This window comes from Pseudophryne corroboree, unplaced genomic scaffold, assembly GCF_028390025.1.
Source record: "Pseudophryne corroboree isolate aPseCor3 unplaced genomic scaffold, aPseCor3.hap2 scaffold_99, whole genome shotgun sequence".
NCBI classification, from domain to species: domain Eukaryota; kingdom Metazoa; phylum Chordata; class Amphibia; order Anura; family Myobatrachidae; genus Pseudophryne; species Pseudophryne corroboree.
Genome location: NW_026970570.1, coordinates 1,810,149 through 1,879,428, shown reverse-complemented (window position 1 = coordinate 1,879,428; position 69,280 = coordinate 1,810,149). Strand labels below are relative to the sequence as shown.

The 69,280-nt window shown below is 42.5% G+C and overlaps 1 protein-coding gene, 14 non-coding genes and 2 pseudogenes across 15 annotated transcripts; 7 read left to right on the top strand and 10 right to left on the bottom strand.

Moving 5' to 3' along the window:
* Positions 1-38,186: 38,186 nt before the first annotated feature.
* Positions 38,187-38,328, bottom strand: LOC135049602 (U1 spliceosomal RNA; annotated as a pseudogene).
* Positions 38,329-38,480: 152 nt separating this feature from the next.
* Positions 38,481-38,644, bottom strand: LOC135049093 (U1 spliceosomal RNA). The gene has a single exon (XR_010240861.1). It is a non-coding gene; the product is annotated as a U1 spliceosomal RNA (small nuclear RNA).
* A 615-nt stretch (positions 38,645-39,259) lies between these two features.
* LOC135049575 (U1 spliceosomal RNA) lies at positions 39,260-39,422 on the bottom strand. Its single transcript, XR_010241313.1, has one exon. It is a non-coding gene; the product is annotated as a U1 spliceosomal RNA (small nuclear RNA).
* A 152-nt stretch (positions 39,423-39,574) lies between these two features.
* LOC135049410 (U1 spliceosomal RNA) lies at positions 39,575-39,738 on the bottom strand. The gene has a single exon (XR_010241167.1). It is a non-coding gene; the product is annotated as a U1 spliceosomal RNA (small nuclear RNA).
* Positions 39,739-40,409: 671 nt separating this feature from the next.
* On the bottom strand, positions 40,410-40,572 carry LOC135049583 (U1 spliceosomal RNA). Its single transcript, XR_010241320.1, has one exon. It is a non-coding gene; the product is annotated as a U1 spliceosomal RNA (small nuclear RNA).
* A 152-nt stretch (positions 40,573-40,724) lies between these two features.
* Positions 40,725-40,888, bottom strand: LOC135049317 (U1 spliceosomal RNA). The gene has a single exon (XR_010241078.1). It is a non-coding gene; the product is annotated as a U1 spliceosomal RNA (small nuclear RNA).
* A 671-nt stretch (positions 40,889-41,559) lies between these two features.
* On the bottom strand, positions 41,560-41,722 carry LOC135049562 (U1 spliceosomal RNA). Its single transcript, XR_010241301.1, has one exon. It is a non-coding gene; the product is annotated as a U1 spliceosomal RNA (small nuclear RNA).
* A 153-nt stretch (positions 41,723-41,875) lies between these two features.
* On the bottom strand, positions 41,876-42,039 carry LOC135049223 (U1 spliceosomal RNA). The gene has a single exon (XR_010240989.1). It is a non-coding gene; the product is annotated as a U1 spliceosomal RNA (small nuclear RNA).
* Positions 42,040-42,710: 671 nt separating this feature from the next.
* LOC135049519 (U1 spliceosomal RNA) lies at positions 42,711-42,873 on the bottom strand. The gene has a single exon (XR_010241266.1). It is a non-coding gene; the product is annotated as a U1 spliceosomal RNA (small nuclear RNA).
* A 144-nt stretch (positions 42,874-43,017) lies between these two features.
* On the top strand, positions 43,018-43,133 carry LOC135049060 (U5 spliceosomal RNA). The gene has a single exon (XR_010240829.1). It is a non-coding gene; the product is annotated as a U5 spliceosomal RNA (small nuclear RNA).
* A 270-nt stretch (positions 43,134-43,403) lies between these two features.
* On the top strand, positions 43,404-43,519 carry LOC135049051 (U5 spliceosomal RNA). The gene has a single exon (XR_010240820.1). It is a non-coding gene; the product is annotated as a U5 spliceosomal RNA (small nuclear RNA).
* Positions 43,520-43,805: 286 nt separating this feature from the next.
* Positions 43,806-43,921, top strand: LOC135049064 (U5 spliceosomal RNA). Its single transcript, XR_010240833.1, has one exon. It is a non-coding gene; the product is annotated as a U5 spliceosomal RNA (small nuclear RNA).
* A 274-nt stretch (positions 43,922-44,195) lies between these two features.
* On the top strand, positions 44,196-44,311 carry LOC135049092 (U5 spliceosomal RNA). The gene has a single exon (XR_010240860.1). It is a non-coding gene; the product is annotated as a U5 spliceosomal RNA (small nuclear RNA).
* A 275-nt stretch (positions 44,312-44,586) lies between these two features.
* Positions 44,587-44,702, top strand: LOC135049153 (U5 spliceosomal RNA). Its single transcript, XR_010240920.1, has one exon. It is a non-coding gene; the product is annotated as a U5 spliceosomal RNA (small nuclear RNA).
* Positions 44,703-50,060: 5,358 nt separating this feature from the next.
* TRNAN-AUU (transfer RNA asparagine (anticodon AUU)) lies at positions 50,061-50,134 on the bottom strand. Its single transcript has one exon. It is a non-coding gene; the product is annotated as a tRNA-Asn (tRNA).
* Positions 50,135-58,346: 8,212 nt separating this feature from the next.
* LOC135049651 (U1 spliceosomal RNA) lies at positions 58,347-58,525 on the top strand (annotated as a pseudogene).
* Positions 58,526-63,747: 5,222 nt separating this feature from the next.
* LOC135049040 (uncharacterized) lies at positions 63,748-65,239 on the top strand. Its single transcript, XM_063955601.1, has 3 exons — positions 63,748-63,859; positions 63,945-64,070; positions 64,146-65,239. Exon 3 carries the CDS (start codon positions 64,154-64,156, stop codon positions 64,829-64,831), a length of 678 nt encoding a protein of 225 aa, XP_063811671.1. The 5' UTR covers positions 63,748-63,859; positions 63,945-64,070; positions 64,146-64,153; the 3' UTR covers positions 64,832-65,239.
* Positions 65,240-69,280: the final 4,041 nt, after the last annotated feature.

The following is a 69,280-nucleotide window of genomic DNA, read 5'->3' as shown; positions in this document are numbered from 1 at the left end:
CTAGGCATTGGAAAATTCAGGGCTATAACGTGTAGATGAAGCACTAATAGGAGGCTTTAAAATTTTCAATCTAGTGTCCTTCGTTTGGGAGAAAAATGCAAAGGTACAATACAGGTTTTCCTTGCCAATATCTCTCTTTTGCAAAGAGCTAGGCATTGGAAAATTCAGGGCTATAACGTGTAGATGAAGAACTAACAGGAGGCTTTAAAATTTTCATTCTAGTGTCTTTCGTTTGGGAGAAAAATGCAAAGGTACAATACAGCATTTCCTTGCCGATATCTCTCTTTTGCAAAGAGATAGGCATTGGAAAATTAAGGGCTATAACGTGTAGATGAAGCACTAACAGGAGGCTTTAAAATTTTCATTCTAGTGTCTTTCGTTTGGGAGAAAAATGCAAAGGTACAATACCGCTTTTCCTTGCCGATATCTCTCTTTTGCAAAGAGCTAGGCATTGGAAAATTCAGGGCTATAACGTGTAGATGAAGCACTAACAGGAGGCTTTAAAATTTTCATTCTAGTGTCTTTCGTTTGGGAGAAAAATGCAAAGGTACAATACCGCTTTTCCTTGCCGATATCTCTCTTTTGCAAAGAGCTAGGCATTGGAAAATTCAGGGCTATAACGTGTAGATGAAGCACTAATAGGAGGCTTTAAAATTTTCAATCTAGTGTCCTTCGTTTGGGAGAAAAATGCAAAGGTACAATACAGCTTTTCCTTGCCAATATCTCTCTTTTGCAAAGAGCTAGGCATTGGAAAATTCAGGGCTATAACGTGTAGATGAAGCACTAACAGGAGGCTTTAAAATTTCCATTCTAGTGTCTTTCGTTTGGGAGAAAAATGCAAAAGTACAATGCTGCTTTTCCTTGCCAATATCTCTCTTTTGCAAAGAGATAAGCATTGGAAAATTCAGGGCTATAACGTGTAGATGAAGCACTAACAGGAGGCTTTAAAATTTTCATTCTAGTGTCTTTCGTTTGGGAGAAAAATGCAAAGGTACAATACAGCTTTTCCTTGCCGATATCTCTCTTTTGCAAAGAGCTAGGCATTGGAAAATTCAGGGCTATAACGTGTAGATGAAGCACTAACAGGAAGCTTTACAATTTTCATTCTAGTGTCTTTCGTTTGGGAGAAAAATGCAAAGGTACAATACAGCATTTCCTTGCCGATATCTCTCTTTTGCAAAGAGATAGGCATTGGAAAATTAAGGGCTATAACGTGTAGATGAAGCACTAACAGGAGGCTTTAAAATTTTCATTCTAGTGTCTTTCGTTTGGGAGAAAAATGCAAAGGTACAATACCGCTTTTCCTTGCCGATATCTCTCTTTTGCAAAGAGCTAGGCATTGGAAAATTCAGGGCTATAACGTGTAGATGAAGCACTAACAGGAGGCTTTAAAATTTTCATTCTAGTGTCTTTCGTTTGGGAGAAAAATGCAAAGGTACAATACCGCTTTTCCTTGCCGATATCTCTCTTTTGCAAAGAGCTAGGCATTGGAAAATTCAGGGCTATAACGTGTAGATGAAGCACTAATAGGAGGCTTTAAAATTTTCAATCTAGTGTCCTTCGTTTGGGAGAAAAATGCAAAGGTACAATACAGCTTTTCCTTGCCAATATCTCTCTTTTGCAAAGAGCTAGGCATTGGAAAATTCAGGGCTATAACGTGTAGATGAAGCACTAACAGGAGGCTTTAAAATTTTCATTCTAGTGTCTTTCGTTTGGGAGAAAAATGTAAAGGTACAATGCTGCTTTTCCTTGCCAATATCTCTCTTTTGCAAAGAGATAAGCATTGGAAAATTCAGGGCTATAACGTGTAGATGAAGCACTAACAGGAGGCTTTAAAATTTTCATTCTAGTGTCTTTCGTTTGGGAGAAAAATGCAAAGGTACAATACAGCTTTTCCTTGCCGATATCTCTCTTTTGCAAAGAGCTAGGCATTGGAAAATTCAGGGCTATAACGTGTAGATGAAGCACTAACAGGAAGCTTTACAATTTTCATTCTAGTGTCTTTCGTTTGGGAGAAAAATGCAAAGGTACAATACAGTTTTTCCTTGCCAATATCTCTCTTTTGCAAAGAGCTAGGCATTGGAAAATTCAGGGCAATAACGTGTAGATGAAGCACTAACAGGAGGCTTTAAAATTTTCATTCTAGTGTCTTTCGTTTGGGAGAAAAATGCAAAGGTACAATACAGCTTTTCCTTGCCGATATCTCTCTTTTGCAAAGAGCTAGGCATTGGAAAATTCAGGGCTATAACGTGTAGATGAAGCACTAACAGGAAGCTTTACAATTTTCATTCTAGTGTCCTTCGTTTGGGAGAAAAATGCAAAGGTACAATACAGCTTTTCCATGCCGATATCTCTCTTTTGCAAAGAGATAGGCATTGGAAAATTCAGGGCTATAACGTGTAGATGAAGCACTAACAGGAGGCTTTAAAATTTTCATTCTAGTGTCTTTCGTTTGGGAGAAAAATGCAAAGGTACAATACAGCTTTTCCTTGCCGATATCTCTCTTTTGCAAAGAGATAGGCATTGGAAAATTCAGGGCTATAACGTGTAGATGAAGCACTAACAGGAGGCTTTAAAATTTTCATTCTAGTGTCCTTCGTTTGGGAGAAAACTGCAAAGGTACAATACAGCTTTTCCTTGCCGATATCTCTCTTTTTCAAAGAGATAGGCATTGGAAAATTAAGGGCTATAACGTGTAGATGAAGCACTAATAGGAGACTTTAAAATTTTCATTCTAGTGTCCTTCGTTTGGGAGAAAAATGCAAAGGTACAATACAGCTTTTCCTTGCCGATATCTCTCTTTTGCAAAGAGATAGGCATTGGAAAATTCAGGGCTATAACGTGTAGATGAAGCACTAACAGGAGGCTTTAAAATTTTCATTCTAGTGTCTTTCGTTTGGGAGAAAAATGCAAAGGTACAATACCATTTTCATTGCCGATATCTCTCTTTTGCAAAGAGCTAGGCATTGGAAAATTCAGGGCTATAACGTGTAGATGAAGCACTAATAGGAGGCTTTAAAATTTTCAATCTAGTGTCCTTCGTTTGGGAGAAAAATGCAAAGGTACAATACAGGTTTTCCTTGCCAATATCTCTCTTTTGCAAAGAGCTAGGCATTGGAAAATTCAGGGCTATAACGTGTAGATGAAGAACTAACAGGAGGCTTTAAAATTTTCATTCTAGTGTCTTTCGTTTGGGAGAAAAATGCAAAGGTACAATACAGCATTTCCTTGCCGATATCTCTCTTTTGCAAAGAGATAGGCATTGGAAAATTAAGGGCTATAACGTGTAGATGAAGCACTAACAGGAGGCTTTAAAATTTTCATTCTAGTGTCTTTCGTTTGGGAGAAAAATGCAAAGGTACAATACCGCTTTTCCTTGCCGATATCTCTCTTTTGCAAAGAGCTAGGCATTGGAAAATTCAGGGCTATAACGTGTAGATGAAGCACTAACAGGAGGCTTTAAAATTTTCATTCTAGTGTCTTTCGTTTGGGAGAAAAATGCAAAGGTACAATACCGCTTTTCCTTGCCGATATCTCTCTTTTGCAAAGAGCTAGGCATTGGAAAATTCAGGGCTATAACGTGTAGATGAAGCACTAATAGGAGGCTTTAAAATTTTCAATCTAGTGTCCTTCGTTTGGGAGAAAAATGCAAAGGTACAATACAGCTTTTCCTTGCCAATATCTCTCTTTTGCAAAGAGCTAGGCATTGGAAAATTCAGGGCTATAACGTGTAGATGAAGCACTAACAGGAGGCTTTAAAATTTCCATTCTAGTGTCTTTCGTTTGGGAGAAAAATGCAAAAGTACAATGCTGCTTTTCCTTGCCAATATCTCTCTTTTGCAAAGAGATAAGCATTGGAAAATTCAGGGCTATAACGTGTAGATGAAGCACTAACAGGAGGCTTTAAAATTTTCATTCTAGTGTCTTTCGTTTGGGAGAAAAATGCAAAGGTACAATACAGCTTTTCCTTGCCGATATCTCTCTTTTGCAAAGAGCTAGGCATTGGAAAATTCAGGGCTATAACGTGTAGATGAAGCACTAACAGGAAGCTTTACAATTTTCATTCTAGTGTCTTTCGTTTGGGAGAAAAATGCAAAGGTACAATACAGCATTTCCTTGCCGATATCTCTCTTTTGCAAAGAGATAGGCATTGGAAAATTAAGGGCTATAACGTGTAGATGAAGCACTAACAGGAGGCTTTAAAATTTTCATTCTAGTGTCTTTCGTTTGGGAGAAAAATGCAAAGGTACAATACCGCTTTTCCTTGCCGATATCTCTCTTTTGCAAAGAGCTAGGCATTGGAAAATTCAGGGCTATAACGTGTAGATGAAGCACTAACAGGAGGCTTTAAAATTTTCATTCTAGTGTCTTTCGTTTGGGAGAAAAATGCAAAGGTACAATACCGCTTTTCCTTGCCGATATCTCTCTTTTGCAAAGAGCTAGGCATTGGAAAATTCAGGGCTATAACGTGTAGATGAAGCACTAATAGGAGGCTTTAAAATTTTCAATCTAGTGTCCTTCGTTTGGGAGAAAAATGCAAAGGTACAATACAGCTTTTCCTTGCCAATATCTCTCTTTTGCAAAGAGCTAGGCATTGGAAAATTCAGGGCTATAACGTGTAGATGAAGCACTAACAGGAGGCTTTAAAATTTTCATTCTAGTGTCTTTCGTTTGGGAGAAAAATGTAAAGGTACAATGCTGCTTTTCCTTGCCAATATCTCTCTTTTGCAAAGAGATAAGCATTGGAAAATTCAGGGCTATAACGTGTAGATGAAGCACTAACAGGAGGCTTTAAAATTTTCATTCTAGTGTCTTTCGTTTGGGAGAAAAATGCAAAGGTACAATACAGCTTTTCCTTGCCGATATCTCTCTTTTGCAAAGAGCTAGGCATTGGAAAATTCAGGGCTATAACGTGTAGATGAAGCACTAACAGGAAGCTTTACAATTTTCATTCTAGTGTCTTTCGTTTGGGAGAAAAATGCAAAGGTACAATACAGTTTTTCCTTGCCAATATCTCTCTTTTGCAAAGAGCTAGGCATTGGAAAATTCAGGGCAATAACGTGTAGATGAAGCACTAACAGGAGGCTTTAAAATTTTCATTCTAGTGTCTTTCGTTTGGGAGAAAAATGCAAAAGTACAATGAAGCTTTTCCTTGCCGATATCTCTCTTTTGCAAAGAGATAGGCATTGGAAAATGCAGGGCTATAACGTGTAGATGAAGCACTAACAGTAGGCTTTAAAATTTTCATTCTAGTGTCTTTCGTTTGGGAGAAAAATGCAAAGGTACAATACAGCATTTCCTTGCAGATATCTCTCTTTTGCAAAGAGATAGGCATAGGAAAATTCAGGGCTATAACGTGTAGATGAAGCACTAACAGGAGGCTTTAAAATTTTCATTCTAGTGTCTTTCGTTTGGGAGAAAAATGCAAAGGTACAATACAGCATTTCCTTGCAGATATCTCTCTTTTGCAAAGAGATAGGCATAGGAAAATTCAGGGCTATAACGTGTAGATGAAGCACTAACAGTAGGCTTTAAAATTTTCATTCTAGTGTCTTTCGTTTGGGAGAAAAATGCAAAAGTACAATGCAGCTTTTCCTTGCCGATATCTCTCTTTTGCAAAGAGATAGGCATTGGAAAATGCAGGGCTATAACGTGTAGATGAAGCACTAACAGGAGGATTTATAATTTTCATTCTAGTGTCTTTCGTTTGGGAGAAAAATGCAAAGGTACAATACAGCATTTCCTTGCCGATATCTCTCTTTTGCAAAGAGCTACGGATTGGAAAATTCAGGGCTATGTCGTGTAGATGATGGCCTAACAGGAGGCTTTAAAATTTTCTTTCTAGTGTCCTTCGTTTGGGAGAAAAATGCAAAGGTACAAGACAGCTTTTACTTTCCAATATCTCTCTTTTGCAAAGAGCTACGCATTGGAAAATTCAGGGCTATGTCGTGTAGATGATGGCCTAACAGGAGGCTTTAAAATTTTCTTTCTAGTGTCCTTCGTTTGGGAGAAAAATGCAAAGGTACAAGACAGCTTTTCCTTGCCAATATCTCTCTTTTGCAAAGAGCTACGGATTGGAAAATTCAGGGCTATGTCGTGTAGATGATGGCCTAACAGGAGGCTTTAAAATTTTCTTTCTAGTGTCCTTCGTTTGGGAGAAAAATGCAAAGGTACAAGACAGCTTTTACTTTCCAATATCTCTCTTTTGCAAAGAGCTACGCATTGGAAAATTCAGGGCTATGTCGTGTAGATGATGGCCTAACAGGAGGCTTTAAAATTTTCTTTCTAGTGTCCTTCGTTTGGGAGAAAAATGCAAAGGTACAAGACAGCTTTTCCTTGCCAATATCTCTCTTTTGCAAAGAGCTACGCATTGGAAAATTCAGGGCTATGTCGTGTAGATGATGGCCTAACAGGAGGCTTTAAAATTTTCTTTCTAGTGACCTTCGTTTGGGAGAAAAATGCAAAGGTACAAGACAGCTTTTCCTTGCCAATATCTCTCTTTTGCAAAGAGCTGCGCATTGGAAAATTCAGGGCTATGTCGTGTAGATGATGGCCTAACAGGAGGCTTTAAAATGTTCTTTCTAGTGTCCTTCGTTTGGGAGAAAAATGCAATGGTACAAGACAGCTTTTCCTTGCCAATATCTCTCTTTTGCAAAGAGCTGCGCATTGGAAAATTCAGGGCTATGTCGTGTAGATGATGGCCTAACAGGAGGCTTTAAAATTTTCTTTCTAGTGTCCTTCGTTTGGGAGAAAAATGCAAAGGTACAAGACAGCTTTTCCTTGCCAATATCTCTCTTTTGCAAAGAGCTACGCATTGGAAAATTCAGGGCTATGTCGTGTAGATGATGGCCTAACAGGAGGCTTTAAAATTTTCTTTCTAGTGTCCTTCGTTTGGGAGAAAAATGCAATGGTACAAGACAGCTTTTCCTTGCCAATATATCTCTTTTGCAAAGAGCTGCGCATTGGAAAATTCAGGGCTATGTCGTGTAGATGATGGCCTAACAGGAGGCTTTAAAATTTTCTTTCTAGTGTCCTTCGTTTGGGAGAAAAATGCAAAGGTACAAGACAGCTTTTACTTGCCAATATCTCTCTTTTGCAAAGAGCTACGGATTGGAAAATTCAGGGCTATGTCGTGTAGATGATGGCCTAACAGGAGGCTTTAAAATTTTCTTTCTAGTGTCCTTCCTTTGGGAGAAAAATGCAAAGGTACAAGACAGCTTTTCCTTGCCAATATCTCTCTTTTGCAAAGAGCTACGCATTGGAAAATTCAGGGCTATGTCGTGTAGATGATGGCCTAACAGGAGGCTTTAAAATTTTCTTTCTAGTGTCCTTCGTTTGGGAGAAAAATGCAATGGTACAAGACAGCTTTTCCTTGCCAATATCTCTCTTTTGCAAAGAGCTGCGCATTGGAAAATTCAGGGCTATGTCGTGTAAATGATGGCCTAACAGGAGGCTTTAAAATTTTCTTTCTAGTGTCCTTCGTTTGGGAGAAAAATGCAAAGGTACAAGACAGCTTTTCCTTGCCAATATCTCTCTTTTGCAAAGAGTTGCGCATTGGAAAATTCAGGGCTATGTCGTGTAGATGATGGCCTAACAGGAGGCTTTAAAATGTTCTTTCTAGTGTCCTTCGTTTGGGAGAAAAATGCAATGGTACAAGACAGCTTTTCCTTGCCAATATCTCTCTTTTGCAAAGAGCTGCGCATTGGAAAATTCAGGGCTTTGTCGTGTAGATGATGGCCTAACAGGAGGCTTTAAAATTTTCTTTCTAGTGTCCTTCGTTTGGGAGAAAAATGCAAAGGTACAAGACAGCTTTTCCTTGCCAATATCTCTCTTTTGCAAAGAGCTACGCATTGGAAAATTCAGGGCTATGTCGTGTAGATGATGGCCTAACAGGTGGCTTTAAAATTTTCTTTCTAGTGTCCTTCGTTTGGGAGAAAAATGCAAAGGTACAAGACAGCTTTTACTTGCCAATATCTCTCTTTTGCAAAGAGCTACGGATTAAAAAATTCAGGGCTATGTCGTGTCGATGATGGCCTAACAGGAGGCTTTAAAATTTTCTTTCTAGTGTCCTTCGTTTGGGAGAAAAATGCAAAGGTACAAGACAGCTTTTCCTTGCCAATATCTCTCTTTTGCAAAGAGCTACGCATTGGAAAATTCAGGGCTATGTCGTGTAGATGATGGCCTAACAGGAGGCTTTAAAATTTTCTTTCTAGTGTCCTTCGTTTGGGAGAAAAATGCAAAGGTACAAGACAGCTTTTCCTTGCCAATATCTCTCTTTTGCAAAGAGCTGCGCATTGGAAAATTCAGGGCTATGTCGTGTAGATGATGGCCTAACAGGAGGCTTTAAAATGTTCTTTCTAGTGTCCTTCGTTTGGGAGAAAAATGCAATGGTACAAGACAGCTTTTCCTTGCCAATATCTCTCTTTTGCAAAGAGCTGCGCATTGGAAAATTCAGCGCTATGTCGTGTAGATGATGGCCTAACAGGAGGCTTTAAAATTTTCTTTCTAGTGTCCTTCGTTTGGGAGAAAAATGCAATGGTACAAGACAGCTTTTCCTTGCCAATATCTCTCTTTTGCAAAGAGCTGCGCATTGGAAAATTCAGGGCTATGTCGTGTAGATTATGGCCTAACAGGAGGCTTTAAAATTTTCTTTCTAGTGACCTTCGTTTGGGAGAAAAATGCAAAGGTACAAGACAGCTTTTCCTTGCCAATATCTCTCTTTTGCAAAGAGCTGCGCATTGGAAAATTCAGGGCTATGTCGTGTAGATGATGGCCTAACAGGAGGCTTTAAAATTTTCATTCTAGTGTCTTTCGTTTGGGAGAAAAATGCAAAAGTACAATGCTGCTTTTCCTTGCCGATATCTCTCTTTTGCAAAGAGATAGGCATTGGAAAATGCAGGGCTATAACGTGTAGATGAAGCACTAACAGGAGGCTTTAAAATTTTCATTCTAGTGTCTTTCGTTTGGGAGAAAAATGCAAAGGTACAATACAGCTTTTCCTTGCCGATATCTCTCTTTTGCAAAGAGATAGGCATTGGAAAATTCAGGGCTATAACGTGTAGATGAAGCACTAACAGGAGGCTTTAAAATTTTCATTCTAGTGTCCTTCGTTTGGGAGAAAAATGCAAAGGTACAATACAGCTTTTCCTTGCCAATATATCTCTTTGGCAAAGAGATAGGCATTGGAAAATTCAGGGCTATAACGTGTAGATGAAGCACTAACAGGAGGCTTTAAAATTTTCATTCTAGTGTCTTTCGTTTGGGAGAAAAATGCAAAGGTACAATACAGCTTTTCCTTGCCAATATCTCTCTTTTGCAAAGAGCTACGGATTGGAAAATTCAGGGCTATGTCGTGTAGATGATGGCCTAACAGGAGGCTTTAAAATTTTCTTTCTAGTGTCCTTCGTTTGGGAGAAAAATGCAAAGGTACAAGACAGCTTTTCCTTGCCAATATCTCTCTTTTGCAAAGAGCTACGCATTGGAAAATTCAGGGCTATGTCGTGTAGATGATGGCCTAACAGGAGGCTTTAAAATTTTCTTTCTAGTGTCCTTCGTTTGGGAGAAAAATGCAATGGTACAAGACAGCTTTTCCTTGCCAATATCTCTCTTTTGCAAAGAGCTGCGCATTGGAAAATTCAGGGCTATGTCGTGTAGATGATGGCCTTACAGGAGGCTTTAAAATTTTCTTTCTAGTGTCCTTCGTTTGGGAGAAAAATGCAAAGGTACAAGACAGCTTTTCCTTGCCAATATCTCTCTTTTGCAAAGAGCTACGCATTGGAAAATTTAGGGCTATGTCGTGTAGATGATGGCCTAACAGGAGGCTTTAAAATTTTCTTTCTAGTGTCCTTCGTTTGGGAGAAAAATGCAAAGGTACAAGACAGCTTTTCCTTGCCAATATCTCTCTTTTGCAAAGAGCTACGCATTGGAAAATTCAGGGCTATGTCGTGTAGATGATGGCCTAACAGGAGGCTTTTAAATTTTCTTTCTAGTGTCCTTCGTTTGGGAGAAAAATGCAAAGGTACAAGACAGCTTTTCCTTGCCAATATCTCTATTTTGCAAAGAGCTACGCATTGGAAAATTCAGGGCTATGTCGTGTAGATGATGGCCTAACAGGAGGCTTTAAAATTTTCTTTCTAGTGACCTTCGTTTGGGAGAAAAATGCAAAGGTACAAGACAGCTTTTCCTTGCCAATATCTCTCTTTTGCAAAGAGCTGCGCATTGGAAAATTCAGGGCTATGTCGTGTAGATGATGGCCTAACAGGAGGCTTTAAAATGTTCTTTCTAGTGTCCTTCGTTTGGGAGAAAAATGCAATGGTACAAGACAGCTTTTCCTTGCCAATATCTCTCTTTTGCAAAGAGCTGCGCATTGGAAAATTCAGGGCTATGTCGTGTAGATGATGGCCTAACAGGAGGCTTTAAAATTTTCTTTCTAGTGTCCTTCGTTTGGGAGAAAAATGCAAAGGTACAAGACAGCTTTTCCTTGCCAATATCTCTCTTTTGCAAAGAGCTACGCATTGGAAAATTCAGGGCTATGTCGTGTAGATGATGGCCTAACAGGAGGCTTTAAAATTTTCTTTCTAGTGTCCTTCGTTTGGGAGAAAAATGCAATGGTACAAGACAGCTTTTCCTTGCCAATATATCTCTTTTGCAAAGAGCTGCGCATTGGAAAATTCAGGGCTATGTCGTGTAGATGATGGCCTAACAGGAGGCTTTAAAATTTTCTTTCTAGTGTCCTTCGTTTGGGAGAAAAATGCAAAGGTACAAGACAGCTTTTACTTGCCAATATCTCTCTTTTGCAAAGAGCTACGGATTGGAAAATTCAGGGCTATGTCGTGTAGATGATGGCCTAACAGGAGGCTTTAAAATTTTCTTTCTAGTGTCCTTCGTTTGGGAGAAAAATGCAATGGTACAAGACAGCTTTTCCTTGCCAATATCTCTCTTTTGCAAAGAGCTGCGCATTGGAAAATTCAGGGCTATGTCGTGTAGATGATGGCCTAACAGGAGGCTTTAAAATTTTCTTTCTAGTGTCCTTCGTTTGGGAGAAAAATGCAAAGGTACAAGACAGCTTTTCCTTGCCAATATCTCTCTTTTGCAAAGAGCTGTGCATTGGAAAATTCAGGGCTATGTCGTGTAGATGATGGCCTAACAGGAGGCTTTAAAATGTTCTTTCTAGTGTCCTTCGTTTGGGAGAAAAATGCAATGGTACAAGACAGCTTTTCCTTGCCAATATCTCTCTTTTGCAAAGAGCTGCGCATTGGAAAATTCAGGGCTATGTCGTGTAGATGATGGCCTAACAGGAGGCTTTAAAATTTTCTTTCTAGTGTCCTTCTTTTGGGAGAAAAATGCAAAGGTACAAGACAGCTTTTCCTTGCCAATATCTCTCTTTTGCAAAGAGCTACGCATTGGAAAATTCAGGGCTATGTCGTGTAGATGATGGCCTAACAGGAGGCTTTAAAATTTTCTTTCTAGTGTCCTTCGTTTGGGAGAAAAATGCAATGGTACAAGACAGCTTTTCCTTGCCAATATATCTCTTTTGCAAAGAGCTGCGCATTGGAAAATTCAGGGCTATGTCGTGTAGATGATGGCCTAACAGGAGGCTTTAAAATTTTCTTTCTAGTGTCCTTCGTTTGGGAGAAAAATGCAAAGGTACAAGACAGCTTTTACTTGCCAATATCTCTCTTTTGCAAAGAGCTACGGATTGGAAAATTCAGGGCTATGTCGTGTAGATGATGGCCTAACAGGAGGCTTTAAAATTTTCTTTCTAGTGTCCTTCGTTTGGGAGAAAAATGCAAAGGTACAAGACAGCTTTTCCTTGCCAATATCTCTCTTTTGCAAAGAGCTACGCATTGGAAAATTCAGGGCTATGTCGTGTAGATGATGGGCTAACAGGAGGCTTTAAAATTTTCTTTCTAGTGTCCTTCGTTTGGGAGAAAAATGCAATGGTACAAGACAGCTTTTCCTTGCCAATATCTCTCTTTTGCAAAGAGCTGCGCATTGGAAAATTCAGGGCTATGTCGTGTAGATGATGGCCTAACAGGAGGCTTTAAAATTTTCTTTCTAGTGTCCTTCGTTTGGGAGAAAAATGCAAAGGTACAAGACAGCTTTTCCTTGCCAATATCTCTCTTTTGCAAAGAGCTGTGCATTGGAAAATTCAGGGCTATGTCGTGTAGATGATGGCCTAACAGGAGGCTTTAAAATGTTCTTTCTAGTGTCCTTCGTTTGGGAGAAAAATGCAATGGTACAAGACAGCTTTTCCTTGCCAATATCTCTCTTTTGCAAAGAGCTGCGCATTGGAAAATTCAGGGCTATGTCGTGTAGATGATGGCCTAACAGGAGGCTTTAAAATGTTCTTTCTAGTGTCCTTCGTTTGGGAGAAAAATGCAATGGTACAAGACAGCTTTTCCTTGCCAATATCTCTCTTTTGCAAAGAGCTGCGCATTGGAAAATTCAGGGCTATGTCGTGTAGATGATGGCCTAACAGGAGGCTTTAAAATTTTCTTTCTAGTGTCCTTCGTTTGGGAGAAAAATGCAAAGGTACAAGACAGCTTTTCCTTGCCAATATCTCTCTTTTGCAAAGAGCTACGCATTGGAAAATTCAGGGCTATGTCGTGTAGATGATGGCCTAACATGAGGCTTTAAAATTTTCTTTCTAGTGTCCTTCGTTTGGGAGAAAAATGCAATGGTACAAGACAGCTTTTCCTTGCCAATATCTCTCTTTTGCAAAGAGCTGCGCATTGGAAAATTCAGGGCTATGTCGTGTAGATGATGGCCTAACAGGAGGCTTTAAAATTTTCTTTCTAGTGTCCTTCGTTTGGGAGAAAAATGCAATGGTACAAGACAGCTTTTCCTTGCCAATATCTCTCTTTTGCAAAGAGCTGCGCATTGGAAAATTCAGGGCTATGTCGTGTAGATGATGGCCTAACAGGAGGCTTTAAAATGTTCTTTCTAGTGTCCTTCGTTTGGGAGAAAACTGCAATGGTACAAGACAGCTTTTCCTTGCCAATATCTCTCTTTTGCAAAGAGCTGCGCATTGGAAAATTCAGGGCTATGTCGTGTAGATGATGGCCTAACAGGAGGCTTTAAAATTTTCTTTCTAGTGTCCTTCGTTTGGGAGAAAAATGCAAAGGTACAAGACAGCTTTTCCTTGCCAATATCTCTCTTTTGCAAAGAGCTACTCATTGGAAAATTCAGGGCTATGTCGTGTAGATGATGGCCTAACAGGAGGCTTTAAAATTTTCTTTCTAGTGACCTTCGTTTGGGAGAAAAATGCAAAGGTACAAGACAGCTTTTCCTTGCCAATATCTCTCTTTTGCAAAGAGCTGCGCATTGGAAAATTCAGCGCTATGTCGTGTAGATGATGGCCTAACAGGAGGCTTTAAAATTTTCTTTCTAGTGTCCTTCGTTTGGGAGAAAAATGCAATGGTACAAGACAGCTTTTCCTTGCCAATATCTCTCTTTTGCAAAGAGCTGCGCATTGGAAAATTCAGGGCTATGTCGTGTAGATGATGGCCTAACAGGAGGCTTTAAAATTTTCTTTCTAGTGACCTTCGTTTGGGAGAAAAATGCAAAGGTACAAGACAGCTTTTCCTTGCCAATATCTCTCTTTTGCAAAGAGCTGCGCATTGGAAAATTCAGGGCTATGTCGTGTAGATGATGGCCTAACAGGAGGCTTTAAAATGTTCTTTCTAGTGTCCTTCGTTTGGGAGAAAAATGCAATGGTACAAGATAGCTTTTCCTTGCCAATATCTCTCTTTTGCAAAGAGCTACGCATTGGAAAATTCAGGGCTATGTCGTGTAGATGATGGCCTAACAGGAGGCTTTTAAATTTTCTTTCTAGTGTCCTTCGTTTGGGAGAAAAATGCAAAGGTACAAGACAGCTTTTCCTTGCCAATATCTCTCTTTTGCAAAGAGCTGCGCATTGGAAAATTCAGGGCTATGTCGTGTAGATGATGGCCTAACAGGAGGCTTTAAAATTTTCTTTCTAGTGTCCTTCGTTTGGGAGAAAAATGCAAAGGTACAAGACAGCTTTTCCTTGCCAATATCTCTCTTTTGCAAAGAGCTGCGCATTGGAAAATTCAGGGCTATAACGTGTAGATGAAGCACTAACAGGAGGCTTTAAAATTTTCATTCTAGTGTCTTTCGTTTGGGAGAAAAATGCAAAGGTACAATACAGCTTTTCCTTGCCAATATCTCTCTTTTGCAAAGAGCTACGGATTGGAAAATTCAGGGCTATGTCGTGTAGATGATGGCCTAACAGGAGGCTTTAAAATTTTCTTTCTAGTGTCCTTCGTTTGGGAGAAAAATGCAAAGGTACAAGACAGCTTTTCCTTGCCAATATCTCTCTTTTGCAAAGAGCTACGCATTGGAAAATTCAGGGCTATGTCGTGTAGATGATGGCCTAACAGGAGGCTTTAAAATTTTCTTTCTAGTGTCCTTCGTTTGGGAGAAAAATGCAATGGTACAAGACAGCTTTTCCTTGCCAATATCTCTCTTTTGCAAAGAGCTGCGCATTGGAAAATTCAGGGCTATGTCGTGTAGATGATGGCCTTACAGGAGGCTTTAAAATTTTCTTTCTAGTGTCCTTCGTTTGGGAGAAAAATGCAAAGGTACAAGACAGCTTTTCCTTGCCAATATCTCTCTTTTGCAAAGAGCTACGCATTGGAAAATTTAGGGCTATGTCGTGTAGATGATGGCCTAACAGGAGGCTTTAAAATTTTCTTTCTAGTGTCCTTCGTTTGGGAGAAAAATGCAAAGGTACAAGACAGCTTTTCCTTGCCAATATCTCTCTTTTGCAAAGAGCTACGCATTGGAAAATTCAGGGCTATGTCGTGTAGATGATGGCCTAACAGGAGGCTTTTAAATTTTCTTTCTAGTGTCCTTCGTTTGGGAGAAAAATGCAAAGGTACAAGACAGCTTTTCCTTGCCAATATCTCTATTTTGCAAAGAGCTACGCATTGGAAAATTCAGGGCTATGTCGTGTAGATGATGGCCTAACAGGAGGCTTTAAAATTTTCTTTCTAGTGACCTTCGTTTGGGAGAAAAATGCAAAGGTACAAGACAGCTTTTCCTTGCCAATATCTCTCTTTTGCAAAGAGCTGCGCATTGGAAAATTCAGGGCTATGTCGTGTAGATGATGGCCTAACAGGAGGCTTTAAAATGTTCTTTCTAGTGTCCTTCGTTTGGGAGAAAAATGCAATGGTACAAGACAGCTTTTCCTTGCCAATATCTCTCTTTTGCAAAGAGCTGCGCATTGGAAAATTCAGGGCTATGTCGTGTAGATGATGGCCTAACAGGAGGCTTTAAAATTTTCTTTCTAGTGTCCTTCGTTTGGGAGAAAAATGCAAAGGTACAAGACAGCTTTTCCTTGCCAATATCTCTCTTTTGCAAAGAGCTACGCATTGGAAAATTCAGGGCTATGTCGTGTAGATGATGGCCTAACAGGAGGCTTTAAAATTTTCTTTCTAGTGTCCTTCGTTTGGGAGAAAAATGCAATGGTACAAGACAGCTTTTCCTTGCCAATATATCTCTTTTGCAAAGAGCTGCGCATTGGAAAATTCAGGGCTATGTCGTGTAGATGATGGCCTAACAGGAGGCTTTAAAATTTTCTTTCTAGTGTCCTTCGTTTGGGAGAAAAATGCAAAGGTACAAGACAGCTTTTACTTGCCAATATCTCTCTTTTGCAAAGAGCTACGGATTGGAAAATTCAGGGCTATGTCGTGTAGATGATGGCCTAACAGGAGGCTTTAAAATTTTCTTTCTAGTGTCCTTCGTTTGGGAGAAAAATGCAATGGTACAAGACAGCTTTTCCTTGCCAATATCTCTCTTTTGCAAAGAGCTGCGCATTGGAAAATTCAGGGCTATGTCGTGTAGATGATGGCCTAACAGGAGGCTTTAAAATTTTCTTTCTAGTGTCCTTCGTTTGGGAGAAAAATGCAAAGGTACAAGACAGCTTTTCCTTGCCAATATCTCTCTTTTGCAAAGAGCTGTGCATTGGAAAATTCAGGGCTATGTCGTGTAGATGATGGCCTAACAGGAGGCTTTAAAATGTTCTTTCTAGTGTCCTTCGTTTGGGAGAAAAATGCAAAGGTACAAGACAGCTTTTCCTTGCCAATATCTCTCTTTTGCAAAGAGCTGTGCATTGGAAAATTCAGGGCTATGTCGTGTAGATGATGGCCTAACAGGAGGCTTTAAAATGTTCTTTCTAGTGTCCTTCGTTTGGGAGAAAAATGCAATGGTACAAGACAGCTTTTCCTTGCCAATATCTCTCTTTTGCAAAGAGCTGCGCATTGGAAAATTCAGGGCTATGTCGTGTAGATGATGGCCTAACAGGAGGCTTTAAAATTTTCTTTCTAGTGTCCTTCTTTTGGGAGAAAAATGCAAAGGTACAAGACAGCTTTTCCTTGCCAATATCTCTCTTTTGCAAAGAGCTACGCATTGGAAAATTCAGGGCTATGTCGTGTAGATGATGGCCTAACAGGAGGCTTTAAAATTTTCTTTCTAGTGTCCTTCGTTTGGGAGAAAAATGCAATGGTACAAGACAGCTTTTCCTTGCCAATATATCTCTTTTGCAAAGAGCTGCGCATTGGAAAATTCAGGGCTATGTCGTGTAGATGATGGCCTAACAGGAGGCTTTAAAATTTTCTTTCTAGTGTCCTTCGTTTGGGAGAAAAATGCAAAGGTACAAGACAGCTTTTACTTGCCAATATCTCTCTTTTGCAAAGAGCTACGGATTGGAAAATTCAGGGCTATGTCGTGTAGATGATGGCCTAACAGGAGGCTTTAAAATTTTCTTTCTAGTGTCCTTCGTTTGGGAGAAAAATGCAAAGGTACAAGACAGCTTTTCCTTGCCAATATCTCTCTTTTGCAAAGAGCTACGCATTGGAAAATTCAGGGCTATGTCGTGTAGATGATGGCCTAACAGGAGGCTTTAAAATTTTCTTTCTAGTGTCCTTCGTTTGGGAGAAAAATGCAATGGTACAAGACAGCTTTTCCTTGCCAATATCTCTCTTTTGCAAAGAGCTGCGCATTGGAAAATTCAGGGCTATGTCGTGTAGATGATGGCCTAACAGGAGGCTTTAAAATTTTCTTTCTAGTGTCCTTCGTTTGGGAGAAAAATGCAAAGGTACAAGACAGCTTTTCCTTGCCAATATCTCTCTTTTGCAAAGAGCTGTGCATTGGAAAATTCAGGGCTATGTCGTGTAGATGATGGCCTAACAGGAGGCTTTAAAATGTTCTTTCTAGTGTCCTTCGTTTGGGAGAAAAATGCAATGGTACAAGACAGCTTTTCCTTGCCAATATCTCTCTTTTGCAAAGAGCTGCGCATTGGAAAATTCAGGGCTATGTCGTGTAGATGATGGCCTAACAGGAGGCTTTAAAATTTTCTTTCTAGTGTCCTTCGTTTGGGAGAAAAATGCAAAGGTACAAGACAGCTTTTCCTTGCCAATATCTCTCTTTTGCAAAGAGCTACGCATTGGAAAATTCAGGGCTATGTCGTGTAGATGATGGCCTAACATGAGGCTTTAAAATTTTCTTTCTAGTGTCCTTCGTTTGGGAGAAAAATGCAATGGTACAAGACAGCTTTTCCTTGCCAATATCTCTCTTTTGCAAAGAGCTGCGCATTGGAAAATTCAGGGCTATGTCGTGTAGATGATGGCCTAACAGGAGGCTTTAAAATTTTCTTTCTAGTGTCCTTCGTTTGGGAGAAAAATGCAAAGGTGCAAGACAGCTTTTCCTTGCCAATATCTCTCTTTTGCAAAGAGCTGCGCATTGGAAAATTCAGGGCTATGTCGTGTAGATGATGGCCTAACAGGAGGCTTTAAAATGTTCTTTCTAGTGTCCTTCGTTTGGGAGAAAACTGCAATGGTACAAGACAGCTTTTCCTTGCCAATATCTCTCTTTTGCAAAGAGCTGCGCATTGGAAAATTCAGGGCTATGTCGTGTAGATGATGGCCTAACAGGAGGCTTTAAAATTTTCTTTCTAGTGTCCTTCGTTTGGGAGAAAAATGCAAAGGTACAAGACAGCTTTTCCTTGCCAATATCTCTCTTTTGCAAAGAGCTACTCATTGGAAAATTCAGGGCTATGTCGTGTAGATGATGGCCTAACAGGAGGCTTTAAAATTTTCTTTCTAGTGACCTTCGTTTGGGAGAAAAATGCAAAGGTACAAGACAGCTTTTCCTTGCCAATATCTCTCTTTTGCAAAGAGCTGCGCATTGGAAAATTCAGGGCTATGTCGTGTAGATGATGGCCTAACAGGAGGCTTTAAAATTTTCTTTCTAGTGTCCTTCGTTTGGGAGAAAAATGCAATGGTACAAGACAGCTTTTCCTTGCCAATATCTCTCTTTTGCAAAGAGCTGCGCATTGGAAAATTCAGGGCTATGTCGTGTAGATGATGGCCTAACAGGAGGCTTTACAATTTTCTTTCTAGTGACCTTCGTTTGGGAGAAAAATGCAAAGGTACAAGACAGCTTTTCCTTGCCAATATCTCTCTTTTGCAAAGAGCTGCGCATTGGAAAATTCAGGGCTATGTCGTGTAGATGATGGCCTAACAGGAGGCTTTAAAATTTTCTTTCTAGTGTCCTTCGTTTGGGAGAAAAATGCAATGGTACAAGATAGCTTTTCCTTGCCAATATCTCTCTTTTGCAAAGAGCTGCGCATTGGAAAATTCAGGGCTATGTCGTGTAGATGATGGCCTAACAGGAGGCTTTAAAATTTTCTTTCTAGTGTCCTTCGTTTGGGAGAAAAATGCAAAGGCACAAGACAGCTTTTCCTTGCCAATATCTCTCTTTTGCAAAGAGCTGTGCATTGGAAAATTCAGGGCTATGTCGTGTAGATGATGGCCTAACAGGAGGCTTTAAAATGTTCTTTCTAGTGTCCTTCGTTTGGGAGAAAAATGCAATGGTACAAGACAGCTTTTCCTTGCCAATATCTCTCTTTTGCAAAGAGCTGCGCATTGGAAAATTCAGGGCTATGTCCTGTAGATGATGGCCTAACAGGAGGCTTTAAAATTTTCTTTCTAGTGTCCTTCGTTTGGGAGAAAAATGCAAAGGTACAAGACAGCTTTTCCTTGCCAATATCTCTCTTTTGCAAAGAGCTACGCATTGGAAAATTCAGGGCTATGTCGTGTAGATGATGGCCTAACAGGAGGCTTTAAAATTTTCTTTCTAGTGTCCTTCGTTTGGGAGAAAAATGCAATGGTACAAGACAGCTTTTCCTTGCCAATATCTCTCTTTTGCAAAGAGCTGCGCATTGGAAAATTCAGGGCTATGTCGTGTAGATGATGGCCTAACAGGAGGCTTTAAAATTTTCTTTCTAGTGTCCTTCGTTTGGGAGAAAAATGCAAAGGTACAAGACAGCTTTTCCTTGCCAATATCTCTCTTTTGCAAAGAGCTGCGCATTGGAAAATTCAGGGCTATGTCGTGTAGATGATGGCCTAACAGGAGGCTTTAAAATGTTCTTTCTAGTGTCCTTCGTTTGGGAGAAAACTGCAATGGTACAAGACAGCTTTTCCTTGCCAATATCTCTCTTTTGCAAAGAGCTGCGCATTGGAAAATTCAGGGCTATGTCGTGTAGATGATGGCCTAACAGGAGGCTTTAAAATTTTCTTTCTAGTGTCCTTCGTTTGGGAGAAAAATGCAAAGGTACAAGACAGCTTTTCCTTGCCAATATCTCTCTTTTGCAAAGAGCTACTCATTGGAAAATTCAGGGCTATGTCGTGTAGATGATGGCCTAACAGGAGGCTTTAAAATTTTCTTTCTAGTGACCTTCGTTTGGGAGAAAAATGCAAAGGTACAAGACAGCTTTTCCTTGCCAATATCTCTCTTTTGCAAAGAGCTGCGCATTGGAAAATTCAGGGCTATGTCGTGTAGATGATGGCCTAACAGGAGGCTTTAAAATTTTCTTTCTAGTGTCCTTCGTTTGGGAGAAAAATGCAATGGTACAAGACAGCTTTTCCTTGCCAATATCTCTCTTTTGCAAAGAGCTGCGCATTGGAAAATTCAGGGCTATGTCGTGTAGATGATGGCCTAACAGGAGGCTTTACAATTTTCTTTCTAGTGACCTTCGTTTGGGAGAAAAATGCAAAGGTACAAGACAGCTTTTCCTTGCCAATATCTCTCTTTTGCAAAGAGCTGCGCATTGGAAAATTCAGGGCTATGTCGTGTAGATGATGGCCTAACAGGAGGCTTTAAAATTTTCTTTCTAGTGTCCTTCGTTTGGGAGAAAAATGCAATGGTACAAGACAGCTTTTCCTTGCCAATATCTCTCTTTTGCAAAGAGCTGCGCATTGGAAAATTCAGGGCTATGTCGTGTAGATGATGGCCTAACAGGAGGCTTTAAAATGTTCTTTCTAGTGTCCTTCGTTTGGGAGAAAAATGCAATGGTACAAGACAGCTTTTCCTTGCCAATATCTCTCTTTTGCAAAGAGCTGCGCATTGGAAAATTCAGGGCTATGTCGTGTAGATGATGGCCTAACAGGAGGCTTTAAAATTTTCTTTCTAGTGTCCTTCGTTTGGGAGAAAAATGCAAAGGTACAAGACAGCTTTTCCTTGCCAATATCTCTCTTTTGCAAAGAGCTGCGCATTGGAAAATTCAGGGCTATGTCGTGTAGATGATGGCCTAACAGGAGGCTTTAAAATGTTCTTTCTAGTGACCTTCGTTTGGGAGAAAAATGCAAAGGTACAAGACAGCTTTTCCTTGCCAATATCTCTCTTTTGCAAAGAGCTGCGCATTGGAAAATTCAGGGCTATGTCGTGTAGATGATGGCCTAACAGGAGGCTTTAAAATTTTCATTCTAGTGTCTTTCGTTTGGGAGAAAAATGCAAAAGTACAATGCTGCTTTTCCTTGCCGATATCTCTCTTTTGCAAAGAGATTGGCATTGGAAAATGCAGGGCTATAACGTGTAGATGAAGCACTAACAGGAGGCTTAAAAATTTTCATTCTAGTGTCCTTCGTTTGGGAGAAAAATGCAAAGGTACAATACAGCTTTTAATTGCCAATATCTCTCTTTTGCAAAGAGATAGGCATTGGAAAATTCAGGGCTATAACGTGTAGATGAAGCACTAACAGGAGGCTTTAAAATTTTCATTCTAGTGTCTTTCGTTTGGGAGAAAAATGCAAAGGTACAATACAGCTTTTCCTTGCCAATATCTCTCTTTTGCAAAGAGCTAGGCATTGGAAAATTCAGGGCTATACCGTGTAGATGAAGCACTAACAGGAGGCTTTTAAATTTTCATTCTAGTGTCCTTCGTTTGGTAGAAAAATGCAAAGGTACAATACAGCTTTTCCTTGCCGATATCTCTCTTTTGCAAAGAGATAGGCATTGGAAAATTCAGGGCTATAACGTGTAGATGAAGCACTAACAGGAGGCTTTAAAATTTTCATTCTAGTGTCCTTCGTTTGGGAGAAAAATGCAAAGGTACAAGACAGCATTTCCTTGCCAATATCTCTCTTTTGCAAAGAGCTGCGCATTGGAAAATTCAGGGATATGTCGTGTAGATGATGGCCTAACAGGAGGCTTTAAAATTTTCTTTCTAGTGTCCTTCGTTTGGGAGAAAAATGCAAAGGTACAAGACAGCTTTTCCTTGCCAATATCTCTCTATTGCAAAGAGCTACGCATTGGAAAATTCAGGGCTATGTCGTGTAGATGATGGCCTAACAGGAGGCTTTAAAATTTTCTTTCTAGTGTCCTTCGTTTGGGAGAAAAATGCAAAGGTACAAGACAGCTTTTCCTTGCCAATATCTCTCTTTTGCAAAGAGCTGCGCATTGGAAAATTCAGGGCTATGTCGTGTAGATGATGGCCTAACAGGAGGCTTTAAAATTTTCATTCTAGTGTCCTTCGTTTGGGAGAAAAATGCAAAGGTACAAGACAGCTTTTCCTTGCCAATATCTCTATTTTGCAAAGAGCTACGCATTGGAAAATTCAGGGCTATGTCATGTAGATGATGGCCTAACAGGAGGCTTTAAAATTTTCTTTCTAGTGACCTTCGTTTGGGAGAAAAATGCAAAGGTACAAGACAGCTTTTCCTTGCCAATATCTCTCTTTTGCAAAAGAGCTGCGCATTCGAAAATTCAGGGCTATGTCGTGTAGATGATGGCCTAACAGGAGGCTTTAAAATGTTCTTTCTAGTGTCCTTCGTTTGGGAGAAAAATGCAATGGTACAAGACAGCTTTTCCTTGCCAATATCTCTCTTTTGCAAAGAGCTGCGCATTGGAAAATTCAGGGCTATGTCGTGTAGATGATGGCCTAACAGGAGGCTTTAAAATTTTCTTTCTAGTGTCCTTCGTTTGGGAGAAAAATGCAAAGGTACAAGACAGCTTTTCCTTGCCAATATCTCTCTTTTGCAAAGAGCTACGCATTGGAAAATTCAGGGCTATGTCGTGTAGATGATGGCCTAACAGGTGGCTTTAAAATTTTCTTTCTAGTGTCCTTCGTTTGGGAGAAAAATGCAATGGTACAAGACAGCTTTTCCTTGCCAATATATCTCTTTTGCAAAGAGCTGCGCATTGGAAAATTCAGGGCTATGTCGTGTAGATGATGGCCTAACAGGAGGCTTTAAAATTTTCTTTCTAGTGTCCTTCGTTTGGGAGAAAAATGCAAAGGTACAAGACAGCTTTTACTTGCCAATATCTCTCTTTTGCAAAGAGCTACGGATTGGAAAATTCAGGGCTATGTCGTGTAGATGATGGCCTAACAGGAGGCTTTAAAATTTTCTTTCTAGTGTCCTTCGTTTGGGAGAAAAATGCAAAGGTACAAGACAGCTTTTCCTTGCCAATATCTCTCTTTTGCAAAGAGCTACGCATTGGAAAATTCAGGGCTATGTCGTGTAGATGATGGCCTAACAGGAGGCTTTAAAATTTTCTTTCTAGTGTCCTTCGTTTGGGAGAAAAATGCAAAGGTACAAGACAGCTTTTCCTTGCCAATATCTCTCTTTTGCAAAGAGCTGCGCATTGGAAAATTCAGGGCTATGTCGTGTAGATGATGGCCTAACAGGAGGCTTTAAAATGTTCTTTCTAGTGTCCTTCGTTTGGGAGAAAAATGCAATGGTACAAGACAGCTTTTCCTTGCCAATATCTCTCTTTTGCAAAGAGCTGCGCATTGGAAAATTCAGGACTATGTCGTGTAGATGATGGCCTAACAGGAGGCTTTAAAATTTTCTTTCTAGTGTCCTTCGTTTGGGAGAAAAATGCAAAGATACAAGACAGTTTTTCCTTGCCAATATCTCTATTTTGCAAAGAGCTACTCATTGGAAAATTCAGGGCTATGTCGTGTAGATGATGGCCTAACAGGAGGCTTTAAAATTTTCTTTCTAGTGACCTTCGTTTGGGAGAAAAATGCAAAGGTACAAGACAGCTTTTCCTTGCCAATATCTCTCTTTTGCAAAGAGCTGCGCATTCGAAAATTCAGGGCTATGTCCTGTAGATGATGGCCTAACAGGAGGCTTTAAAATGTTCTTTCTAGTGTCCTTCGTTTGGGAGAAAAATGCAATGGTACAAGACAGCTTTTCCTTGCCAATATCTCTCTTTTGCAAAGAGCTGCGCATTGGAAAATTCAGGGCTATGTCGTGTAGATGATGGCCTAACAGGTGGCTTTAAAATTTTCTTTCTAGTGTCCTTCGTTTGGGAGAAAAATGCAATGGTACAAGACAGCTTTTCCTTGCCAATATATCTCTTTTGCAAAGAGCTGCGCATTGGAAAATTCAGGGCTATGTCGTGTAGATGATGGCCTAACAGGAGGCTTTAAAATTTTCATTCTAGTGTCCTTCGTTTGGGAGAAAAATGCAAAGGTACAATACAGCTTTTCCTTGCCAATATCTCTCTTTTGCAAAGAGCTAGGCATTGGAAAATTCAGGGCTATACCGTGTAGATGAAGCACTAAACAGGAGGCTTTTAAATTTTCATTCTAGTGTCCTTCGTTTGGGAGAAAAATGCAAAGGTACAATACAGCTTTTCCTTGCCGATATCTCTCTTTTGCAAAGAGATAGGCATTGGAAAATTCAGGGCTATAACGTGTAGATGAAGCACTAACAGGAGGCTTTAAAATTTTCATTCTAGTTTCTTTCGTTTGGGAGAAAAATGCAAAGGTACAATACAGTTTTTCCTTGCCGATATCTCTCTTTTGCAAAGAGATAGGCATTGGAAAATTCAGGGCTATAACGTGTAGATGAAGCACTAACAGGAGGCTTTAAAATTTTCATTCTAGTGTCTTTCGTTTGGGAGAAAACTGCAAAGGTACAATACAGCTTTTCCTTGCCGATATCTCTCTTTTGCAAAGAGATAGGCATTGGAAAATTCAGGGCTATAACGTGTAGATGAAGCACTAATAGGAGGCTTTAAAATTTTCATTCTAGTGTCCTTCGTTTGGGAGAAAAATGCAAAGGTACAATACAGCTTTTCCTTGCCGATATCTCTCTTTTGCAAAGAGATAGGCATTGGAAAATTCAGGGCTATAACGTGTAGATGAAGCACTAACAGGAGGCTTTAAAATTTTCATTCTAGTGTATTTCGTTTGGGAGAAAAATGCAAAGGTACAATACCGCTTTTCCTTGCCGATATCTCTCTTTTGCAAAGAGCTAGGCATTGGAAAATTCAGGGCTATAACGTGTAGATGTAGCACTAATAGGAGGCTTCAAAATTTTCAATCTAGTGTCCTTCGTTTGGGAGAAAAATGCAAAGGTACAATACAGCTTTTCCTTGCCAATATATTTCTTTTGCAAAGAGCTAGGCATTGGAAAATTCAGGGCTATAACGTGTAGATGAAGCACTAACAAGAGGCTTTAAAATTTTCATTCTAGTGTCTTTCGTTTGGGAGAAAAATGCAAAAGTACAATGCTGCTTTTCCTTGCCGATATCTCTCTTTTGCAAAGAGATAAGCATTGGAAAATTCAGGGCTATAACGTGTAGATGAAGCACTAACAGGAGGCTTTAAAATTTTCATTCTAGTGTCTTTCGTTTGGGAGAAAAATGCAAAGGTACAATACAGCTTTTCCTTGCCGATATCTCTCTTTTGCAAAGAGCTAGGCATTGGAAAATTCAGGGCTATAACGTGTAGATGAAGCACTAACAGGAGGCTTTAAAATTTTCATTCTAGTGTCTTTCGTTTGGGAGAAAAATGCAAAGGTACAATACAGTTTTTCCTTGCCGATATCTCTCTTTTGCAAAGAGATAGGCATTGGAAAATTCAGGGCTATAACGTGTAGATGAAGCACTAACAGGAGGCTTTAAAATTTTCATTCTAGTGTCTTTCGTTTGGGAGAAAACTGCAAAGGTACAATACAGCTTTTCCTTGCCGATATCTCTCTTTTGCAAAGAGATAGGCATTGGAAAATTCAGGGCTATAACGTGTAGATGAAGCACTAATAGGAGGCTTTAAAATTTTCATTCTAGTGTCCTTCGTTTGGGAGAAAAATGCAAAGGTACAATACAGCTTTTCCTTGCCGATATCTCTCTTTTGCAAAGAGATAGGCATTGGAAAATTCAGGGCTATAACGTGTAGATGAAGCACTAACAGGAGGCATTAAAATTTTCATTCTAGTGTATTTCGTTTGGGAGAAAAATGCAAAGGTACAATACAGCTTTTCCTTGCCGATATCTCTCTTTTGCAAAGAGCTAGGCATTGGAAAATTCAGGGCTATAACGTGTAGATGAAGCACTAATAGGAGGCTTTAAAATTTTCAATCTAGTGTCCTTCGTTTGGGAGAAAAATGCAAAGGTACAATACAGCTTTTCCTTGCCAATATCTTTCTTTTGCAAAGAGCTAGGCATTGGAAAATTCAGGGCTATAACGTGTAAATGAAGCACTAACAGGAGGCTTTAAAATTTTCATTCTAGTGTCTTTCGTTTGGGAGAAAAATGCAAAAGTACAATGCTGCTTTTCCTTGCCGATATCTCTCTTTTGCAAAGAGATAAGCATTGGAAAATTCAGAGCTATAACGTGTAGATGAAGCACTAACAGGAGGCTTTAAAATTTTCATTCTAGTGTCTTTCGTTTGGGAGAAAAATGCAAAGGTACAATACAGCTTTTCCTTGCCGATATCTCTCTTTTGCAAAGAGCTAGGCATTGGAAAATTCAGGGCTATAACGTGTAGATGAAGCACTAACAGGAGGCTTTAAAATTTTCATTCTAGTGTCTTTCGTTTGGGAGAAAAATGCAAAGGTACAATACAGTTTTTCCTTGCCGATATCTCTCTTTTGCAAAGAGATAGGCATTGGAAAATTCAGGGCTATAACGTGTAGATGAAGCACTAACAGGAGGCTTTAAAATTTTCATTCTAGTGTCTTTCGTTTGGGAGAAAACTGCAAAGGTACAATACAGCTTTTCCTTGCCGATATCTCTCTTTTGCAAAGAGATAGGCATTGGAAAATTCAGGGCTATAACGTGTAGATGAAGCACTAATAGGAGGCTTTAAAATTTTCATTCTAGTGTCCTTCGTTTGGGAGAAAAATGCAAAGGTACAATACAGCTTTTCCTTGCCGATATCTCTCTTTTGCAAAGAGATAGGCATTGGAAAATTCAGGGCTATAACGTGTAGATGAAGCACTAACAGGAGGCTTTAAAATTTTCATTCTAGTGTATTTCGTTTGGGAGAAAAATGCAAAGGTACAATACCGCTTTTCCTTGCCGATATCTCTCTTTTGCAAAGAGCTAGGCATTGGAAAATTCAGGGCTATAACGTGTAGATGAAGCACTAATAGGAGGCTTTAAAATTTTAAATCTAGTGTCCTTCGTTTGGGAGAAAAATGCAAAGGTACAATACAGCTTTTCCTTGCCAATATCTTTCTTTTGCAAAGAGCTAGGCATTGGAAAATTCAGGGCTATAACGTGTAAATGAAGCACTAAAAGGAGGCTTTAAAATTTTCATTCTAGTGTCTTTCGTTTGGGAGAAAAATGCAAAAGTACAATGCTGCTTTTCCTTGCCGATATCTCTCTTTTGCAAAGAGATAAGCATTGGAAAATTCAGGGCTATAACGTGTAGATGAAGCACTAACAGGAGGCTTTAAAATTTTCATTCTAGTGTCTTTCGTTTGGGAGAAAAATGCAAAGGTACAATACAGCTTTTCCTTGCCAATATCTCCCTTTTGCAAAGAGCTAGGCATTGGAAAATGCAGGGCTATAACGTGTAGATGAAGCACTAACAGGAGGCTTTACAATTTTCATTCTAGTGTCTTTCGTTTGGGAGAAAAATGCAAAGGTACAATGCTGCTTTTCCTTGCCGATATCTCTCTTTTGCAAAGAGATAGGCATTGGAAAATGCAGGGCTATAACGTGTAGATGAAGCACTAACAGGAGGCTTTAAAATTTTCATTCTAGTGTCTTTCGTTTGGGAGAAAAATGCAAAGGTACAATACAGCATTTCCTTGCCGATATCTCTCTTTTGCAAAGAGATAGGCATTGGAAAATTCAGGGCTATAACGTGTAGATGAAGCACTAACAGGAGGCTTTAAAATTTTCATTCTAGTGTCCTTCGTTTGGGAGAAAACTGCAAAGGTACAATACAGCTTTTCCTTGCCGATATCTCTCTTTTGCAAAGAGATAGGCATTGGAAAATTCAGGGCTATAACGTGTAGATGAAGCACTAATAGGAGGCTTTAAAATTTTCATTCTAGTGTCCTTCGTTTGGGAGAAAAATGCAAAGGTACAATACAGCTTTTCCTTGCCGATATCTCTCTTTTGCAAAGAGATAGGCATTGGAAAATTCAGGGCTATAACGTGTAGATGAAGCACTAACAGGAGGCTTTAAAATTTTCATTCTAGTGTATTTCGTTTGGGAGAAAAATGCAAAGGTACAATACAGCATTTCCTTGCCGATATCTCTCTTTTGCAAAGAGATAGGCATTGGAAAATTCAGGGCTATAACGTGTAGATGAAGCACTAACAGGAGGCTTTAAAATTTTCATTCTAGTGTCCTTCGTTTGGGAGAAAACTGCAAAGGTACAATACAGCTTTTCCTTGCCGATATCTCTCTTTTGCAAAGAGATAGGCATTGGAAAATTCAGGGCTATAACGTGTAGATGAAGCACTAATAGGAGGCTTTAACATTTTCATTCTAGTGTCCTTCGTTTGGGAGAAAAATGCAAAGGTACAATACAGCTTTTCCTTGCCGATATCTCTCTTTTGCAAAGAGATAGTCATTGGAAAATTCAGGACTATAACGTGTAGATGAAGCACTAACAGGAGGCTTTAAAATTTTCATTCTAGTGTATTTCGTTTGGGAGAAAAATGCAAAGGTACAATACCGCTTTTCCTTGCCGATATCTCTCTTTTGCAAAGAGCTAGGCATTGGAAAATTCAGGGCTATAACGTGTAGATGAAGCACTAATAGGAGGCTTTAAAATTTTCAATCTAGTGTCCTTCGTTTGGGAGAAAAATGCAAAGGTACAATATAGCTTTTCCTTGCCAATATCTCTCTTTTGCAAAGAGCTAGGCATTGGAAAATTCAGGGCTATAACGTGTAGATGAAGCACTAACAGGAGGCTTTAAAATTTTCATTCTAGTGTCTTTCGTTTGGGAGAAAAATGCAAAAGTACAATGCTGCTTTTCCTTGCCGATATCTCTCTTTTGCAAAGAGATAAGCATTGGAAAATTCAGGGCTATAACGTGTAGATGAAGCACTAACAGGAGGCTTTTAAATTTTCATTCTAGTGTCTTTCGTTTGGGAGAAAAATGCAAAGGTACAATACAGCTTTTCCTTGCCAATATCTCTCTTTTGCAAAGAGCTAGGCATTGGAAAATGCAGGGCTATAACGTGTAGATGAAGCACTAACAGGAGGCTTTACAATTGTCATTCTAGTGTCTTTCGTTTGGGAGAAAAATGCAAAGGTACAATGCTACTTTTCCTTGCCGATATCTCTCTTTTGCAAAGAGATAGGCATTGGAAAATGCAGGGCTATAACGTGTAGATGAAGCACTAACAGGAGGCTTTAAAATTTTCATTCTAGTGTCTTTCGTTTGGGAGAAAAATGCAAAGGTACAATACAGTTTTTCCTTGCCGATATCTCTCTTTTGCAAAGAGATAGGCATTGGAAAATTCAGGGCTATAACGTGTAGATGAAGCACTAACAGGAGGCTTTAAAATTTTCATTCTAGTGTCCTTCGTTTGGGAGAAAAATGCAAAGGTACAATACAGCTTTTCCTTGCCAATATCTCTCTTTTGCAAAGAGCTAGGCATTGGAAAATTCAGGGCTATACCGTGTAGATGAAGCACTAACAGGAGGCTTTTAAATTTTCATTCTAGTGTCCTTCGTTTGGTAGAAAAATGCAAAGGTACAATACAGCTTTTCCTTGCCGATATCTCTCTTTTGCAAAGAGATAGGCATTGGAAAATTCAGGGCTATAACGTGTAGATGAAGCACTAACAGGAGGCTTTAAAATTTTCATTCTAGTGTCTTTCGTTTGGGAGAAAAATGCAAAGGAACAATACAGCTTTTCCTTGCCGATATCTCTCTTTTGCAAAGAGATAGGCATTGGAAAATTCTGGGCTATAACGTGTAGATGAAGCACTAACAGGAGGCTTTAAAATTTTCATTCTAGTGTCCTTCGTTTGGGAGAAAAATGCAAAGGTACAATACAGCTTTTCCTTGCCGATATCTCTCTTTTGCAAAGAGATAGGCATTGGAAAATTCAGGGCTATAACGTGTAGATGAAGCACTAATAGGAGGCTTTAAAATTTTCATTCTAGTGTCCTTCGTTTGGGAGAAAAATGCAAAGGTACAATAAAGCTTTTCCTTGCCGATATCTCTGTTTTGCAAAGAGATAGGCATTGGAAAATTCAGGGCTATAACGTGTAGATGAAGCACTAACAGGAGGCTTTAAAATTTTCATTCTAGTGTCTTTCGTTTGGGAGAAAAATGCAAAGGTACAATACAGCTTTTCCTTGCCGATATCTCTCTTTTGCAAAGAGCTAGGCTTTGGAAAATTCAGGGCTATAACGTGTAGATGAAGCACTAACAGTAGGCTTTAAAATTTTCATTCTAGTGTCTTTAGTTTGGGAGAAAAATGCAAAGGTACAATACAGCTTTTCCTTGCCAATATCTCTCTTTTGCAAAGAGCTAGGCATTGGAAAATTCAGGGCTATACCGTGTAGATGAAGCACTAACAGGAGGCTTTTAAATTTTCATTCTAGTGTCCTTCGTTTGGTAGAAAAATGCAAAGGTACATTACAGCTTTTCCTTGCCGATATCTCTCTTTTGCAAAGAGATAGGCATTGGAAAATTCAGGGCTATAACGTGTAGATGAAGCACTAACAGGAGGCTTTAAAATGTTCATTCTAGTGTCTTTCGTTTGGGAGAAAAATGCAAAGGTACAATACAGCTTTTCCTTGCCGATATCTCTCTTTTGCAAAGAGATAGGCATTGGAAAATTCTGGGCTATAACGTGTAGATGAAGCACTAACAGGAGGCTTTAAAATTTTCATTCTAGTGTCTTTCGTTTGGGAGAAAACTGCAAAGGTACAATACAGCTTTTCCTTGCCGATATCTCTCTTTTGCAAAGAGATAGGCATTGGAAAATTCTGGGCTATAACGTGTAGATGAAGCACTAACAGGAGGCTTTAAAATTTTCATTCTAGTGTCCTTCGTTTGGGAGAAAAATGCAAAGGTACAATACCGCTTTTCCTTGCCGATATCTCTCTTTTGCAAAGAGCTAGGCATTGGAAAATTCAGGGCTATAACGTGTAGATGAAGCACTAATAGGAGGCTTTAAAATTTTCAATCTAGTGTCCTTCGTTTGGGAGAAAAATGCAAAGGTACAATATAGCTTTTCCTTGCCAATATCTCTCTTTTGCAAAGAGCTAGGCATTGGAAAATGCAGGGCTATAACGTGTAGATGAAGCACTAACAGGAGGCTTTAAAATTTTCATTCTAGTGTCTTTCGTTTGGGAGAAAAATGCAAAGGTACAATACAGTTTTTCCTTGCCGATATCTCTCTTTTGCAAAGAGATAGGCATTGGAAAATTCAGGGCTATAACGTGTAGATGAAGCACTAACAGGAGGCTTTAAAATTTTCATTCTAGTGTCCTTCGTTTGGGAGAAAAATGCAAAGGTACAATACAGCTTTTCCTTGCCAATATCTCTCTTTTGCAAAGAGCTAGGCATTGGAAAATTCAGGGCTATACCGTGTAGATGAAGCACTAACAGGAGGCTTTTAAATTTTCATTCTAGTGTCCTTCGTTTGGTAGAAAAATGCAAAGGTACAATACAGCTTTTCCTTGCCGATATCTCTCTTTTGCAAAGAGATAGGCATTGGAAAATTCAGGGCTATAACGTGTAGATGAAGCACTAACAGGAGGCTTTAAAATTTTCATTCTAGTGTCTTTCGTTTGGGAGAAAAATGCAAAGGTACAATACAGCTTTTCCTTGCCGATATCTCTCTTTTGCAAAGAGATAGGCATTGGAAAATTCTGGGCTATAACGTGTAGATGAAGCACTAACAGGAGGCTTTAAAATTTTCATTCTAGTGTCTTTCGTTTGGGAGAAAAATGCAAAGGTACAATACAGCTTTTCCTTGCCGATATCTCTCTTTTGCAAAGAGATAGGCATTGGAAAATTCTGGGCTATAACGTGTAGATGAAGCACTAACAGGAGGCTTTAAAATTTTCATTCTAGTGTCCTTCGTTTGGGAGAAAAATGCAAAGATACAATACAGCTTTTCCTTGCCGATATCTCTCTTTTGCAAAGAGATAGGCATTGGAAAATTCAGGGCTATAACGTGTAGATGAAGCACTAATAGGAGGCTTTAAAATTTTCTTTGTAGTGTCCTTCGTTTGGGAGAAAAATGCAAAGGTACAATAAAGCTTTTCCTTGCCGATATCTCTGTTTTGCAAAGAGATAGGCATTGGAAAATTCAGGGCTATAACGTGTAGATGAAGCACTAACAGGAGGCTTTAAAATTTTCATTCTAGTGTCTTTCGTTTGGGAGAAAAATGCAAAGGTACAATACAGCTTTTCCTTGCCGATATCTCTCTTTTGCAAAGAGCTAGGCTTTGGAAAATTCAGGGCTATAACGTGTAGATGAAGCACTAACAGTAGGCTTTAAAATTTTCATTCTAGTGTCTTTAGTTTGGGAGAAAAATGCAAAGGTACAATACAGCTTTTCCTTGCCAATATCTCTCTTTTGCAAAGAGCTAGGCATTGGAAAATTCAGGGCTATACCGTGTAGATGAAGCACTAACAGGAGGCTTTTAAATTTCATTCTAGTGTCCTTCGTTTGGTAGAAAAATGCAAAGGTACAATACAGCTTTTCCTTGCCGATATCTCTCTTTTGCAAAGAGATAGGCATTGGAAAATTCAGGGCTATAACGTGTAGATGAAGCACTAACAGGAGGCTTTAAAATTTTCATTCTAGTGTCTTTCGTTTGGGAGAAAAATGCAAAGGTACAATACAGCTTTTCCTTGCCGATATCTCTCTTTTGCAAAGAGATAGGCATTGGAAAATTCAGGGCTATAACGTGTAGATGAAGCACTAATAGGAGGCTTTAAAATTTTCATTCTAGTGTCCTTCGTTTGGGAGAAAAATGCAAAGGTACAATACAGCTTTTCCTTGCCGATATCTCTCTTTTGCAAAGAGATAGGCATTGGAAAATTCAGGGCTATAACGTGTAGATGAAGCACTAATAGGAGGCTTTAAAATTTTCATTCTAGTGTCCTTCGTTTGGGAGAAAAATGCAAAGGTACAATAAAGCTTTTCCTTGCCGATATCTCTCTTTTGCAAAGAGATAGGCATTGGAAAATTCAGGGCTATAACGTGTAGATGAAGCACTAACAGGAGGCTTTAAAATTTTCATTCTAGTGTCCTTCGTTTGGGAGAAAAATGCAAAGGTACAATACAGCTTTTCCTTGCCAATATCTCTCTTTTGCAAAGAGCTAGGCATTGGAAAATTCAGGGCTATACCGTGTAGATAAAGCACTAAACAGAAGGCTTTTAAATTTTCATTCTAGTGTCCTTCGTTTGGGAGAAAAATGCAAAGGTACAATACAGCTTTTCCTTGCCGATATCTCTCTTTTGCAAAGAGATAGGCATTGGAAAATTCAGGGCTATAACGTGTAGATGAAGCACTAATAGGAGGCTTTAACATTTTCATTCTAGTGTCCTTCGTTTGGGAGAAAAACGCAAAGGTACAATAAAGCTTTTCCTTGCCGATATCTCTCTTTTGCAAAGAGATAGGCATTGGAAAATTCAGGGCTATAACGTGTAGATGAAGCACTAACAGGAGGCTTTAAAATTTTCATTCTAGTGTCTTTCGTTTGGGAGAAAAATGCAAAGGTACAATACAGCTTTTCCTTGCCGATATCTCTCTTTTGCAAAGAGCTAGGCATTGGAAAATTCAGGGCTATAACGTGTAGATGAAGCACTAACAGTAGGCTTTAACATTTTCATTCTAGTGTCTTTAGTTTGGGAGAAAAATGCAAAGGTACAATACAGCTTTTCCTTGCCAATATCTCTCTTTTGCAAAGAGCTAGGCATTGGAAAATTCAGGGCTATAACGTGTAGATGAAGCACTAACAGGAGGCTTTAAAATTTTCATTGTAGTGTCTTTCGTTTGGGAGAAAAATGCAAAGGTACAATACAGTTTTTCCTTGCCGATATCTCTCTTTTGCAAAGAGATAGGCATTGGAAAATTCAGGGCTATAACGTGTAGATGAAGCACTAACAGGAGGCTTTAAAATTTTCATTCTAGTGTCCTTCGTTTGGGAGAAAAATGCAAAGGTACAATACAGCTTTTCCTTGCCAATATCTCTCTTTTGCAAAGAGCTAGGCATTGGAAAATTCAGGGCTATACCGTGTAGATGAAGCACTAAACAGGAGGCTTTTAAATTTTCATTCTAGTGTCCTTCGTTTGGGAGAAAAATGCAAAGGTACAATACAGCTTTTCCTTGCCGATATCTCTCTTTTACAAAGAGATAGGCATTGGAAAATTCAGGGCTATAACGTGTAGATGAAGCACTAACAGGAGGCTTTAAAATTTTCATTCTAGTGTCTTTCGTTTGGGAGAAAAATGCAAAGGTACAATACAGTTTTTCCTTGCCGATATCTCTCTTTTGCAAAGAGATAGGCATTGGAAAATTCAGGGCTATAACGTGTAGATGAAGCACTAACAGGAGGCTTTAAAATTTTCATTCTAGTGTCTTTCGTTTGGGAGAAAAATGCAAAGGTACAATACAGCTTTTCCTTGCCAATATCTCTCTTTTGCAAAGAGCTAGGCATTGGAAAATTCAGGGCTATAACGTGTAGATGAAGCACTAACAGGAGGCTTTAAAATTTTCATTCTAGTGTCTTTCGTTTGGGAGAAAAATGCAAAAGTACAATGCAGCTTTTCCTTGCCGATATCTCTCTTTTGCAAAGAGATAGGCATTGGAAAATGCAGGACTATAACGTGTAGATGAAGCACTAACAGTAGGCTTTAAAATTTTCATTCTAGTGTCTTTCGTTTGGGAGAAAAATGCAAAGGTACAATACAGCATTTCCTTGCCGATATCTCTCTTTTGCAAAGAGCTAGGCATTGGAAAATTCAGGGCTATACCGTGTAGATGAAGCACTAACAGGAGGCTTTAAAATTTTCATTATAGTGTCCTTCGTTTGGGAGAAAAATGCAAAGGTACAATACAGCTTTTCCTTGCCAATATCTCTCTTTTGCAAAGAGCTAGGCATTGGAAAATTCAGGGCTATACCGTGTAGATGAAGCACTAACAGGAGGCTTTTAAATTTTCATTCTAGTGTCCTTCGTTTGGGAGAAAAATGCAAAGGTACAATACAGCTTTTCCTTGCCGATATCTCTTTTTTGCAAAGAGATAGGCATTGGAAAATTCAGGGCTATAACGTGTAGATGAAGCACTAACAGGAGGCTTTAAAATTTTCATTCTAGTTTCTTTCGTTTTAGAGAAAAATGCAAAGGTACAATAAAGCTTTTCCTTGCCGATATCTCTCTTTTGCAAAGAGATAGGCATTGGAAAATTCAGGGCTATAACGTGTAGATGAAGCACTAACAGGAGGCTTTAAAATTTTCATTCTAGTGTCTTTCGTTTGGGAGAAAAATGCAAAGGTACAATACAGCTTTTCCTTGCCGATATCTCTCTTTTGCAAAGAGCTAGGCATTGGAAAATTCAGGGCTATAACGTGTAGATGAAGCACTAATAGGAGGCTTTAAAATTTTCAATCTAGTGTCCTTCGTTTGGGAGAAAAATGCAAAGGTACAATACAGCTTTTCCTTGCCAATATCTCTCTTTTGCAAAGAGCTAGGGATTGGAAAATTCAGGGCTATAACGTGTAGATGAAGCACTAACAGGAGGCTTTAAAATTTTCATTCTAGTGTCTTTCGTTTGGGAGAAAAATGCAAAAGTACAATGCTGCTTTTCCTTGCCGATATCTCTCTTTTGCAAAGAGATAGGCATTGGAAAATTCAGGGCTATAACGTGTAGATGAAGCACTAACAGGAGGCTTTAAAATTTTCATTCTAGTGTCTTTCGTTTGGGAGAAAAATGCAAAGGTACAATACAGCTTTTCCTTGCCAATATCTCTCTTTTGCAAAGAGCTAGGCATTGGAAAATGCAGGGCTATAACGTGTAGATGAAGCACTAACAGGAGGCTTTACAATTTTCATTCTAGTGTCTTTCGTTTGGGAGAAAAATGCACAGGTACAATGCAGCTTTTCCTTGCCGATATCTCTCTTTTGCAAAGAGATAGGCATTGGAAAATGCAGGGCTATATCGTGTAGATGAAGCACTAACAGGAGGCTTTAAAATTTTCATTCTAGTGTCTTTCGTTTGGGAGAAAAATGCAAAGGTACAATACAGCATTTCCTTGCCGATATCTCTCTTTTGCAAAGAGATAGGCATTGGAAAATTCAGGGCTATAACGTGTAGATGAAGCACTAACAGGAGGCTTTAAAATTTTCATTCTAGTGTCTTTCGTTTGGGAGAAAAATGCAAAGGTACAATACAGCTTTTCCTTGCCGATATCTCTCTTTTGCAAAGAGATAGGCATTGGAAAATTCAGGGCTAAAACGTGTATATGAAGCACTAATAGGAGGCTTTAAAATTTTCATTCTAGTGTCCTTCGTTTGGGAGAAAAATGCAAAGGTACAATACAGCTTTTCCTTGCCGATATCTCTCTTTTGCAAAGAGATAGGCATTGGAAAATTCAGGGCTATAACGTGTAGATGAAGCACTAACAGGAGGCTTTAAAATTTTCATTCTAGTGTCTTTCGTTTGGGAGAAAAATGCAAAGGTACAATACAGCTTTTCCTTGCCGATATCTCTCTTTTGCAAAGAGCTAGGCATTGGAAAATTCAGGGCTATAACGTGTAGATGAAGCACTAACAGTAGGCTTTAAAATTTTCATTCTAGTGTCTTTCGTTTGGGAGAAAAATGCAAAGGTACAATACAGCTTTTCCTTGCCAATATCTCTCTTTTGCAAAGAGCTAGGCATTGGAAAATTCAGGGCTATAACGTGTAGATGAAGCACTAACAGGAGGTTTTAAAATTTTCATTCTAGTGTCTTTCGTTTGGGAGAAAAATGCAAAGGTACAATACAGTTTTTCCTTGCCGATATCTCTCTTTTGCAAAGAGATAGGCATTGGAAAATTCAGGGCTATAACGTGTAGATGAAGCACTAACAGGAGGCTTTAAAATTTTCATTCTAGTGTCCTTCGTTTGGGAGAAAAATGCAAAGGTACAATACAGCTTTTCCTTGCCAATATCTCTCTTTTGCAAAGAGCTAGGCATTGGAAAATGCAGGGCTATAACGTGTAGATGAAGCACTAACAGGAGGCTTTACAATTTTCATTCTAGTGTCTTTCGTTTGGGAGAAAAATGCAAAGGTACAATGCAGCTTTTCCTTGCCGATATCTCTCTTTTGCAAAGAGATAGGCATTGGAAAATGCAGGGCTATAACGTGTAGATGAAGCACTAACAAGAGGCTTTAAAATTTTCATTCTAGTGTCTTTCGTTTGGGAGAAAAATGCAAAGGTACAATACAGCATTTCCTTGCCGATATCTCTCTTTTGCAAAGAGATAGGCATTGGAAAATGCAGGGCTATAACGTGTAGATGAAGCACTAACAGGAGGCTTTAAAATTTTCATTCTAGTGTCTTTCGTTTGGGAGAAAAATGCAAAGGTACAATACAGCTTTTCCTTGCCGATATCTCTCTTTTGCAAAGAGATAGGCATTGGAAAATTCAGGGCTATAACGTGTAGATGAAGCACTAACAGGAGGCTTTAAAATTTTCATTCTAGTGTCTTTCGTTTGGGAGAAAAATGCAAAGGTACAATACAGCTTTTCCTTGCCAATATCTCTCTTTTGCAAAGAGCTAGGCATTGGAAAATTCAGGGCTATAACGTGTAGATGAAGCATATCCTACCATCTTTTACTTGTACAACTACTGGAGCTACGTTTGCCATTAATCCAGTGTCCTGTCCATCTTTTGTCCAAAGTGACTCTGGTATCTGAGATGTCATTTCTTCTACTTGGGATGGAGTCCTATTTGTCATAATGGTATGTGACATTAATTTTGATGGGGAATCTAACATGTCTCGCACTTCCTGAGCGTGATTCTCAGGTATGTCCAAGAATACACCTTCAGGAGTACAATAAATGACGCACCCCATTTTACACAGTAAGTCTCTACCCAGGAGATTGGTCGGTGCCGATGCAGCCAGCAAAAAGGAATGCTTGGTATGTAACGGCCCTATTGTAATCTCTGCTGGTTTGCTAACAGGGTAATGCTGGACTACTCCTGTTACTCCTATGGCTGGAATTGTCCTACCAGTGGTTCTCATGCCCACTGTCGAATTTATCACTGATTTGGCCGCCCCTGTGTCTACAAGAAAGTTTAATGATTTACCAGCTACATTGATTGCAATTTTGGGTTCACTCCCAAGGCTTGCAATCAATTTTACTGGCTGCAGATTACAGGTATGGCCACACCCCTGAAGTATTCAAGATGATTTCTTGCAGCAGCTGGGCACTGTAACAGCTCCAGAGCTGCTCTGTAAGGCAAGTAAAAGGGTGTGGGCCCTGCAGCACTACCTGTAGTTCGCATTGTGCGTTGGAAGGCACAAAGTAAGCAGACGGGAGAAGTCAGGATAGTGCGCAAGGGCATAGAAGGGAGCGGCTCAAGAAAAGAGAAGTGGAAACAGGCAGCAAACTAGGCTGGAGAGAGACCTGAGACAAAGAGATCTAAATTATACGAGAGCCGACCAGGGGAAACACAAATTATGCAGTCAAGAGTCCCACATTTGGGGAAATCGCAGGAGCAGCACACCCAGAGTGCAATGGGTGAGCCTTGCCCTGGGAGAAGCACCTTCATGATCATAGTATCTCACCTGGCAGGTAAGTAGGAGTTGGGCTAGAGCTGGGGAGGGTTGCTGCTCGGGTACCCCCCTGTCAAGTGAAGGAGATCCAACTGAGGCAGCACAAGGGAACTCTCGAAAGAAGAACAAGGCTAGAGGAAAATCTGAGACAAAGAAATCTGACTTTTACCAGAGCTGACCAGAGGAAAGCACAAACACAGTCCCCCACTACCACAAATAATGCAGTCGAGTTTCCCACATTTGGGGAAATCACAGGGGTCAGCATACCCAAAATGCAATGAATGAACCTCACCCTCGGAGAACAATCTTCATGACCATGGTATCTCCTATGCAAAATAAGTATGATTTGGGATAGGGCTGGGGAGGGCCGCTGCTCAGGCACATCTCTGTCAAGTAAAGGAGATTCAACAGAGGCAGCACAAGGGAACTCCCATCTGGGGACAACAACTGCAGGGAGAACACATATTTTCAGATGAACATGGGAGGGCAGAAGGCTGCCTAATACTGAAGCACCCCCAAACAACAAACCAAATGCAACAACTAGTACAAGCATTCCTGGGGGAAGTTCTGCAGAAGACGGATTTGCATACGGTGATGTCATCCAAGCAGTGGGCCAAAGTTTGCTGGAACCCTCATCTGCATATGAAAAGAGAAAAGGGGTATGCAGGGCACGGCGGCCTTTTGCGGCGCTTGGATGACCCTTAGTTCGCATTAAACACCCCCACCCTCCTTCGGTGTGGGGCTCATGTTGGCTATGCCCCAGCCCCTGAAGCATTCAAGCTGATTTCTTGCAGCAGCTGGGCACTGTAACAGCTCCAGAGCTGCTCTGTACGGCAAGTAAAAGGGTGTGGGCCCTGCAGCACTACCTGTAGTTTGCATTGTGCATTGGAAGGCACTTAAGAAAAGAGAAGTGGAAACAGACAGCAAACTAGGCTGGAGAGAGACCTGAGACAAAGAGATCTGAATTATACGAGAGCCGACCAGGGGAAACACAAATTATGCAGTCAAGTTTCCCACAATTGGGGAAATCGCAGGAGCAGCACACCCAGAGTGCAATGGGTGAGCCTTGCCCTGGGAGAAGCACCTACGTGATCATAGTTTCTCACCTGGCAGGTAAGTAGGAGTTGGGCTAGAGCTGGGGAGGGTCGCTGCTCGAGTACCCCCCTGTCAAGTGAAGGAGATCCAACTGAGGCAGCACAAGGGAATTCTCGAAAGAAGAACAAGGCTAGAGGAAGATCTGAGACAAAGAAATCTGACTTTTACCAGAGCTGACCAGAGGAAAACACAAACACAGTCCCCCACTACCACAAATAATGCTGTCGAGTTTCACACATTTGGGGAAATCACAGGGGTCAGCATACCCAGAATGCAATGAATGAACCTCACACTGGGAGAATAATCTTCATGACCATGGTATCTCCTATGCAAAATAAGTATGATTTGGGATAGGGCTGGGGAGGGCCGTTGCTCAGGCACATCTCTGTCAAGTAAAGGAGATTCAACTGAGGCAGCATAAGGGAACTCTCATCTGGGGACAACAACTGCAGGGAGAACACATATTTTCAGATGAACATGGGAGGGCAGAAGGCTGCCTAATACTGAAGCACCCCCAAACAACAAACCAAATGCAACAACTAGTGCAAGCATTCCTGGGGGAAGGCCTGCAGCAGATGGATTTGCATATGGTGATGTCATCCAAGCAGTGGGTCAAAGTTGGCTTCAACCCTCGTCTGCATATGAAAAGAGAAAAGGGGCGTGCAGGGCATGGCGGCCTTTTGCGGCCCTTGGATGACCCCTAGTTCGCATTAAACACCTCCACCCTCCTTCGGTGTGGGGCTCATGTTGGCTATGCCCCAGCCCCTGAAGCATTCAAGCTGATTTCTTGCAGTAGCTGGGCACTGTAACAGCTCCAGAGCTGCTCTGTACGGCAAGTAAAAGGGTGTGGGCCCTGCAGCACTACCTGTAGTTTGCATTGTGCATTGGAAGGCACAAAGTAAGCAGACGGGAGAAGTAAGGATAGTGCGCAAGGCCATAGAATGGAGCGGCTTAAGAAAAGAGAAGTGGAAACAGACAGCAAACTAGGCTGGAGAGAGACCTGAGACAAAGAGATCTGAATTATACGAGAGCCGACCAGGGGAAACACAAATTATGCAGTCAAGTTTCCCACATTTGGGGAAATCGCAGGGGCAGCACATCCAGAGTGCAATGGGTGAGCCTTGCCCTGGGAGAAGCACCTTCATGATTATAGTATCTCACCTGGCAGGTAAGTAGAAGTTGGGCTAGAGCTGGGGAGGGTCGCTGCTCGGGCACCCCCCTGTCAAGTGAAGGAGATCCAACTGAGGCAGCACAAGGGAACTCTCGAAAGAAGAACAAGGCTAGAGGAAGAACTGAAACAAAGAAATCTGACTTTTACCAGAGCTGACCAGAGGAAAGCACAAACACAGTCCCCCACTACCACAAATAATGCAGTTGAGTTTCCCACATTTGGGGAAATCACAGGGGTCAGCATACCCAGAATGCAATGAATGAAACTCACCCTGGGAGAACAATCTTCAACACCATGGTCTCTCCTATGCAAAATAAGTATGATTTGGGATAGGGCTGGGGAGGGCCGCTGCTCAGGCACATCTCTGTCAAGTAAAGGAGATTCAACTGAGGCAGCACAAGGGAACTCTCATCTGGGGACAACAACTGCAGGGAGAACACATATTTTCAGATGAACATGGGAGGGCAGAAGGCTGCCTAATACTGAAGCACCCCCAAACAACAAACCAAATGCAACAACTAGTGCAAGCATTCCTGGGGGAAGGCCTGCAGCAGATGGATTTGCATATGGTGATGCCATCCAAGCAGTGGGTCAAAGTTGGCTTCAACCCTCGTCTGCATATGAAAAGAGAAAAGGGGCGTGCAGGGCATGGCGGCCTTTTGCGGCGCTTGGATGACCCCTAGTTCGCATTACACACCTCCACCCTCCTTCGGTGTGGGGCTCATGTTGGCTATGCCCCAGCCCCTGAAGCATTCAAGCTGATTTCTTGCAGCAGCTGGGCACTGTAACTGCTCCAGAGCTGCTCTGTAAGGCAAGTAAAAGGGTGTGGGCCCTGCAGCACTACCTGTAGTTTGCATTGTGCGTTGGAAGGCACGAAGTAAGCAGACGGGAGAAGTCAGGATAGTGCGCAAGGGCATAGAAGGGAGCGGCTCAAGAAAAGAGAAGTGGAAACAGACAGCAAACTAGGCTGGAGAGAGACCTGAGACAAAGAGATCTGAATTATACGAGAGCCGACCAAGGGAAACACAAATTATGCAGTCAAGTTTCCCACATTTGGGGAAATCGCAGGGGCAGCACAACCAGAGTGCAATGGGTGAGACTTGCCCTGGGAGAAGCACCTTCATGATCATAGTATCTCACCTGGCAGGTAAGTATGAGTTGGGCTAGAGCTGGGGAGGGTCGCTGCTCGGGCACCCCCCCTGTTAAGTGAAAGAGATCCAACTGAGGCAGCACAAGGGAACTCTCGAAAGAAGAACAAGGCTAGAGGAAGATCTGAGATAAAGAAATCTGATTTTTACCAGAGCTGACCAGAGGAAAGCACAAACACAGTCCCCCACTACCACAAATAATGCAGTCGAGTTTCCCACATTTGGGGAAATCACAGGGGTCAGCATACCCAGAATGCAATGAATGAACCTCACCCTGGGAGAACAATCTTCATGACCATGGTATCGCCTATGCAAAATAAGTATGATTTGGGACAGGGCAGGGGAGGGCCGCTGCTCAGGCACATCTCTGTCAAGTAAAGGAGATTCAACTGAGGCAGCACAAGGGAACTCTCATCTGGGGACAACAACTGCAGGGAGAACACATATTTTCAGATGAACATGGGAGGGCAGAAGGCTGCCTAATACTGAAGCACCCCCAAACAACAAACCAAATGCAACAACTAGTGCAAGCATTCCTGGGGGAAGGCCTGCAGCAGATGGATTTGCATATGGTGATGTCATCCAAACAGTGGGTCAAAAATGGCTTCAACCCTCGTCTGCATATGAAAAGAGACAAGGGGCGTGCAGGGCATGGCGGCCTTTTGCGGCGCTTGGATGACCCCTAGTTCGCATTACACACCTCCACCCTCCTTCGGTGTGGGGCTCATGTTGGCTATTCCCCAGCCCCTGAAGCATTCAAGCTGATTTCTTGCAGCAGCTGGGCACTGTAACTGCTCCAGAGACGCTCTGTAAGGCAAGTAAAAGGGTGTGGGTCCTGCAGCACTACCTGTAGTTTGCATTGTGCGTTGGAAGGCACGAAGTAAGCAGACGGGAGAAGTCAGGATAGTGCGCAAGGGCATAGAAGGGAGCGGCTCAAGAAAAGAGAAGTGGAAACAGACAGCAAACTAGGCTGGAGAGAGACCTGAGACAAAGAGATCTGAATTATACAAGAGCCGACCAGGGGAAACACAAATTATGCAGTCAAGTTTCCCACATTTGGGGAAATCGCAGAAGCAGCACACCCAGAGTGCAATGGGTGAGCCTTGCCCTGGGAGAAGCACCTTCATGATCATAGTATCTCACCTGGCAGGTAAGTAGGAGTTGGGCTAGAGCTGGGGAGGGTCGCTGCTCGAGCATCCCCCTGTCAAGTAAAGGAGATTCAACTGAGGCAGCACAAGGGAACTCTCATCTGGGGACAACAACTGCAGGGAGAACACATATTTTCAGATAAAAATCTTGGTCATGCTCTGGTTTCTCTTCAGAACGAACAAATCTTTCGCCTTTTACTAAAGATTTCCGTGGAGAGGAGCAAAACCGAGTTTTATCTCAATTTTTGCATGCCCCATCTTTTTGGGGTTTCTTTTATCGGTTTAAAGATAGAATGAGTGTGCTTTAATGTAAGCTCATTTGCATAGAAATGACAGTAAATGTTTGTTTCTTTTCAAACAGAACTTTCTTGAGCATGCTACTTGCTTGAAAGATCTGGGAGCACATGGAATACAGTACAAACCATGCTTATAGCAAGGAGAAGACAGGTGAGAAATCTGCTTTCTTTCAAATTGGGCGCTCACTTTGATCTGAATGAGGACTGCTGGCACGGCACTCAGGCGACAGGTGGAATCTTGGTCATGCTCTGGTTTCTCTTCAGAACGAACAAATCTTTCGCCTTTTACTAAAGATTTCCGTGGAGAGGAGCAAAACTGAGTTTTATCTCAATTTTTGCATGCCCCATATTATTGGGGTTTCTTTTATCGGATTAAAGACAGAACGAGTGTGCTTTCTTGTTAGCTTTAATGTAAGTTTATTTGCATAACAATGACAATAAATGTCTGTTTCTTTTCAAGCAGAACTTTCTTGACCATACTAATTGCTTGAAAGATCTGGGAGCACGTGGAAAAGAGTACAAACCATGCTTATAGCAAGGGGAAGCCTGGTGAGAAATCTGCTTTCTTTCTTTCAAATTGGGTGCTCACTTTGAGCTGAATGAGGACTGCTGGCATGGCACTCAGGCGACAGGTGGAATCTTGGTCATGCTCTGGTTTCTCTTCAGAACGAACAAATCTTTCGCCTTTTACTAAAGATTTCCGTGGAGAGGAGCAAAACTGAGTTTTATCTCAATTTTTGCATGCCCCGTCTTATTGGGGTTTCTTTTATCAGTTTAAAGATAGAACGAGTGTGCTTTAATGTAAGCTCATTTGCATAGAAATGACAGTAAATGTTAGTTTCTTTTCAAACAGAACTTTCTTGACTATACTAATTGCTTGAAAGATCTGGGAGCACATGGAAAAGAGTACAAACCATGTTTATAGCAAGGGGAAGCCTGGTGAGAAATCTGCTTTCTTTCTTTCAAATTGGGTGCTCACTTTGAGCTGAATGAGGACTGCTGGCATGGCACTCAGGCGACAGGTAGAATCTTGGTCATGCTGTGGTTTCTCTTCAGAACGAACAAATCTTTCGCCTTTTACTAAAGATTTCCGTGGAGAGGAACAAAACGGAGTTTTATCTCAATTTTTGCATGCCCCATCTTATTGGGGTTTTATTTTATCGGTTTAAAGATAGAACGAGTGTGCTTTAATGTAAGCTCATTTGCATAGAAATGACAGTAAATGTTTGTTTCTTTTCAAACAGAACTTTCTTGACCACACTAATTGTTTGAAAGATCTGGGAGCACATGGAAAAGAGTACAAACGATGTTTATAGCAAGGGGAAGCCTGGTGAGAAATCTGCTTTCTTTCATTCAAATTGGGTGCTTACTTTGAGCTGAATGAGAACTGCTGGCATGGCACTCAGGCGACAGGTGGAATCTTGGTCATGCTCTGGTTTCTCTTCAGAACTAACAAATATTTCGCCTTTTATTAAAGATTTCCGTGGAGAGGAGCAAAACTGAGTTTTATCTCAATTTTTGCATGCCCCATATTATTGGGGTTTCTTTTATCAGTTTAAAGACAGAACGAGTGTGCTTTCTTGTTAGCTTTAATGTAAGTTTATTTGCATAACAATGACAGTAAATGTTTGTTTCTTTTCAAACAGAACTTTCTTGACCATGCTACTTGCTTGAAAGATCTGGGAGCACATGGAAAACAGTACAAACCATGCAGTATCACAAGAGCCTTTATTTGATCTTTCATGAAGATAGAGCAGAATTGAGGACACGTCAACAATTTCTGCCAAAGGTGGTTCATCTTTCCACATGGTGCCTTTGGCCACTGACACCTTCGTTGAGTCAAAGTCTCTGGCTGTGGTCAGAACTTTGAAAATTTATGTCACCAGAACGGTACAGATTAGGAAAACAGAGGCTCTGTTTGTCCTGTATGCTCCCAACAGGATTGGGTGTCCTGCTTCCATGCAGACCATTATGCGCTGGATCTGTGGTAAGATTCAGCATGCTCATTCCACGGCAGGATTGCCGTTACTGAATTAGGTGAAGACCCATTCTACTAGAAAGGTGGGTTCATCCTGGGCAGCTGGTCGGGGAGTCTCGGCATTGCAACTTTGCCGAGCAGCTATTTAGTAAACACTTTTGCTAAGTTTTACAAGTTTGATACCTTGGCTGATGATAACCTCAAGTTGGGTCATTCGGTGCTGCAGAGTCGTTCGCACTCTCCCACCCGTTCAAGAGCTTTGGTATAACCCCATGGTTCTTAATGTGACCCCAGCATCCTCTAGGTCATATGAGAAAATAGGATTTTAATACCTACCGGTAAATCCTTTTCTCTTAGTACGTAGAGGATGCTGGGCACCCGTCCCAGTCCATACTGTGTCTGCAGTAATTACTTGTGGTTATACACATGTTGTGTTACGGTTCTGCTCAGCTTTTTGCTGCAATTGTTCATGCCGTTGGCTTGTGTTCTGTTGAATGCCACGTTCTGCGGCATGCTTAAGGTGTGAGCTGGTAAGATGCTCACCTTAGTTTAACAATAAATCCTTTCCTCGAAATGTCCGTCTCCCTGGGCACAGTTCCTATAACTGGAGTCTGGAGGAGGGGCATAGAGGGAGGAGCCAGTTCACACCCTTTGAAAGTCTTAAAGTGCCCATGTCTCTTGCGGATCCCGTCTATACCCCATGGTTCTTAATGTGACCCCAGCATCCTCTACGGACTAAGAGAAAAGGATGCCCTTGTGTACTATCCTGACTTCTCCTCCCGTCTGCTTACTTTGTGCCTTCCAACGCACAATGCGAACTACATGTGGTGCTGCAGGGCCCACACCCTTTTACTTGCCTTACAGAGCAGCTCTGGAGCTGTTACAGTGCCCAGCTGCTGCAAGAAATCAGCATGAATGCTTCAGGGGATGGGGCATGGCCAACATGAGCCCCACACCAAAGGAGGGTGGGGGTGTTTAATGCGAACTAGGGGTCATCCAAGCACTGCAAAAGGCCGCCATGCCCTGCATGCCCCTTTTCTCTTTTTATATGCAGATGAGTGTTCCAGCCAACTTTGGCCCACTGCTTGGATGACATCACCGTATGCAAATCCGTCTGCTGCAGACCTTCCCCCAGGAATGCTTGTACTAGTTGTTGGATATGGTTTGATATTTGATGGTGCTTCAGTATTAGGCAGCCTTCCGCCCTCCCATGTTCATCTGAAAAGATGTGGTCTCCCTGCAGTTGTTGTCCCCAGACGAGAGTTCCCTTGTGCTTCCTCAGTTGAATCTCCTTAACTTGACGGGGGAGGGGCTGCCCGAGCTGCCACCCTCCCCAGCCCTATCCCAATTCATACTTATTTTACATATTAGATATCTTGATCATGAAGATTGTTCTCACAGGGTGAGGTTCATCCATTATATTTTAAAATAGGAAGGTACAAATTACATATTTGAATTGCATCTATGTGCTGGATTCAAATGCCCCCCCCCTTCCTTTCTCAATTGTGCCCGTCAGCAGCTATTCTAAGGTTGCTGCCAATGGGTGTGACACATTAATTTCTTCTGTGGGGTACACTGGACTCCACAAGGATTCACATTGGGGTGTAGAGTAGGATCTTGATCTGAGGCACCAACCGGCTCAAAGCTTTTGACTGTTCCCAAGATGCTCAGCGCATCCTCCTCTATAACCCCGCTTCCATGAACAGGGAGCTCAGTTTGTAGTTGGTGCCTTCAGTAGCAGGCCACTTAACAGGGGCCTGCCTCAGGCAGCCTATTCTTAGCTATTAATTTTGACAAGAAAAGAAGAACTTGTTTTATGAGAATCTACAAGGGCTGCAGCAGGCTAGGTCTAATAGACATCTTTACTGCAGCTTCATCACTCCCAGCGGCGCTGTATACTCCCGTGCCCTGGTTGCTGGGTCACTGCAGCGGAGGCTCCGGTTTCTTCCTAAGGTCAGTCACACACACACCGCCCTTCCGGATCACGAGGCCGCTGATTAAGGGGAGCGTGGCCGTAGGGGGTGGGCCGTGTGCGCACTGGGGTGGACACTGATTACTGGGCAGCCGCTCCACTAGCCACCAGGTACAGTTAAGGAGCACAGGTCTGGGGGTTTTTCTCCTATATTAACCCAATTTTGTACTGCCCGCAGCGCATTGTGATAGGTAATAGGGCCTGATTCAGGTTGGATTGCAATCACAATAAGCGATCCAACTGCAAAAATTGCTAAGATCATACGCATGTGCCTGCATGCGATCGCCTCTGCCTGTCAATCGGGGCAGGGGGGGAGAGTGGGGTCAGCAACACTCCATTTCCAAGTCAGGGATGGAGCAGTGCGGGGGCAAGGCTTCAAAATGGGGTCTGCAATGGAGGAGACACAGGGGGCGTGGTCACAGCGGCTGTATGACATCACATTCAGCCGCTGTGATCACAAAAATGGTGGCGGCTTCCTGCGCGCACATACAGTCTGCACCAGCAGGAGGCTACACCATTGTTTATGATCACGCTGAACTGCAGTGCGACTGCAATTACAGCATGGTCAAGAAGGGAGGTGTCATACTGGGTGGCCATGCCCTGTCACTGTGCAGGAGCCAGCACCGCTTACACACTAGTCCCCGGGTGCAGCCCCCAACCCCCGGGACACCCGGAGCAATAAAATGTAGATTCAGGCCACCAGGCCACGCCCCTACCTATGAAATCATGCCTCCTTTTTACCATTGCGCTGCTTATTTGCACGTACTGCATTACAATCTCCCTTGCCACCTCTCTGGGTGTCACCAGTGATAGTGACACCTCTGCCATGCTTGTAGCAGCTGGTCCAAAGATCTATGCCTCAAGCCCTGAGTGTTTGGCCCTTGTGACTTGTTGATCATCATAGCGAAGCAGATGCTTACAGAAAACTGCAGGGGCTTAGATTGAAAATAAAAAAAATTGATGGGTATAAGGTAGAGAGGAGCGGGTTCGGTTCTCCGAGAACCGAATTCCCCACGAACTCCACGTGGTTTACACTGGTCTGAGGCAGGCTCGGTTGTTCCCGCCTGACTCGGAAAACCTGAACAAGGGAAAATGTCATCATCCCGCTGTCGGATTCTCGCGAGATTCGGATATTATAATTAGAGCTGCGCGTTGCCGCCATTTTTACTCGTGCATTGAAGAGAGAGCGGAGAGGACGTGGCTATGTTCTCTCAGTGGAAATCTCAATATCAGTGCTCAGTATCAGTGGTTACCTATTGCTGCTCAGTAATACTAGTAGTGTGTCTCTCTTGCTCAGTGTCAGTTCTCAGTAGTATCCTCATCAGTGCTCAGTATCACTGCTCATTGTCTTGTGCTGCATTGTGGTGCTCAGCATACTACAGTACATTACTAATAGTCCAGTGCTGCATCTTGCTGCTCAGTGTCAGTTCTAGTATCCTCATCAGTGCTCACTATCACTGCTCATTGCATTGTGGTGTTCTATATACTACAGTAATATAGTAACATATAGTAACATAGTTTTTGAGGTTGAATAGAGGCAAATTGCCCATCGTGTTCAACCTGTTTTAAGTTGTGATGATTCTACATACTTGCTGAATAATGTTTTATGACTAGTTAGCTACTAAAACTCATGTTACCCCCGGATTAACCATGTTGATATTTTAAGTATTATAACCTTGGATAGCTTTTTCATTCAGAAATGTATCCATTCCTTTTTTAAATCCAATTACAGAGTCCGCCATTACCACCTTCCCTGGCAGGGAATTCCACATCCTGATTGCCCTAACAGTGAAGAACCCTTTCCTCCATTGCGTTCTGAACTTTCCTCCAGTCGCAGCGAGTGACCACGTGTTCTTTTAATAAATAATTCCTCTGATAACTCTTTGTTATGTATCTTTACATATTTGAAGATATTAATAATATCTCCTCTTAGGCACCTCTTTTCTAGTGTATACATATTCAGCCTAGTAAGTCTTTCCTTATAGTCCAGTACTTTTAGGCCTTTAATCAATTTAGTCTTCAGGATCTCTCAGACTTCCATGAGCAGCAGAGTAGTGCAATGGAAGGATGCTGGGCCCATAACCCAGAGGTCGATTGATCGAAACTATCCTCTGCTATGTGCATTTTTTTTTTATAATTAAAGTAATCAAAAACTGGGATTGATATTTTGGCTCTTTTATTTTTACTTAAAGTACAATAACTTTTATCATTTTAATTTGTTTTAATAGTATATTGACAGCATTGTTTTCTTTAAAAAATCCACTTAATTTTCTTTACCCTATTACTGAAATGGTAATTGACAAAAACAAACTACATTGTCATCAGAAGAGCAATGCAAAATGTACAAGTGATATATTAAAATCATCTTCCATCTTGAATTTCAATGATGCATTCGGACAACAATTTTGTGAGAAACATCTTCACCCATAAAGAAAGATTTTCTTAATTCCTTACCTGTGTGCTGATTAGATATTACCTTGTTTTCACATTAAACAGACTTCCACATGAGAAAGCAGCAAGGATGCAGTAACGTTTATGTTTCCTGGTTTCCTGTATTATTTCAGTAGACATTGAAATGAGGATGCGTCTTGCTGCCTTTCCAATGAAGCAAGTTTAATTCAGTAATAGGTGAAAAAACATTCCTACAAAGGTGTTAATCAGAGATTTGGCTTTGTGGACACTTTTCAGAGAGCAAATTTGTTAGCATAAAAATAAAGTCAGAAAATGAAGAGCTGTTTAATCACTCAATTGGACTTTTCTGCCAGCATAATTTTTTTTTCTCTGCAATCCACTGCTAAATTGTGCTTCCTAGCTGTTTTTTATAAAATCACTTAATTAAATCTAACTCTGATTACATCAGAGAAGGCCAGGTACCCTACACCATAAGAGGGGGTTTGAAATTTTGACTTGTCTACTTAAAGATCACCAAAATCTGATCACAAGGTTAATTACATCCCTGGGTGGAATTGAACCACCAACCTTTTGGTTAATAGCCAAACATGCTAACCGATTGCACCACAGAGACACCTCGTAAAAGTCCATTCTGACAAAGGCTAATAAGCATTCATCTAGAACGTTTCCTAGAAAAACTTTAAAAAGTCAATAATCTGGAGAGTTTTGGTAAGAAACACATTGCTACTTTCCCATGATGAGTGAGTGCTTCAGGATCTCTTGCACTTACATGAGCAGCAAAGTACTGCAACGGAAGCATGCTGGGCCCATAACCCAGAGGTAGGCAGATTGAAACTATCTTCTGCTATATGCATTGTTTTTTGTTAATTATAGTAATCCAAAACTGGGATTGATATTTTGGCTCTTTTATTTTTACTTAAAGTAAAATAACTTTTACCATTTTAATTTGTTTTAATAGTATATTGACAGTATTGTTTTCTATCAAAAATCCACTTAATTTTCTTTACCCTATTATTAAAATGGTAATTGACAAAAACAAACTACATTGTCACCAGAAGAGCAGTACAAAATGTACAAGTGATATATTAAAATCATCTTTCCAGCTTGAATTTCAATGATGCTTTGGTGCAACAATTTTGTGAGAAACATCTTCACCCATAAAGAAAGATTTTCTTAATTCCTTACCTGTGTGCTGATTAGATATCACCTTGTTTTCACATTAAACAGACTTCCCCATGAGGAAGCAGCAAGGATGCAGTGACGTTTATGTTTCCTGGTGTCAACCTGTATTATTTCAGTAGACATTGAAATGAGGATGCATCTTGCTGCCTTTCCAATGAAGCAAGTTTAATTCAGTAATAGGTGAAAAACCATTCCTACAAAGGTGTTAATCAGAGACTTGGCTTTGTGGACACTTTTCAGAGAGCAAATTTGTTAGCATAAACATAAAATCAGAAAATGAAGAGCTGTTTCGTCACTCAATTGGACTTTTCTGCCAGCATAATTTTTTTTCTCTGCAACCCACTGCTAAATTGTGCTTCCTAGCTGTTTTTTTTATAAAATCACTTAATTAAATCTAACTCTGATTACATCAGAGAAGGCCAGGTACCCTACACCATAAGAGGGGGTTTGAAATTTTGACTTGTCTACTTAAAGATCACCAAAATCTGATTACAAGGTCAATTACATCCCTGGGTGGGATTGAACCACCAACCTTTTGGTTAATAGCCAAACATGCTAACCGATTGCGCCACATAGACACCTTGCAAAAGTAAATACTGACAAAGGCTAATAAGCATTCATCTAGAACGTTTCCTAGAAAAACTTTAAAAAGTCAATAATCTGGAGAATTTTTGTAAGAAACACATTGGTACTTTCCCATGATGAGTGAGTGCTTCAGGATCTCTTTCACTTACATGGGCTATTAATCAAAAGGTTGGTGGTTCAATCCCACCCAGGGATGTAATTGACCTTGTGATCAGATTTTGGTGATCTTTAAGTAGACAAGTCAAAATTTCAAACCCCCTTTTATGGTGTAGGGTACCTGGCCTTCTCTGACGTAATCAGAGTTAGATTTAATTAAGTGATTTTATAAAAAACAGCTAGGAAGCACAATTTAGCAGTGGGTTGCAGAGAAAAAAATAACATTTTAAACCTACCGGTAAATTTTTTTCTCTCGTAGTCCGTAGAGGATGATGGGGACTCCGTAAGGACCATGGGGGATAGACGGGCTCCGCAGCAGACATGGGCACTTTAAGAAAGACTTTAGATCTGGGTGTGCACTGGCTCCTCCCTCTATGCCCCTCCTCCATACCTCAGTTAGAGAAACTGTGCCCAGAGGAGACGGACAGTACGAGGAAAGGATTTTTGTTAATCCAAGGTCAAGATTCATACCAGCCACACCAATCACACCGTATAACTTGTGATATACTACCCAGTTAACAGTATGAAAACAACATAGCATCAGTCCAAGACCGATGAAAACTAACATATAACCCTTATGTAAGCAATAACTATATACAAGTCTTGCAGAAGTAGTCCGCACTTGGGACGGGCACCCAGCATCCTCTACGGACTACGAGAAAAAGATTTACCGGTAGGTTTAAAATCTTATTTTCTCTTACGTCCTAGAGGATGCTGGGGATTCCGTAAGGACCATGGGGATTATACCAAAGCTCCCAAACGGGCTCCTGCGGATGACTCTGCAGCACCGATTGAGCAAACAGGAGGTCCTCCTCAGCCAGGGTATCAAACTTATAGAACTTTGCAAAGGTGTTTGAACCCGACCAAGTAGCAGCTCGGCACAGCTGTAGTGCCGAGACCCCTCGGGCAGCTGCCCAAGAAGAGCCCACCTTCCTAGTGGAATGGGCCTTGACTGAATTAAGCAACGGCAATCCCGCCATAGAATGCGCCTGCTGAATCGTGTTACAGATCCAGAGAGCAATAGTCTGCTTTGAAGCAGGGGTGCCAATCTTGTTGGCTGCATACAGGACAAACAGTGCTTCTGTTTTTCTGACTCTAGCCGTTCTGGCCACGTAAATTTTCAAAGCCCTGACCACATCAAGGGACTCGGAATCCTCCAAGTCACGCGTAGCCACAGGCACCACAATAGGTTGGTTCATATGAAAGGATGAGTCCACTTTTAGCAGGAATTGAGGACGGGTCTGCAATTCCGCTCTATCCATATGGAAAACCAGATAGGGGATTTTATGTGATAAAGCTGCTAATTCCGACACTCGCCTAGCGGAAGCCAAGGCTAATAACATGACCACCTTCCAAGTGAGATATTTAAACTCCACCATTTTAAGTGGTTCAAACCATAACCTTAACACCACGTTAAGGTCCCAAGGGACCACCGGAGGTACAAAAGGAGGCTGAATATGCAGTACTCCCTTCACAAAAGTTTGTACTTACTTCAGGAAGAGAGGCCAATTCCTTTTGAAAGAAAATGGATAAGGCCAAAATCTGAACCTTAATAGAGCCTAATTTTAGGCCCAAATTCACTCCAGTTTGTAGGAAGTGAAGGAAGTGGCCCAGGTGGAATTCTTCCGTATGAGCATTCCTGGCCTCACACCAAGAAACATATTTTCGCCATATACAGTGATAATGTTTAGATGTCACGTCCTTCCTAGCCTTTATTAGCGTAGGAATGACCTCATCTGGAATACCCATTTCCGCTAGGATCCGGCGTTCAACCGCCATGCCGTCAAACGCAGCTGCGGTAAGTCTTGGAACAGACAGGGCCCCTGTTGCAACAGGTCCTGTCTTAGAGGAAGTGGCCACGGATCTTCTGTGAGCATTTCCTGCAGATCTGGATACCAGGTCCTTCGCGGCCAATCTGGAACAATGAGAATTGTTCTTACTCCTCTTTTTCTTACTATTATCAACACCTTGGGTATGAGAGGTAGAGGAGGAAATACATAGACCGACCGGAACACCCACGGTGTCACTAGGGCGTCTACAGCTACTGCCTGAGGGTCTCTTGACCTGGTGCAATACCTCTGTAGCTTTTTGTTGAGGCGGGACGCCATCATGTCTATCTGGAACAGTCCCCACCGACTTGCAATCTGTGCGAAGACTTCCTGATGGAGTCCCCACTCTCCTGGATGTAGGTCGTGTCTGCTGAGGAAGTCTGCTTCCCAGTTGTCCACTCCCGGAATGAACACTGCTGACAGTGCGCTTACATGATTCTCCGCCCAGCGAAGAATTCTGGTTGCTTCCGCCATCGCCACTCTGCTCCTTGTGCCGCCTTGGCGGTTTACATGAACTACTGCGGTGACGTTGTCTGACTGGATCAGAACTGGTTGGTCGCGAAGTAAGGTCTCCGCTTGACATAGGGCGTTGTATATGGCCCTTAGCTCCAGGATGTTGATGTGAAGACAAGTCTCCTGACTTGACCAAAGACCTTGGAAATTTCTTCCCTGTGTGGCTGCTCCCCAACCTCGGAGGCTCGCGTTCGTGGTCACCAGGATCCAGTCCTGAATGCCGAACCTGCGGCCCTCTAGAAGGTGAGCACTCTGCAGCCACCACAGGAGAGATACCCTGGCCCTGGGGGACAGGGTGATCAACTGATGAATCTGTAGATGTGACCCAGACCATTTGTCCAGTAGGTCCCATTGCAAGATCCTCGCATGGAACCTGCCGAAGGGAATGGCCTCGTATGATGCCACCATCATTCCCAGGACTCGAGTGCAGTGATGCACTGACACCTGTTTTGGTTTCAATAGGTTCCTGACCAGAGTCATGAGTTCCTGGGCCTTTTCTATCGGAAGATAAACCCTTTTCTGGTCCGTATCCAGAATAATGCCCAAGCAAAGTCAGACGAGTCGTAGGAACCAACTGCGACTTCGGGATATTGAGAATCCAGCCGTGTTGCTGTAACACCTTCAGTGAAAGTTATACGCTGTTCAGCAACTGCTCTCTTGATCTCGCTTTTATGAGGAGATCGTTCAAGTACGGGATAATTGTGACACCTTGCTTTCGCAGGAGCACCATAATTTCCGTCATTACCTTGGTGAAAATTCTCGGAGAAAATTCTGGAGAGACCAAACGGCAACGTCTGAAATTGGTAATGACAATACTGTACCGCAAATCTTAGGTACGCCTGATGAGGTGGATAAATGAGTACATGAAGGTATGCATCCTTTATGTCCAGAGATATCATAAAATCCCCCCCTTCTAGGCTGGCGATGACCGCTCTTAGCGATTCCATCTTGAACTTGAACCTTTTCAAGTATAGGTTCAGGGATTTTAAATTTAATATGGGTCTGACCAAACCGTCCGGTTTTGGGACTACAAACAGGGTCGAATAATTTCCCTTTCCTTGTTGAAGCAGGGGAACCTTGACCACCACCTGTTGAAGATACAATTTGTGAATTGCATTTAACACTATCTCCCTTTCCTGGGGAGAAGATGGTAGGGCCGATTTGAAAAACCGGCGAGGAGGCACTTCTTCGAATTTCAGCTTGTAACCCTGAGAAACAATTTCTATTGCCTAGGTATCCACCTGCGAATGAACCCAGATGTGGCTGAAAACTCGAAGACGTGCCCCCAACTGGGCGGACTCCTTTAGCGGAGCCCCAGCGTCATGCGGTGGATTTTGTAGAGGCCAGGGAGGACTTCTGTTCCTGGGAACTAGCTGTGTTGTGCAGCTTCTTCCCTCTGCCCTTACCTCTGGCAAGAAAGGACGCACCTCGTACTTTCTTGTTTCTCTGTGATCGAAAGGACTGCATTTGATAATGTGGTGCTTTCTTAGGCTGTGAGGGAATATAAGGCAAAAAATTTGATTTACCAGCTGTAGCTGTGGAGACTAGGTCCGAGAGACCTTCCCCAAACAATTCCTCACCCCTGTAAGGTAAAACCTCCATATGCCTTTTTGAGTCGGCATCACCTGTCCATTGCCGGGTCCATAGGACTCGTCTAGCAGAAATCGACATAGCGTTTATTCTAGAACCCAGTAGACTAATGTCACTTTGAGCATCTCTCATATATAGGACAGCATCTTTTATATGCCCTATGGTCAATAACATAGCATCCTTATCTAGGGTCTCAATCTCTGCTGATAAGGTATCTGTCCATGCTGCCACCGCGCTACAACCCCGGCCGACGCAATCGCCGGTCTGAGTAAGGTACCAGAATGTGTGTAAATGGACTTTAGGGTAACCTCCTGCTTGCGGTCAGCAGGGTCCCTGATGGTAGCCGTATCCTGGGATGGCAGCGCTACCTTTTTGGATAAGCGTGTCAATGCTTTATCCACCCTAGGGGAGGATTCCCACCGTATCCTGTCCATTGGCGGGAAAGGATACGCCATAAGAATCCTTTTGGGAATCTGCAGCTTTTTGTCTGGAGATTCCCAAGCTTTTTCACATAATTCGTTCAACTCATGTGAGGGGGGAAAGGTTATCTCAGGTTTCTTTCCCTTATACATGTGTACCCTCGTGTCAGGGACAGGGGACTCTGTGATGTGCAAAACATCTTTTATTGCAATAATCATATATCGAATACATTTAGCCAATTTTGGCTGTAACTTTGCATCATCGTAGTCGACACTGGAGTCAGAATCCGTGTCGGTATCTGTGTCAACTATTTGGGATAGTGGGCGCTTTTGAGACCCCGAAGGTCCCTGCGACATAGGGACAGGCATGGGTTGACTCCCTGACTGTTCCCTAGCTTCAGCTTTGTCTAATCTCTTGTGTAATAAGTTTACATTAGCACTTAAAACATTCCACATATCCATCCAGTCAGGTGTCGGCGTTGTCGATGGAGACACCACATTAATTTGCTCCTGCTCCTCTCTAGGAGAGCCTTCTACCTCAGACATGTCGACACACGTGTACCGACACACCATACACTCAGGGAATCCTCTTATCTGAGGACAGTTCCCCAACAAGGCCCTTTGGAGAGACAGAGAGAGAGAGTATGCCAGCACACACCCCAGCGCTATATGACCCAGGAAAAAAACACAATAATTTTATGTTTACCCAGTAGCGCTGTATTTCCATATATATATGCGCCTAATTATGTGCCCCCCTCTTCTTTAAGACCCTCTTTCTACCGTGGTATAAGCAGGGGAGAGTCCGTGGAGCTTCCCCTCAGCGGTGCTGTGGAGAAAATGGCGCTGGTGAGTGCTGAGGGAGAAGCCCCACCCCCTCAGCGACGGGCTTCTGTCCCGCTCAAATATAGTAAAAAAATGGCGGGGGCTCTTATATATATATACAGTGCCTAGCTGCATATATATTTATTTTGCCAAAGAGAGGTCTATATTGCTGCCCAGGGCGTCCCCCCTGCGCCCTTCACCCTTACACTGACTGCCGTGTGTGAGGTGTATGGGAGCAATGGAGCACAGCTTTACTGCTGTGCGTTACCTCAGTGAAGATCATGAAGTCTTCCGCCGCCTCTGAAGTCTTCTTTTCTTCTCATACTCACCCGGCTTCTATCTTCCGGCTCTGCGAGGGGGACGGCGGCGCGGCTCTGGGACGGACGGCGAGGGTGAGACCTGCGTACCGATCCCTCTGGAGCTAATGCTGTACAGTAGCCTAAGAAGCAGAGCCTATCAACTCACAGAAGTATGTGTGCATCTCTCCCCTCCGCCCCTCGATGCAGGGAGTCTGTTGCCAGCAGGCTCCCTGAAAATAAAAAAATCTAACAAATATACTTTCTGTCAGGAAACTCAGGAGAGCTCCCTGAAAAGCACCCAGTCTCCTCTGGGCACAGTAGTAAACTGAGGTCTGGAGGAGGGGCATAGAGGGAGGAGCCAGTGCACACCCAGATCTAAAGTCTTTCTTAAAGTGCCCATGTCTCCTGCGGAGCCCGTCTATCCCCCATGGTCCTTACGGAGTCCCCAGCATCCTCTAGGACGTAAGAGAAAAATTATGCTGGCAGAAAAATCCAATTGAGTGATTAAACAGCTCCAGAGCTGCTCTGTAAGGCAAGTAAAAGGGTGTGGGCCCTGCAGCACTACCTGTAGTTTGCATTGTGCATTGGAAGCCTAGTTTGCTGTCTGTTTCCACTTCTTTTTTCTTGAGCCCCTCCCGTCTATACCCTTGTGCACTATCCTGACTTCTCCTCCCGTCTGCTTACTTTGTGCCTTCCAATGCACAATGCAAACTACAAGTAGTGCTGCAGGGCCCACACCCTTTTACTTGCCTTACAGAGCAGCTCTTGAGCTGTTACAGTGCCCAGCTGCTGCAAGAAATCAGCGTGAATGCTTCAGGGGCTGGGGCATGGCCAACATGAGCCCCACACTGAAGGAGGGTGGGGGTGTTTAATGCGAACTAGGGGTCTCGCACAATGCGAACTACAGGTAGTGCTGCAGGGCCCACACCCTTTTACTTGCCTTACAGAGCAGCTCTGGAGCTGTTACAGTGCCCAGCTGCTGCAAGAAATCAGCTTGAATGCTTCAGGGGCTGGGGCATAGCCAACATGAGCCCCACACCGACGGAGGGTGGAGGTGTTTAATGCGAACTAGGGGTCATCCAAGTGCCGCAAAAGGCCGCCATGCCCTGCACGCATCTTTTCTCTTTTCATATGCAGACGAGGGTTGAAGCCAACTTTGACCCTCTGCTTGGATGACATCGCCATATGCAAATCCATCTGCTGCAGGCCTTCCCCCAGGAATGCTTGCACTAGTTGTTGCATTTGGTTTGTTGTTTGGGGGTGCTTCAGTATTAGGCAGCCTTCTGCCCTCCCATGTTCATCTGAAAATATGTGTTCTCCCTGCAGTTGTTGTCCCCAGATAAGAGTTCCCTTGTGCTGCCTCAGTTGAATCTCCTTTACTTGACAGAGATGTGCCTGAGCAGCGGCCCTCCCCAGCCCTATCCCAAATCATACTTATTTTGCATAGGAGATACCATGGTCATGAAGACTGTTCTCCCAGGGTGCGGTTCATTCATTGCATTCTGGGTATGCTGACCCCTGTGATTTCCCCAAATGTGGGAAACTCGACTGCATTATTTAATGCGAACTAGGGGTCATCCAAGCACCGCAAAAGGCCGCCATGCCCTGCATACCCCTTTTCTCTTTTCATAAGCAGACGAGGTTTGAAGCCAACTTTGACCCACTGCTTGGATGACATCACTTGCTGCCTTTCCAATGAAGCAAGTTTAATTTAATAATAGGTGAAAAACCATCCCTACAAAGGTGTTAATCAGATACTTGGCTTTGTGGACACTTTTCAGAGCACAAATTTGTTAGCATAAAAATAAAGCCAGAAAATGAAGAGCTGTTTAATCACTCAATTGGATTTTTCTGCCAGCATATTTCTTTTTCTCTGCAACCCACTGCTAAATTGTGCTTCGTGGCAGTTTTTTTTATAAAATCACTTAATCAAATCTAACTCTGATTACATCAGAGAAGGCCAGGTACCCTACACCATAAGATGTGGTTTGAAATTTTTACTTGTCTACTTAAAGATCACCAAAATCTGATAACAAGGTCAATTACGTCCCTAGGTGGGATTGAACCACCAACCTTTTGGTTAACAACTGAACACGCTAACTATTTGCGCCTCAGAGACACTTTGCGAAAGTACATACTGACAAAGGCTAATAAGCATTCATCTAGAACGTTTCCTAGAAAAACTTTAAAAAGTCAATAATCTGGAGAGTTTTTGTAAGATGTTCCTTCCATCAACCAATGAAGAAACACATTGGTACTTTCCCATGATGAGTGAGTACTTCAGGATCTCTTGCACTTACATGTGCAGCAGAGGACTACAATGGAAGCATGCTGGGCCTATAACCCAGAGGTAGGCAGATTGCAACTGTCCTCTGCTATATGCATTTTTTTTGTTAATTAAAGTAATCCAAAACTGGGATTGATATTTTGGCTCTTTTATTTTTACTTAAAGTACAATAACTTTTACTGTTTTAATTTGTTTTAATAGTATATTGACAGTATTGTTTTCTTTCAAAAATCCACTTAATTTTCTTTACCCTATTATTAAAATGGTAAGTGACAAAAACAAACTACATTGTCACCAGAAGAGCAATACAAAATGTACAAGTGATATATTAAAATCATCTTTTCAGCTTGAATTTCAATGATGCATTGAGGTAACGATTTTGTGAGAAACATCTTCACCCATAAAGAAAGATTTTCTTAATTCCTTACCTGTGTGATGATTAGATATCACCTTGTTTTCACATTAAACAGACTTCCCCATGAGGAAGCAGCAAGGATGCAGTGACGTTAATGTTTCCTGGTGTCAACCTGTATTATTTCAGTAGACATTGAAATGAGGATGCATCTTGCTGCCTTTCCAATGAAGCAAGTTTAATTTAATAATAGGTTAAAAACCATCCCTACAAAGGTGTTAATCAGAGACTTGGCTTCGTGGACACTTTTCAGAGAACAAATTTGTTAGCATAAAAATAAAGCCAGAAAATGAAGAGCTGTTTAATCACTCAATTGGATTTTTCTGCCAGCATATTTCTTTTTCTCTGCAACCCACTGCTAAATTGTGCTTCGTGGCTGTTTTTTTTATAAAATCACTTAATCAAATCTAACTCTGATTACATCAGAGAAGGCCAGGTACCCTACACCATAAGATGTGGTTTGAAATCTTTACTTGTCTACTTAAAGATCACCAAAATCTGATAACAAGGTCAATTACGTCCCTAGGTGGGATTGAACCACCAACCTTTTGGTTAACAACTGAACATGCTAACTATTTGCGCCTCAGAGACACTTTGCGAAAGTACATACTGACAAAGGCTAATAAGCATTCATCTAGAACGTTTCCTAGAAAAACTTTAAAAAGTCAATAATCTGGAGAGTTTTTGTAAGATGTTCCTTCCATCAACCAATGAAGAAACACATTGGTACTTTCCCATGATGAGTGAGTGCTTCAGGATCTCTTGCACTTACATGTGCAGCAGAGGACTACAATGGAAGCATGCTGGGCCTATAACCCAGAGGTAGGCAGATTGCAACTGTCCTCTGCTATATGCATTTTTTTTGTTAATTAAAGTAATCCAAAACTGGGATTGATATTTTGGCTCTTTTATTTTTACTTAAAGTACAATAACTTTTACTGTTTTAATTTGTTTTAATAGTATATTGACAGTATTGTTTTCTTTCAAAAATCCACTTAATTTTCTTTACCCTATTATTAAAATGGTAATTGACAAAAACAAACTACATTGTCACCAGAAGAGCAATACAAAGGGGTATATGCAATAGCGGGCGAATCGCGTCATTAGATCCGCCTCTGTATGATTCGCCCGCTATCGCCAGCCGCAGCCCTGTCGCCGGGACCCTGGATTCGCAATATGCAATGAAAAAATGATTCGCCCCTCCTGCAGGCGGATTCCGGCCAATCGGCGATCAGTGGGCGTACTGAATTCGCCTTCCCGCCCAAAGCAGCACTATATTAGGGCTTGTTTGTTGCATGTGCTCTGCAGCCATTTTGTGAACCTGCAGAGAGGTGTGAGGAGGTGCAGAGCTAGCAATTTGGTTGTTTGCTGTGGATATCTTTGGACACCCCAGCAGGCTTTATTCCAGGACAGTCAGGAGGATTCCTGTTACCCCGGAGCAGAGCCATTTTAGGAGCTTTTACTACAGTTGTAGGTAAGTACCACATGTGTGTCTGGTGTTGCATGTATGTGTTTGTGTAGTGGGGGTTGCCATGAGGTGTACATGGGGTGTTTGTGCATGTGTGCATGTGTGCAGGTATGTGTATAGCCCCTTGCTTGTGTTGCTGCATTTTTGGGGGGAGACTTGTGTTTTGGGGTAGTTTTTCACGTTTTTTTTTTCTTTAATTGACTTTTTTGGGTCTTCTATTAGCATTGGTGTACCCCCTGAGTGTGTTGGGATGCTTTCTGGCCATTTTGGGGTGATTTGGAGCAAGTTTAGTCGACAGCCAGGTTGACATGTGCTGCTGATTGTTTTTCAAACATGTGTTTTCCTGCCTAATTTTGATGTGGGGTGCCTCCTGAGTGTGCAGGGATGCTTTCTGGTCATTTTGGGGTGATTTGGAGCAAGTTGAGTCGACAGCCAGGTTGACATGTGATGCTGATTGTTTTTCAAACATGTGTTTTCCCGCCTAATTTTGCTGTGGGGTGCCTCCTGAGTGTGCAGGGATGCTTTCTGGCCATTTTGGGGTGATTTGGAGCAAGTTGAGTCGACAGCCAGGTTGACATGTGCTGCTGATTGTTTTTCAAACATGTGTTTTCCCGCCTAATTTTGCTGTGGGGTGCCTCCTGAGTGTGCAGGGATGCTTTCTGGCCATTTTGGGGTGATTTGGAGCAAGTTGAGTCGACAGCCAGGTTGACATGTGCTGCTGATTGTTTTTCAAACATGTGTTTTCCCGCCTAATTTTGCTGTGGGGTGCCTCCTGAGTGTGCAGGGATGCTTTCTGGCCATTTTGGGGTGATTTGGAGCAAGTTGAGTCGACAGCCAGGTTGACATGTGCTGCTGATTGTTTTTCAAACATGTGTTTTCCCGCCTAATTTTGCTGTGGGGTGCCTCCTGAGTGTGCAGGGATGCTTTCTGGCCATTTTGGGGTGATTTGGAGCAAGTTTAGTCGACAGCCAGGTTGACATGTGCTGCTGATTGTTTTTCAAACATGTGTTTTCCCACCTAATTTTGCTGTGGGGTGCCTCCTGAGTGTGCAGGGATGCTTTCTGGCCATTTTGGGGTGATTTGGAGCAAGTTGAGTCGACAGCCAGGTTGACATGTGCTGCTGATTGTTTTTCAAACATGTGTTTTCCCGCCTAATTTTGCTGTGGGGTGCCTCCTGAGTGTGCAGGGATGCTTTCTGGCCATTTTGGGGTGATTTGGAGCAAGTTTAGTCGACAGCCTGGTCGACATTTTGTAAGGGGCAGCCATTTTGTAAGGGGCAGCCATTTTGTGAGGGTCAGCCATTTATACATGTATGTTTTTTTTTTTTATAACAGAGATGTCAAGGGACAAACCAACCCGATCCGCCCCTTCCCCCACCCCCTCGGATCTATCCCTGCAAAGCAATGAGGAGTGGGAGCCAACCCAGGAGGCGGATGCGACCGACCAGGCATCTAGTGACCAGCCGCGGTCGTCAAGGGCCCATGAGAAGTCCAAGAAAAAGCCTAGTAAAAAGGTACTTAACCACACATGCAGACACAAATAGCATCAAACTTTACCCACTGTAGTTTGTGCAATGCCATGCACACCTACTGTAATAGGTGCGCAATGCCAGGGATACTGACACTCACAGGTACATACCGATCTTAATAAAATTTTTTTTTTTTTTTTTTTAATCCCTAAAGGCAAGAAGCCAGCCAGAGGAGCAGTCGGAGGAGGAAGCCTCTGGTGAAGAAGCAGGACAGAAAAAGCCGCGTGGACCCAGATACACTGAGGCGGAAAACTGTGTCCTAGTGGATTGCGTCGACAGGTCCTACGACGTTTTGTATGGATCAAGGGCACAGAAAACAGCATTTAAGGTAAAGCGGAACATCTGGGAATCCATCGCCAGTCAAGTAACTGCAATTTCTGGAAACCGTCGGAGCACCCGAAATTGCTTGAAGCGGTACAGTGATTGCCGCAGACAGACCAAGAAGAAGATGGGGATTCAGCGCCGACATGAGACAGCTACGGGAGGTGGCCCGGCTCTCAATTTGAAGTGGCTATCCTGGGAGAACGTTATTAGAAGGCGCTTGAACCCTGTCATGGTCGAAGGAGTTCGCGGAGGTGTGGACTCCAGCCGTCCTGCTGGCTTTCTCGAGGAGGAAGAACCGCCCAGAAGACGGAGGAAGGCGGGAGACCAGCCGTCCAAAAGGAGGTCTGATGGTAAGAATACATTCACATGAGCTGTATTTCCTTTTAAATTTTTTGTATGTGCTAATGTTTTTTTTTTTTTTTCAGACAGACCTGCCCAGAGGACATCACCTGCGCACAGGACATCGCCAGCGCACGGACCGTTACCTGTGCAGCAGGCATCGGCAGCAGCGCGCGGACCATCAACTGCGCCGCAAGCATCGCGAGCACACAGATCGTCACCTGTGCGCCACAGTTCGTCATCGCGCAGTTGGTCACCTGTGCACCAGACGACATCAGTGCACAGACTATCACCTGTGCACCAGACACCGTCGGCGACCACACCACAAGATGGGCGCCAAACTACAGCTCCTGCGCGCAGGCCATCACCAGATCGTCGTCTCTCCAGGAGCTCTGGGACTGTGACTGAAGAGCCTCAAGACACAACCCTTGTGGACCCATCACTCGATCTGTTTGAGTCTACAGGGTTAAACTTTTCTTGGGTTTGAGGACAGCCGTGCAGATGTATCCAGCCAGACCCTTGAAAAGTCTTCCGAAACGAGGACAAGTGGAGCTCCTGGAGCAGCGGCATCACAGGATGGAGAAGGTTTGTTTGTTTTTTTTGTGGGGGGGGGGGGGGGCAGTAGTTGTGTAAAGTTTATCAACTTTTCCAAAATTTATTTTGCAAACAGTGGTGCCACGAACCAGCAGCGGACTAGCTTCGGGGATTGGTTCGTACTTCAGGCCGGATCTCCTACAGGGGTCGTCAGAGGATGACGAGGTGGAAGTGCAGGATGATCCAGTTGCTACATCCCTGCGTGAGTAAATTGAATTGTGAACCTTCCAAAAAATGTATGATGAATGTGGATAATATTGTCTAATTTTCTTTTCAGCTGCCCAAATGAATGTGGTGGCAGACATCCAGGAAGGGCAGAATCCCTCAACTGTTCAGAGGGTTCACACCCTGGCATCAGAGATTGGGACACGCCAGGATACATACACAAATGTTGTGGGAAGCAGACTGGACAACATTGAGAGGACAATGGAGAAAATGTCCAACAATCTGCATGAACTGCAGAAGACTATTTCCGACAGCACGGCCACAATACTACAGATCATAATTGAAGATCGTAGGGAGAATAGGAACATACTTAACATCATGTCCGATTCCTTGGTCAAGCTTGTGGAAAAAAACACATGTTTGGCAGAAAGCAATAAGAACATGTCGGATAGTCATCGACACTCCGCTTCCAGCCAACAGGTCATGGCAACCACACTGCAGATGATCTATGATAAGCTCCCAGTACCAGCTCATCAACACGCTGGTGATCCACCATATCCGCCGTCTCAAGCCACAAGGACGCATCGTACCCTTCCTCAAGTCCCATCCCAGTACAGTCAGTCACAGATGTACCAGGGATATACAGGGATGTACCCCACCCCCCAGATGCCTCCACCACCAGCCGCACATTCTTCAACAGCATGGGCACCGAGGGCCAGTCGACATACTCCCCAGCCTCCCAGGACATCCACGCCCTATCAGGGGGAAGAAGAGGATCCGGACAGACTTCCACCATAAACCCGGTCGTATTATTTTATTTTATTTTAAATGTTTTTCATGTATCCCTGTCTTCCCCTCCCATTAGTTTGTTGTTTTTCTTACTATTGTTTATTATTTGTTGGGCTTCCCCACCCGTGACCGGGTACTACCAAGGAGCTTTGTGTAGGCATACATGCGCGGGCATGTATGCGGGCGCGTGTGGTAACGGATGAAAGCTCCTTGCGGCTACATGTATGATGGGCCAAAGAGCTATTCTGATACCCCCTTTTTCTTCAAAAAATCCTTTTTGTAATGATGTACAGTAGACTTTCATTGTGTGAATTTACTATTCACTAGTCTGTGTTTTTGACTTATTCATAGGATTGTTGAGGAAAAATGAAGTGGACGGCATAAGATTGTGTTGAGCGTACCAAGGTGAGTAGAACCATGTTTAATTCAAGAAACTTTGAACCGCATGCCTTTGTAGAACAACACCGCCCAGCAATGGCTCATGCTGGGCTGTGTTGTTCCACAAATGTTAGCATGTCAAAGTACTGACCACTGACGACACTCTTTCACTTTGAACCGCATGCCTTTGTAGAACAACACCGCCCAGCAATGGCTCATGCTGGGCTGTGTTGTTCCACAAATGTTAGCATGTCAAAGTACTGACCACTGACGACACTCTTTCACTTTGAACCGCATGCCTTTGTAGAACAACACCGCCCAGCAATGGCTCATGCTGGGCTGTGTTGTTCCACAAATGTTAGCATGTCAAAGTACTGACCACTGACGACACTCTTTCACTTTGAACCGCATGCCTTTGTAGAACAACACCGCCCAGCAATGGCTCATGCTGGGCTGTGTTGTTCCACAAATGTTAGCATGTCAAAGTACTGACCACTGACGACACTCTTTCACTTTGAACCGCATGCCTTTGTAGAACAACACCGCCCAGCAATGGCTCATGCTGGGCTGTGTTGTTCCACAAATGTTAGCATGTCAAAGTACTGACCACTGACGACACTCTTTCACTTTAAACCGCATGCCTTTGTAGAACAACACCGCCCAGCAATGGCTCATGCTGGGCTGTGTTGTTCCACAAATGTTAGCATGTCAAAGTACTGACCACTGACGACACTCTTTCACTTTGAACCGCATGCCTTTGTAGAACAACACCGCCCAGCAATGGCTCATGCTGGGCTGTGTTGTTCCACAAATGTTAGCATGTCAAAGTACTGACCACTGACGACACTCTTTCACTTTGAACCGCATGCCTTTGTAGAACAACACCGCCCATCAATGGCTCATGCTGGGCTGTGTTGTTCCACAAATTTTCATTGGAAAAAATGAACATGAATTTAGTGTGTTTTTACTTTAATATACTTTTTTTTTCTTTTCCCCACAGATATCTATATACACAAGAAAAGAATGTAAAGAAGAACAAACTACTTTTTTGTTTTAATTAACTTTCAAACTTTATTAAAAAAAAATTTTCTTCAATAAACTTTTAAAAATAGAAGTTTCCTGTGGTTTTTATTAAAATTTGTAATGCAGTTGAATTGTATGTAAGTAGATTTCCCAGGGAACATCAGGGGATCTGTCTCCTCACATCCACGCCACTTGGGAAGATACAACGCAGGACCTGTGGAAGAGAACAGTATGAGCTACCAGATGTGGGTAATAGTGTCACCCTGGGACTGGAAGGAAGAGGTACATACAGTCCACACAACACAAGCGGGGAACAATGGGTCCAAATGCAAACCTCCAGCACTTGCGTCACTACACATCCAAACATTCCCTGACCAGCATTGCTGTTTCATGGAATGTTTGGATGTGTAGTGACGCAAGTGCCGGAGGGCTGCACTTTGGGCATGCCAGGGTGATTTTGGATAAGGGAGTTTTGGGCAATACATCTCACCTGAGGGGGTTGTCTGCTACATGGCGGAGGGTCAGGTCCACATCACCAGTAGGGTCTCCCATGGAACATCAGGTGAAATGCCGTGTCTCCTCACATCCACGCCACTTGGGAAGATACAACGCAGGACCTGTGGAAGAGAACAGTATGAGCTACCAGATGTGGGTAATAGTGTCACCCTGGGACTGGAAGGAAGAGGTACATACAGTCCACACAACACAAGCGGGGAACAATGGGTCCAAATGCAAACCTCCAGCACTTGCGTCACTACACATCCAAACATTCCCTGACCAGCATTGCTGTTTCATGGAATGTTTGGATGTGTAGTGACGCAAGTGCCGGAGGGCTGCACTTTGGACATGCCAGGGTGATTTTGGTCAAAGGGAGTTCTGGGCAATCCATCTCACCTATGTTGACACGCCGACTGCAACGATCTCCGACGAACCGAGGGTACCTGTCAAAAAATCATACTCACCTTCCAGCGTCCAGAGGTACATCCACGTCCAGAGAGATAATCCACGTACTTGGCAAAACAAAAAAACGCACACCGATCCAGCGGACTAATGAAAGGGGTCCAATGTTTTCACATCAAACCCCTTTGTCCCAAATGCCGGGACAAATTTTAAAAATGTTTTTATTGGTGTTTTTTTTTTTTGGGAATAGCAGATCTATTTATATTAGAAGGGATTAGGTACTTTTTTTTTGGGGGGGGGAGGCACAAATATTATTTATATATTTTTTAAAATAATTTTTTTATTTTATTGCTGGAACGGTAAAATCAGAAAAAAAAATGGCGTGGGGTCCCCCCTCCAAAGCATAACCAGCCTCGGGCTCATTGAGCTGGTCCTGGTTCTAAAAATGCGGGGAAAAAATTGACAGGGGATCCCCCGTATTTTTAAAACCAGCACCGGGCTCTGCGCCTGATGCTGGTGCCAAAAATACGGGGGACAAAACGAGTAGGGGTCCCCCGTATTTTTAACACCAGCATCGGGCTCCACTAGCTGGACAGATAATGCCACAGCCGGGGGTCACTTTTATGCCGTGCCCTGCGGCCGTGGTATCAAATATCCAACTAGTCACCCCTGGCCGGGGTACCCTGGGGGAGTGGGGACCCCTTCAATCAAGGGGTCCCCCCCCAGCCACCCAAGGGCCAGGGGTGAAGCCCGAGGCTGTCCCCCCCCATCCAATGGGCTGCGGATGGGGGGGCTGATAGCCTTTGTTGTAAAAGAAAGATATTGTTTTTTCCAGTAGTACTACAAGTCCCAGCAAGCCTCCCCCGCAAGCTGGTACTTGGAGAACCACAAGTACCAGCATGCGGGAGAAAAACGGGCCCGCTGGTACCTGTAGTTCTAATGGAAAAAAAATACCCAAATAAAAACAGGACACAGACACCGTCGACAGTAAAACTTTATTACACACTGCCGACACACACATACTTACCTATGTTCACACGCCGACATCGGTCCTCTTCTCCATGTAGAATCCCGGGGTACCTGAAAAGCAAAGTTCAATATACTCACCTTAACCAGGGTCCAGAGATAAATCCACGTACTTGGCAAAAAAAGAAAACGCATTTACCCGCACCAAAAACGGACTGAAAGGGGTCCCATACTGACACATGGGACACCTTTCCACGATTAAGATCTGTCAGTGACAGCTGTTACTGACAGGTCTCTAAGCCAATCAGGAAGCGCAACTTCGTTGCGCTCACCTGATTGGCTGATCGCTGTGACAGCGCATCGCACAGCTCCCTCCATTATATTCAATGGTGGGAACTTAGCGGCTAGCGGTGAGGTCACCCGCCGGTCAGCGGCTGACCGGCGGGTGACCCCACCGCTAACCGCTAAGTTCCCACCATTGAAAGTAATGGAGCGGCTTTGCGAGGCGCTGTCAGAGTACAGACGGCGTCCAGCCAATCAGGTGAGCGCCACGGCAGTAGCGCTTCCTGATTGGCTGAAGGGACATCAGTGACAGGAGTCACGTGATGTCCCGGCATTCGGGGAGAGGGGTCCCATGTGTCAGCATGGGACCCCTTTCGGTCCGCAGGTCCGGTTGTTCGTTTTCTTTTTTTGCCAAGTACGTGGATTTATCTCTGGAGCCTGGTTGAGGTGAGTATATTGATCTTTTATTTTCAGGTACCCCGGGATTCTACATGGAGAAGAGGACCGATGTCGGCGTGTGAACATAGGTAAGTATGTGTGTGTCGGCAGTGTGTAATAAAGTTTTACTGTCGACGGTGTCTGTGTCCTGTTTTTATTTGGGTATTTTTTTTCCATTAGAACTACAGGTACCAGCGGGCCCGTTTTTCTCCCGCATGCTGGTACTTGTGGTTCTCCAAGTACCAGCTTGCGGGGGAGGCTTGCTGGGAGTTGTAGTACTACTGGAAAAAACAATATCTTTCTTTTACAACAAAGGCTATCAGCCCCCCCATCCGCAGCCCATTGGATGGGGGGGGGGACAGCCTCGGGCTTCACCCCTGGCCCTTGGGTGGCTGGGGGGGGGGACCCCTTGATTGAAGGGGTCCCCACTCCCCCAGGGTACCCCGGCCAGGGGTGACTAGTTGGATATTT

Coding starts and splice junctions, on each gene's coding strand:
- LOC135049040 (XM_063955601.1), top strand. CDS start 64,154: ATGAATGTGGTGGCAGACATCCAGGAAGGGCAGAATCCCTCAACTGTT.